This window comes from Nelumbo nucifera, chromosome 1, assembly GCF_055504915.1.
Source record: "Nelumbo nucifera cultivar China Antique chromosome 1, China Antique-T2T, whole genome shotgun sequence".
Taxonomy (NCBI): Eukaryota; Viridiplantae; Streptophyta; class Magnoliopsida; order Proteales; family Nelumbonaceae; genus Nelumbo; species Nelumbo nucifera.
In genome coordinates this window covers 53,189,732-53,254,947 of record NC_142649.1, presented here as the reverse complement: position 1 = coordinate 53,254,947, position 65,216 = coordinate 53,189,732, and the positions used below count along the sequence as shown (strand labels likewise).

Genomic DNA, 65,216 nt, shown 5'->3' with positions numbered 1-65,216 from the left:
GTGCGACTTTTAATGTTGCTGATTTATCTTTGTTTGATGTAGGTGATTCAAGGACGAATCCTTTCGAGGAAGGAGGGAATAATGGAGATCGAGGTGCTGACCAAATGGCTCAAGCTAATATTCCCAAATATTCTCAAGATCCTTTGCAAGGAATCGGTGGGCCAATTACTAGGGCAAGGACAAAGAGGATGAAAGAGGCTTTACAAGGCTTAATCATGAAAGTGCATGACAAAGAGACTGTTCTAGAAGATTCTAAGACTGTTCTAGAAGTGTCCAAAGCTTCACCAAGGATAATCACCTATCTTTATGTGCAAGACGATGAGCAAGGCTTGGATCTTGAAGAACAAAGCTGAGAATCCATGACATAAGATGTATTGATGGGCTTGGCGCATAAACATGATAAGAAAATGCCCAATTTGCATGCTAAGATGTATTGATGGGCTTGTTGGGCTTGTTTTGTCTTGTTTTGGTTTACTTTGACTTTTCTATGCTTAGTTGTCATTAGTTGTAGTCTTTTAGAATGATTTCTATTTCAAAGCAGATTTGGTGTTTCTGGCCATTTCGGATGAAGCTTAGCCATAGGAGTTAATTCTTTGAAGTGTCAAGAGTGTAGTTTAGGGAAGTCTTAGCAATGTTCCCACAAATGGCACCAATTGTTGATGCTCGGCATAGGCTGAGGTCAACATTGTCAATTTGCTCCTAAGCCAAGGTGAGATCGAGTTACCCGAGGTCCGAGGTGGTCGAGGGTAGGTTGATCGGCCCTGTAAGGAGTGGAGAGAGAACACGTCAGAGGCCTCAGGTTGATACCTGAGGCAAGGACTCTGGTGGTCAAGTTAGTACAAGGTTGGTACAAGATGACCGGGGTATGAGGTATGAGGATTCAGACGAGGTCGCAAGGGAGAATAAGAGTTCTCAAGTGTAGCTCAAGAGTCTTAAGTTCTGGATCCCTTACCTTGAGGGGGTCACCTCCTATTTATACTTGAGGCTGCCTAAAGGTGGACGAGCTCAGACAGTCTAGATGCAATCCGTATGCGGAGAGGGCGGCAATCCAAGGCCGCCAGATGACTCCGTGCCATTGGTCCTGGAGAGCCCGCCGAGTACTACTGCACCTACACGCTAATTGGGTCCGCTCTAGATGTCGTCGCCTAACACGTGCTGGCCTCCTATTGGACTAGACCATGAGTGCCTACATCAAAAGCCAATTGGTAAAAAATTTCAAGAACTACTTTCTTCTTTTGATCTTCTTCTTTGCTAGATTTGTCGCTCTCAAGGGTTCTTCTCCTTCATCTTCTTTTGTTATAGAATCTCAAGTGGGTTCGGTGAGATCCAATGGTGGTGAATAAAGGAAGAAATTAACCAGAACAAAGGAACTCAATTTTCTTGACTATGGTAGTTCCTAGAACTGACATCGACACCATTCTCAAGCTGCAATGCAGCAATCTAGAGAAGGATCAAATAAACAAAATGAGAACTTAGCAGAAAGAGAAGGACATAAATGGGAGAAGGGATGAGAATGGTTGAGGGACTTGATACCTCATTATGGCCTTTGGCAGCAACAAATGGAGAGGGGAATTAAGGCAACCGAAGGTGGAGTACTTGGCGAGGCATGGATTGAACTCAAGCAGCACCTTCGCTTCCACCAAGTCCCCATCTCTTACTGTCAATACCAATCTCTCCCCTGACACCAAACACCCAAATGGTTTTCCCATTTCTTTATTTACTTATGATTTGATTGCTTGTTTAGGATCTCTATATCTTCTTCATTTGTTCAATTGTCATACAAATTGCACATTGACACTAATAGGAAGCTTAGACCCACATTCATGGGAGGGAGAAAGGAGGAAGGTAAAGGAAAAGCAAAAGAGCTAACAACATAACAAACCATGCCACTAAACAAGGAAACTGAAAGGAGCATTGGAGGAGTAGAGAACAGAGAGATCTGGTAGTCTTGGTTGGGAAAAATTAGGTTAACTACTAGAAGTCCATTAAACAAGGAAATACATAACAAACCATGCCACCAACAAGACAACAAGAGCTAACAACAATGACAATGAGAGAAAGGAGAGGGATGGTGGTGGCAACATGGAAAGGGATTAGTAGGGTATTGCTCCCTCTTTTCGGTTCTTAGACATAATATATATTCTATGTCTTCTCTGTATTTTGTTCTACTATAGATCACCGATACATATATTTGTACCTTGGAGCTTTTTGTTTAAATCTCTTGAGAGGAAACAAAGGGGAAAGTGTGGGTGTGAGAGTCAAAGAAGGAGAGTGACAAACGTGAGGAGGGATGAAAGTGCATTTTCACTTCCTTTATTTTGTCCATTTACAAAATCAACATGTTGGCAAGTTTGGTGTTTATGCATTTGAAGCTTCATGGGTGGGTTGGTTCTCTTCTACAATTGATTCCCTTGATTTAGGACATGGAAATTTTGTTTTCGGAGGTGAACCATTCCAATTTCCAACCTTATCTATCTTTAATTTTGGAGTCTTAAGGGAGATTTGAGGACATCAAGCATCACAACAACAAAGAAAACAAAGATTTTGTTAAGACTAATTCGATTTCATCATCTAATGGGGTGCTAAAGGAGAGGCCAGTCAACGTCAAAGTGAAGCACTTGTTGCTTGTTCAAGAGAAGTTCCACCTTTGTATTTCAAGGAGGATTTTGCATTGGTAGAGGTGACTGGGGAGATGGGTGGAATCGGATGTGACCGGGGAGGAAGACTTCCTCCCAAAAATCACTACAAAAGATGGAAAAAGGTATTTTAAGAATTTTGAAGAATATATTAGTCATGTGATGTCACATGTGGTGGAGTGTGACAGAAAGTTAACAACATGGGTATATTTTAGACAATTGCTGAAGAACTTAAGTGTACTTTAAGACAATATGTAAACAATAAGGGTAGAGTTAGTCAATTAGTTAGACCATAAGGGTAGTTTAAGAAATTTGCCCATACCAAAAAGATAATTAAAAAAAGTTAGATTATTTAAATGTTTTAAAGATTTAATATGTGATTTGGTGAGTCTCATTTGAGGCTATCAAACCACAAAAATAAATAAATAAATAAAATAGAGTTTTTGTCAAAAGAAAATATCAATACTTTGAACCTTGATAGGAGTAATGATGACTCGGGCAACTCGGTGGTTAGAAACCTAGAGAAGGAAGTGCAACAATTGAAAGAAGAGTCGTTTTTTAGATTGGTGCTTTCCCCACATATGTCACTAAGCTGACAAGTTAGTCAACAGATTTGAAGCAATAGGGGATGATTCGATAGGTAATGGCTCGGGTAAGAGACAAAGGACGAAAACAGATATTAGGATCTAGGATGGTGATTCAGGTTTGAACTAGGGAGTGGATAAGCATTTTTTAAATGATACGGGTCTAGATTATGGGGGACCCAAATAACTTGCTATTTTGACCTATAGGCGTTTTTTGGCTCAAACCTATGTAGATCTAACTTGCTCTTTTGATACTTCTTCATTGATTTTTATGAGAGACTTCTAGGGGAGTAGGGGAGTAAAGGGAACAGAGGCTTCTCCTCAATTGCAAGCATGTGTTTTCCTTTTTCTAATAAAGTGGGTGATGGTGGGTAACTCATAACAGCCACACAGGGGCCATGAGAATTTGTAGCTGGAACTACCGAGGGAGTTTAAGGCTTGAAAGACTTAGTTTCTAGGTGGAGTCCTAATTTGATCTTCCTTAGTGAAACTAAGACTTTTTCAACTCAAACTTCTAACTTAGTTTCCCTCCTCCGTTTCCCAAAATTTTCTATTGATACTCTAAATGGTCTAGCAAGTGGGCTTCTTATTTTTGGAAAGTTGGTTTCAATATTGTTATTCATTTTGCTTCTCAAAATTACATTATTTTGAAAATGATGATAGGTCCTACCTCCTCCCCGTGGTTACTTGTTTGTATGTATGGGAAACCAAATAAAAAGCTCATATGAACCTTTTGGGAGACCATTTATAACCACCTAACCCAGCTAAACCTCCCCTCCTTATCTTAAGAGACCTTAACGAATCTGGTCAGTTAGACGATAATGGTTTGGTTTCTCCGATCCAAGGGATAGGACCCAACAGAAATAGAGTCACTCCAAATTTTGTTAAGCTATTTAGAGACCTGGATCTACAAGACATTAAGACGACCATAAGAGGTATTACTTGGACCAAGTATATTAGGGGTAAGGGTACCTAAAGCCAAGAGTCTAGACAGGGTTTTAGGTTTTTCGGATTTGCTGCTTTTATTCCTTTTAGCCATTTTAAACATAGGTCCAAAATGGGGCTCATACCATCATGCTCTTGTCTTAGACTTAATGACTCATGAAATTCAAAAGCCTAAATCTTTCTGCTTTTATCAGATGTGGTTACTCAAGGAGGATTTCCATCAATTAGTTAAGGAAGGTTGGGACTCAAATCTAGGAGGGTATGCGGCCTTTAGAATTCAAAAGAAGCTTAGGGAAATCATTACAAAATTGAGGGTTTTGAAAAAAAATGTCTTCAGAAATATAAATGAAAAATCACATAATATCAATAATCGGTTGAAAGCCATTGATATGAGAAAAGTTAATTTTGAAGTTGTAGATGAGGTGAGATGACTAGAGGCAGAGAGGGATTTCCACCTCCAATGTTAAGAACTTTATTGAGAAAAAAAAAAAACTCTAGACAACTTTGGTTTCAAGAAGGGGATAGAAATATTGAATACTTCCATTGAATGGCTACTATGTTCCAAAGAAGAAATAAAATTTCCTAGGTCAAGGACAAGGACGAGCATTAGATCTCAAATCATGAAGAGATTAGTGACATGATAGTTGACTATTTCAAAGATTTGTACACTTCCCAAGGTTGTTAGGATTTAAAGGATCTACAAGATTTGTTCACCTCGATTATTTCTAATCAAGAAAATGCTGACCTTATAAAGATCCCCCAAAAGAGGAAATAAGGAGGTCCTTTTTAGCATAGGGAGCCTTCCTGGACCTAATGATTACCCGGCTATGTTTTTTAAAACTTTCTGGCATTCAATAAGAAAAGATTTGGTGGACCTGCTCTAGGAATTCTTTAGGAATGGTTGTTTTGCTAGATCTTTGAATAACACCTCCATTACCCTGATCCCTAAATGACACAACTGTAGTTAAGTTAAGGACTTTTGGCCCATTAGTCTTTGAAATGTTGTTTATAAAGTAATTTCCAAAATTTTGGCAAATATAATAAGACCTCTGTTAGACAAGTGTCCCCTTTTCAAAATACTTTGTCCCGAGTAGACAAATTTTGGATAATGTGGTCATTACTCATGAGATCTTTCATTATGTGAAGCATAATAAAAAAGGACTAGAGACTATGGCCATCAAGGTGGATATGCTCAAACCCTATGATAGAATTGAATGGGATTACATCATAGAGGTCCTGAAAGTTTTGGGTTTCTCAAAGGCTTGGTGTAAGCTCATTTATTACTACATTTCTTCTGCCTCCTCTTTGTCCTTGTAAATGGGGTAGCTAAAGGGCGTTTTAATCCCACTAGAGGTCTTAAGCAAGGGGATCCTCTTTCCCCTTATATTTTTATCCTTGCCATGGAAGGACTCTCTAGGCTCATTGTTAAAGCTGAAAGTAAAGATCTAATAAAAGGAGTTAAAATCTGTAGAGAAGCCCCCTTGATCTCTCACTTATTTTCTTGGTGATGATATGTTCTTTTTTGCCAAGGCTCAAAGAGATATAGCTATGAATAAGTTAGATACTCTAAATAAATTTCAATGAATGTAGAGACAACTAATAAACTATGGGAAGTCAAGCATTTTCGTTAGTAAAAGGGCAAGTAAAAAAGGAGCAGAGTTGATCAAGAGGCGATTAAAGATGGGGAATTTAGATTGTCATTCTAGATACTTAGGTATCCCCTTATTATGGAAAACGAATAAAGCTAACTCAATATATTTCATGCTGGATCATCTTGCCTCTAAGCTGAATAATTGGAAGGCACTTACCTTGTTTCAAGCTAGGAAATTAGTCTTAACCAAGTCTATCCTACTAGCTGTCCCAAACCATATCATGTTTGTTTTAAGACTCCCAAATAGTTTTAATGAGAAAATAGATAAAATCCAAAGTGACTTCTAGTGGAATCATAAAAAGGAGTTTACCATTGGACAAACTGTGATTTGCTTGCCAAAAGCTTTAAGAGGTTTGGGCCTGAGGAGAGTCAAAGATTTAAATAAGCTTTTCAATGGAAGGTAACCTGGTCTTTTCTTAATAATGATAACTCTTTGTGGGTCCATTTTCTTAAGAGTAAGTATCTGAGAAAAAATAATTTCTTTCCCCAAAAATTCAATAAAAACTCATTTTTTTGAAAAACCTAGCAAACGCCCTAATGGAAATTTACCCACTTCTAGGTTAGAAGGTGAGGCTTACTAGGGAGATAGCGTTATGGGGAAACCCCTAGATTAATAGTGCTAAGGGTTTTATTGGTCCGTATGGAACCCCCTACATGGGAATAGTCTCATCTTTCCCTTGTTGATGTAATAGATGGGGAAGGGTCATGGAATATGGCTATTGTGGGTTAGCATTTTGATGATGATTGAACTCAATTGATCAACGAGACCCATGTTGTTAGGACCTCGATTAAGGATCAAATTTTTTGGACCTTAGGAAAAAAAGGAACTTTTTCTTTAGGGTCAACCATTCAACACCTTACCTCTAAGCGTATTCTTGAGTTGAACTCTAACCTATCTCTAATTTGAAAAGTTTGGGCCCTCCTAGTGATTCGTAGGTATAGGTTGTTCCTTTGGTGGTTAATGCGAGGCTTTGTTATTACCTCTGAGATCCTAAATCTTAGAGGGTTTACTTGTTCTTCCATGTGTTTCTTTTGTAAGTCTAAAAATGAATCTCATCTCCATCTCTTCTTTTTGTGTCCTTTTGCAAGAGCAATATAGTTTTTCTCTCCTATGGGTTACATAACAAATTTGGTGGCAAATTCTATCTTGGAGACTATTTCTTCAATGTTAACTTCCTTTTTCTTTGATCAATAACAACAGATTTCATTAAATAATAATAAGGTTACAAAAAATAGGGGAGCTAAAGAATTTCAACTCCCCAGGGAAGGATAAATCCCAAGCTGAAATAGAACAAAACAATTATAATTGAGCTCAAAACCCAAAAATCCTATTCACTCTTTGCCTAGCCAGACCATCAGCAAACGAGTTTGCACTTCTCTTAACCCAATTACACTGAACTTCCATATTCTTGGATAACCATTTGAATTTCCTCTTCTCATTACTGTAACTCCAGAGCTTAGAATTGTCTTCTTTCAACCAGTTCACTACCACCACAGAATCTCCCTCTACAATCATCTTCTTAACCTTTAGTTCTTTAGCCTTGTACCCCTTCCAAGGCTGAGAATACCTTAGCCCTCAACAAGTCCCCCACTCTAATTGAGCTAGAGAACATAGCTGTTATATTACCATTCTCATCTTGTAAAACCCCCCAATACCCGAGGGCCCTAGATTCCCCATGCTACTACCATCAAAATTTAATTTGATAAATCCAGGAGGTGGAGGATTCCATGTAGTATTCAGGGTCTTCTTAACCGAGACTGAACTTGCAATTTCTTTCCATTTTCTTAACATATCGTCTGTTGAAAAATCTGTGGACTCATCCATTGTCTTTAACCAGTGTATTACCCTTATATGGATCACTTCCAACATATTTTCCAACCCTCTCTCATTTTTTGAGAAATCCTTGAATTCCTTTCTTCCCATATTGTCCAGCAAACAACAGCTCTCACACACCTCCACATGTCCTTGATCTTTTTGTTGGGTAGTTAATAGAGGAAGAGGTAAACAAGCTTTGCACATTCGTTGGGGGATTCCACCTGCACCCAAACAAAGAAGCAAACCATTCCCAAATATTTTTTACCAAAACACAGGATATTAGTAAGTGGTAATCAGACTCACTAGCAGCTCTATAGAGAATACACTAGTGTGGAGATAAACAACTATTGGGTCTTTTTCTTTGAAGTAAGTCACCTGTGTTAATGTTTTCCAGAAAAGCTTCCCAATAAAAACTCTGAACCCTTAGAGGTATAGGTCGACACCACACATCCTTGACAAGGAATGACAAGCCAATAGGACTTTCTAGATGCAATAGGGCTTTAAAGAAGGAGGCACAAGTAAAGGATCCAAAAGGAGACAAGGTCCAGATTCTACTATCTGTTTTTGTCGGCTCCAAGAAAACCCCATCAAGAATGGACAGGAGATTAGAGGTACAATTCAATTCTGTGCCCCTGAGGGCTTTTCTCAATCCCAAGTTCCACCCAAACCTAGAATTTGAATTTGAGGGAACAAGGAAAGTGGCAATTGGTTCATTTTTGAAGGTGGAATTTGCAAAAAGGGCCGGAAATTGGTCTTTCAATGGATGATCCCCTATCCACACATGTTCCCAAAACTTAATTGAGTTACATGAGTGCAAATCATACATGATCCAAGGAGTGAATAGAGGCAAAATAGCATGGATTGATTTCCATGGTGATGCTTTTGTTGCCTTAGCCATAATCCCAGAGTCCCATCCATTCTCTGCAAGCCTATGAATACTGTCAATTATCTTAGCCCACAACTTTTCCTTTTCCAATGAGAATCTTTATAGCCATTTCCCTAGTAGAGTCAAGTTCCTCTTCCTAATATTCCCAATCCCTAAGCCTCCCTCTTGCTTACTTCTATACACCACCTCTCACCTAACCCTATGATTCTTTTTCTCCTCCTTTTTCTCCTCCCTAGGCTCCTAGAAAAAATCTCTCATCAACTTTTCCAACTTGTTAGCCACTCCTACAGGCACCTTAAAAACTAAAAAGTAATAAACGGGTAGGTTAGCTAAGGTAGACCTAATTAGGGTGATTCTTCCTCCTAGAGATGAATAATTCTTCTTCCAAGATGCAAGTCTCTTTTCAAACTTCTCCACAACTGGAGTCAAAAAACTTCATTTCTGAGGATTATCAAGAGGAAGGCCGAGGTAAGTTAGAGGCCAATCCGACACTTCACATTCCAAAATGTTTGCACATGCAAAGATCTCACTTTCCTTCATATTCGCACCCACCACACCACTTTTATCAGAATTAACTTTTTGATTTGGCATTTGCTCAAAACGTTGTATAGTGTGTTTCAGATTCCTAATCCAAGTCATGTCCCCTCCCTCACAGAAAAGAATCGTATCATCTATGAAACAAGTGTGTGAGTGGTATGTCCTCCCTGCCTACCCTCCACCCTTTGATTAAGCTCCTAGAGTTTGCCCTAGAGATCAATCTCCCCAAGACTTCAGCAACCAAGGTGAACAAGAAATGAGAAAGGGGGTCTCCTTGTCTTTTTCCCCTCAATGCCGATAGAAAGTCCACTACCGTTCCATTCACCAAAATAGAGTAATGGCAAGTCCTAATACACCCTAGCACCCACTTGCACCATCTATCCCTGAACCCAAAATTGATTATCACCTCCAACAAAAAGGACCAATCTACCAAGTTATAGGCTTTTTCCAAATCTAACTTACAAACCACACCCTTTTTCCTTGATTTCTTGAAGTCCTCCACACTCTTATTTGCTATAAGTATTTGATTAATTATCTGCCTACCTCTCACAAAAGCTCATTGATTATTTGACACAATGGTATTGAGTACCTGTCTAATTCTAAGAGACAAGACCTTCGCAATGATCTTATACAAGGTATTACTAAACTGATTGGTCTATAGTCCCTTGGGTGTGTTGCTTTTCTCTTCTTGGGAACCAAAGCAATGAAAGTAGAATTCAACCCTAGATTGATCTCTCATCTTCTGTGAAACTCATCAAAGACCATCATTAGCTCCTCTTTCAAAATTTCCCAACAGTCTTGATAAAATGCCATCGTAAAACCATCTGGGCCTGGTGCTTTTGATCTATCCATAGAGAATATTGCCTCTTTGACTTCCTCCATTTCAAACTTTCTCTCCAACCACTCCCTATCCCTTCCACTTAGATTTGGCCACTCCATCCCCTCAATCCACACCCTATTACTTAAACGCTTTCTATAGATAGATATAAAATGGTTTGTAAAGGCCCTAGCAATCTCACCATGATTAGAAATGATTGTCTCCTTCACTTCCAAACTTGAGATGAGATTTTTTCTTCTTCTCCCACTTGCCATAGCATGAAAAAATTTGGTATTCCTATCATCCTCCTTCAACCATTTACACCTTGACTTTTGTTTCCAACTAATTTCCTCATTGAGCAATTCATCCTCTAATTGTTTCGCAATTTCCACCTTTGTTTTGTCCTCCTATGTAATACAACCCCTCCCTTCCTTCACAACCAGATCTTCCAATTGTGCAATCACAGCTTGCTTCCTTTTTTCTAGCCTTCCAAGTTCAAGCTTATTCCATTCCTTAATTTTGCCCTTCAAAAATTATAACTTCCTATGGTACCTCATCCCATACCATTCTATTGAGGGGTCACTTTCTAACCACCAATCCTTGATTTTATTAATAAAACCTGGGTGGTGTAACCACATATTTTCAAATCTGAATGGGGCAGGCCTTGTATTTCCCAATTTTTCCTCTCTAATCATAATAGGCGAATGATATGAGGTTACCCTAGGAAGTGTCATCGATGTCAAATTACCCCAATGTTCCTCCCAATCTACTGAGAAGAGAAATCTATCAAGCCTAGAACAAATGGGATTAACTTGTAGATTGGACCATGTGAAATTTCTATGCACCATAGGAATCTCTTTAAGTTCAAACACCTCCACAAACCGATTAAACTTTCTTATGCTTGTAGTCACCCTTTGCCTATGATTATTTGTTTCTTCTAAAAACCTGACTACATTAAAATCACCTCCTATACACCAAGGTCCTTCCCACAAACCCCTTATATCCCCTAATTCTTCCCACAAAACCCTCCTCTCTGTATAATCATTAGGCCCGTAAACATTTGTTAAAACCCACTCAAATCTATCCTCTACCTACTTAAACTTCAAAGATACTGAAAATTGGCCTATCAATTCTTCCAATCCTACGCAGACCTCATTCTTCCAAGTGTAATTATACCCCCTGCAGATCCCCCCAGCTCTCCAAATACTCCTGGCCCATTTAGCATCAAATTCTACTCTCTTAGACTCCTGTAACATAACTACATCTGGGTTTATCTTTTTAAACACCTCTTTAATTACTGCTCTTTTCCTAGCACTTCCCAATCCTCTAACATTCCAACTGACAATTTTCATTCTGCTCTCTTGTTTTCCTCCCCCAAACCCAATCGGTCATCACTTAACCCCCTTCCTTCCTTTCCCTTTGACACCCAAAAGCTTGTACCCCCAGCATCCCTTATCAATCTTTTGGCCTCACTCAGTTTCCTCTTCCTCACCTTACCTTCCTCCTCCTTTTGCAAGAAAGTCTTTAGATCATTTGGGTTTTTCATGCTATACCCTAGGTTCCTCACAAAAGCTGCCACGAAATCCTCACTGTTCCCCTCCCTCACACTTAACTTATTGGGACTTCCTTTCCTACTTATTCCCTCACCACTTCCTACACCCTTCTCATTTTCTACACCTAGCCCATCTGCCATCTCCTTCAGTAAGTTATTTTCCTCAAATTCATCCACTAGCTTCTTTAACATTTCCCAGATTCTTATATTTCTCTCTATTGCCTCCTCCTCCTTTTCACCTTTTTCAATGTCATCTCCACTTCTACCACTCTCTTTTCTTCCTTCTTCTCCAACACGGGCTCCGTCCTCTGGAATGGGAAGGGAATCTGGCACAACAGAGAGAGAGCAGTCATTAGTAACAAAAATCGAATTGACACAGATACCTGGGTTTTGCTGATTTTGGGGGGAACTGCAGTGACTGCTGGTACAGTGTCTGTTATTCCCTGTTTTGGAGTGTGAATGTTATCTATTTCCTTGGCTTGGTTCTGAATGGACAGCTTTCCTTTCTCTTATATAACACAAGTAATACTTCCCACACCCTGTTGTTTACCCCTTACTGACATACTTCTATTTTGTTGCTGGGAAGCATAAAAAACTTCCTTACATATAGCCTGCCTTGGAATCTGGTTTGGCAATGGAACTTCTGGTTGAGAGCAAAGGTTTCCACCCCCAAGGATTTGTCTGTGCTCAGTTGCGTCCGCCTCCTCTTCTCTATCAGGTCGAGTCGTTACACCATCAATAATGTCGTTTTCTACTTCTTTCGTAAAAAATCGTTCTGGGTCTAGATTGGCTACAATCTCTTCCACCTACAAACTACCGAGACTGGAGGAAACTTCAGAGTCATCTTCCCCTTCAAGCTCCTCCAAACTGCAAGCTACCCAACCTTCATCCACTGAGTCCCTCTCTGCCACATTTGCTCGTGCAGACCTAGGGTTTTGGCGGTCTGAATAAGAGTGAACATCCGAAGCCACGTTTGTCCGAGGTACCCATTGTAGGAAACCCCTTGAATCCTGTTTAGTCCTTCGTGACTGTCCAACCTGAACTATCTTCGTTGGAGAAGAAGATAGACTAAAGCTGCTGTCTATAGTCGCGAGCTGCTTCCCCTGACCCACGTGATCACTTAAAACATCACGTGGGTCGGTTTTCACACCACTGGCTAAACCGCATCTACCCCCGGTTGGTTCAGAGCAGGCGGTTCTCATATTATATTTACTCGACCCACTCCCCCTCTTGGCCAATGGCCACATCAGCATAGGAAACCCGGCCCACTTTTGCTCCTAATAATTCAAAATTTTTTGAATTCTTTCCTTTAATTAGCTTACTTGTGCCTTGGTTTTCCTTGGCCGACTTTACAGCTTCCCCAAATAAATCTCCTTGCTCGCCAGTAACTCTCACCACCGGTTGCATGCCACGTGTATACCAGCCTGCCACCTCAGCGTCTTCAACCTTTGTTCTTCTTCCCCAAGGGTCGCTTCCACTTCCGAAATTAGCCAAACACGATACCAGTATCCATCAGCTAACACATCAACTGATCTGGGCAGCAACTCTGGTTTCACTCCTGCAATTTTAACCTTAGCAGCGTGTAAATCCTGAAAGTTAAAACTCCTCCATGGCTCCTCCCAACAACTTCACTATTTTCTCCAGGTTCGACACGTTCCATAGATGAAACAGAAGACCTAACAACTTGAGTATGAAACTTCCAGGGTTGAGTTCCATTTCATTACAGAGTGGCTTCCAATTCTGGAGCTGGAGCAGACCCTCTTCAGAATCAAATGTAGTGAGATCCCACTGCTCATCACCTACGTCAAGGATTGCCTTCCTTTCAGAAAAGGGCTTCAACGCAACATTGGATTGAGTCCCTACGTTGCACACCACTGTATCCAACACTTCTCTCCAATCCTTCACTTCCTTATTAGCTGTTACCACCATTCTCCTCACCTAGGTATTCTTCTCCGCCTGCATCAAAAGCCTTTTCATCCCTATCGAACTAGCAAAAGCTTCTCCTCAACTGGAAGGACTCTGCTTTGTGCTTCCTTGCTCCTCATCATCTCTGTCACCTTCTTGGATCGAAAGTTTGTGCTCTCTGGGCTCCTTTGTACTCACGTCTTGTATCTCGTTTAGATAATCGTGTAATGTATCTGCAACAGCCAGCCGCTCCTGTGCCTCCTTCCCTTCCGGAAAACAAACCATCTGTCCTATTGTCAAAAAATTCTATGACAGCAATGAACCATCCTCTCTCATTTCTTCTCAGCTCAACTACAAATCTTTTCCTGTGCACTCCTATGGAGTTCCTCCGGCCTTCTTTTCTGATAGAGTAAGAGTCACTCCATCAATAAAGCCTTTCAACCACAACACCACTTCGTCTGTTAGGAGAACTGCCGCCCTCTTTTCTTCTCTGATTTTCAGTAGGTTCCTGCCTCCAGTCCTTCCAAGATCGAACAAGAATCTCTTCGACTCAACTTTCAGCTCCTTTTTCCACCGGTTTACCTTCTGGAACCCTCCCGCGCTTCGAGTTCTCTCCATTCGATTGTTCCCTATGCTATCAAGTTGTTTGAACCTGCCCCCTTGATAAAAACTTGTTGATCATCTCTTAATGGGAATGGGCGCAATGATAGCAACTCCATTGACCGTGTGGAATTTTGGATGAGATTGGGGAAGATAAAATGAGAGAGCGGCTAAGATCTAGAGAACTGATGGACCAAGAAGAATGTGCAAAGTCTATGAAGAATGAGTTGGGACAGGGGGTGGATTAAGATTCCATGAGTTGTGATGAATCAGAGTGGTCTTTCGACAGTTTCGATCGTCTCCCAGATTGTCAAAAAGTGTGAATCGTAAGATCTTTTCAATACTGAATGGCTAAATATACTCAATGTTAGCTTCCCTTGGAAATAAAAAAGACCAAAGAGGCTTCTTAATCTGGCTTTCAGTTATTGTTTATTATAATTGGTGGTTTATAAATGACTATATTTTTAGAAACAAAATCTAGTGTAGTAACAAAGCTTACTCCCAAATTCAGAAAGCTACGAGTGAGGCGGTGAGATTCTCGCCTCAACATGAAAAAGGCACTAAAAGCTGCACTAAGCAAAAGCCTGTTCATCTCCCTTGGAGAGTTGCCTTCCAGAGGGCAGAGTTTCTCTTCTTCTTTTGTGATGGTAGTGTGTTGATGGAATGGTCAGGGAGCCTATGCTTTTGTGTCTCTCACTAACACAAGTTCCTTTGTGGCAGCAATAGGGAAGAAATACCATGGGACGGGTTTAGTGCTCAAGATGGAAGCGGCAGTTTCTTTTGCTTCTAAGGCTGAGTTTGGAAAGACTACAAATGCAAATATGTACCGTGCAAATATATACAAAATAATGCAAATTATAAGGTTTTGTATTCTACATATTTGCATTTGTACTCCTTCCAACTGAGCCTAATAGACTTTTCTCAAAAATTCTACTCAGGTTGGGGTTTCTTTTGTTTATATCCCTATAAATAAGAACTTAATGGCCAATGAAACGGATAAACAGGCCCAAGGTGGGGATGGGGAGGTGGCTAATTTGGATAATCTTCCCTTTTTTCTCAACTCTTTGTATAATGAGTTTTTGCATGAATGGTAATGTTTATTTTTATCAAAAAAGTTTATTAGTACAATACACAACATTAAAATTGCTATTTTGAACCTTGGAAGTATGGTAGGGAGTAAGAGGAAGATTCTGCAAATTTCATAAACTTTTGAGATAAAAAGAAAATTGCACTGCCAATGAATGCAAATGAAGCACGGTAAAAATTTTGCATCAGATAGGAGTGCAACATAATAATTACAATGAAACAGATGACAAATTAAGCTAGGTACAAAATTATTAGTTAAGGCTATATTTGTTTACAGTGCAAATCTGAACTAGATATAAATTTTGCATTCCAAAAATAGATGCAAAATTTGAACCACCTTCCTCTAACATCATTTCTCTTTCATATAAAGTGGGGGCTACACCATCTTACTTCTTACTCACTCCCAAACAAATAACTCTCCTACCTCTATTCTCTTTCGTGTAAGGTGAGGACCACGGCATTTTACTTTATATTTTACTTCTCAAAAACAAATATAACAAATTCATATCTTAAACAAAACTAAGATAGAATTTACACTTAGCTTATTTACACTTCCATGGATTTACATTAATGCAAATTAATTTGCACTTTAAACAAAATTGTTTAAAAACAGATGCAAAACTGGCTTAGGGGTGTAGCTTGGGTGCATTGGCCCTAATATTTTTACCCATAAAAGTTCACTTACCTATGTTCTTTTGATTCTTGTATAAGTTATACAATAATATTTTTACCCATAAAATGCCATTATTAGAATGGGCAAATTTGTCCCATTACATTTTATCAACTCACGCTACTCCACTTACGAGATGGGTATGACTTACCTAGGTAAATAATACCCAGGGAAAAGAACTTTACCATAAGGCCACAACTTATCAAAACAAAAACATAGGAAAGTTGGACAATGAAAACCACTTTCCTGTTGACCAATTCACCCCTCCTATTTCCAAAAGAAAAAAAAAAAAAAGAGCGGGCCTAAGACTTTGCTTTGGTTGGATTGAAAGTTTGAGTACGGGACCTAAGACTTGGGTTAGGTTGGACTGAAAGTTTGGATTGGGTTCAAGCTTCTTGATGACTCTCAACATGAGCCCAACTTGAATTCAGGTCATGCCCAAGTTTTTAAGACCAGGTCGGATTGGGCAAGGTTGGATTCTAGATGAGCCTTCCCAAGTTGCAACCCTAGCTATATGTCATTCAGGAAGTTGGCTAAATATAGAATGGCAACATCATGGAGCTAAGTAGTAAATAGCTTACACGCAACAAATTCTCATGTCAACGATAGGGGTCAGCATTATTCGGTTAAAATCGAAAAAAATCGAACCAAAATTTTTTGTTTTAGTTTTTTTATTCAGTTTTTTTTTTTTAATTTTCAGTTAATTTAGTTCAGCTATTTTGGTTTTTAAATATTTCAATTTTAGTTTCAGTTTTTAGAATTATAAATTCAGTTAACATAAATAAACCGAATTAATTGAATTTTGCTATATAAGATATAATATATATAATATATAATATATCTATCTATCTATCTTTCTATATATATATATATATATATATATATATACATAGATATATTTCCGAAAACCGAACTGTAAATTTTGGTTTCAGTTATTTCAGTTTTTCTTATGGTTTTATAAAATGACCCGGAAACGGAACCATTCTAGCCACTGGTTTCCGGGTCGACGGTTCGACTGTCCGGGTCAACGGGTCGTTGACCAATTCAACGGTTTCTGGCCAAGGATCGGGTTTGGGGTAAAACGGAACTAGTTTCCTGGATAGTTCCCATGTCGAACGGTCCGACCGTCTGAGTCAACGATGGTTCAAAAACCATGGTTTTTCTATAATTCGATTTCAATTTTAGTTTTTATATAGTTTTCAAATGTATATATATATATATATATATATATATATAATTTTCAAATGAGGTACAAAGGGGAAGAAAAATGAATCATAATTTTTAAGGGCCCATTCGTTTTTTGGATTTTGAGAGGAATTCATATTGACATCCCATAAAGTGTGCCCCATAGCACATCCCAAATGTGTATTGGGAACATCTCTCCCCATGACACGTAGAGAAGTATTCCTAATGCATGGTTAGATGTGCATATAGTGAGCACTCAATGCAATGGATCGGATTGTGCTCCAATCTTATCCAAGATCCGATCCTATTTGGTCGAATTCGGATCACCCCTGTTTGGATTTTGAATCAGATAATGAGATTCGATCATAAATTGGATTGAATTTGGATCGTCTCCTATCCGATCTGAGAAAATCCAATCCGATATATGTTATATATTTATTCATATAAATATATATAATACATATATATGTTATTTGTTTATTTATAAATATATTATTGATAGCTATAAAAATAACCCTAGCAAGTGCACTAGTTATCAAATAGTATAATAATATCATTCCCACGGGGATTTAACAAAATAAGTATTAGAATCACAGTTTTCCTTAATTATTTGGACAATCGAAATTTAGGATTGAGCAAGAACTATTGAAAATAAAACTGGAACAAAGAAAATAAAAACAAAGATGATCACTAATCGAATATGCAAATGGTGAAATCGCTAGGACTTTTGGTCCACCTAACCAATGTAATGAATATTGATGGGCCTGATTATCCAAGACTAATTGTCATTCCCATAAGCTGAGATTTTCCCAAATTTATTTAATATTCTCTCTCGAGATATACTAAACCTACGCCCATCAGGTAACCCTTAGATCTCTCGAGTAGAGCTATCAAGATGGAAGTGCATTAAGTCCAAGAAAACCATTAAATTCAGATGAATCATGTATATATATCTCTATATACCATTCAATTCACACTATGAATTATTCTGTCAATTATGTGAATTCCTCTCTCAATTCATTCACATAACCCAAATCAATTAAGAGGTGGCCAAGCTCTTAATTGCATTAAGCACAATAATTCATAGACTATATGGAAATCACAATCTTGGATAAATCAAGAAGATAAAAATATATTCATTAACATAATTGGGCTTTCCATAGCCCTAGCAAGAAACAAATTAGTTCATGATGTAAGAATTAAAGCAAACAAAGGGGAAGAAAGAACTCTTGAATTCGCCCATAGTGCTGAGATCTCCTCTTCTTGCTGCCACCTTCTTCTTGAATTCTTGAACCTTTCTTGAACCCTTCTTGACTGATTGCTCCTTGCTTCTTGATTCAAATCAGAAATTGAGTGATTCAGTGATGCCTTTAGCTGGTCCGCCCCCTCCTTTATATAAATTGAAGGGGAGGGGGGTGGTCTCCTACTTCCTCTTGAAGTTAATCTTACAAGAATGGAAAGTCATATCCTAATTCTAATCTTATCTCTTTATCTAATGAACTCAATCCCTTTATCTCTCTAAGATTACATCAAGAATTTAGATCTGGAAGGATTCTTATTAGTTTCTTGTTCTTGGATTCATAATAGACCTCCTCTGCGAATTGGGCTTCAGCCAGGCTTTTCTGCGAGTTGGGCTTCAACTGTGGATTGTGCCTTCCTACGAAATTGCCCCGACTTCGGGCCCGGATTTGACTTCGATGTAGGCCGAATCAGTGAAAGCTCAAAATACGAAAGTTGTGGATTTTTCTCTTATCTTTCCAGTGGATCTTGAATCAGCCCATTCAGAGTTTGGAGACGCGAGTTAGGCCCAGATCACTGAATGATGTCAAAACTGTGAAAAAACATCCGATTTGTCTTTCTTTGCTCTTGATGCCTTCTTTCATGTTCTGAACAGAAATATGAGTCCAATTAGGTGCTAATTCAGTATAAAAGACAGAGTAATTGGGGATAAAAATATGATAAATTCTCTTCTCATCAAATCCCCCACACTTAAACTCTTGCCCGTCCTCGGGCAAGACAAAACTCAAAACAAAATTAAAACAAGAACAAGAGAACTAAAAGATGGTCTTGGATTTTTCTCAATAGGGTATTGGTTCTCCCGCATCTCTTGATCCAATATTAATGGTCATTCCATTCATCCATTTCTTTTCCTCTTTAATTTGTCAAGGAATAATCTTAAATCGCCAATCCTCATGTCCCCAAGTGAGATTGACAATCAAGGGAAGCAGACATCTCTTCGCATGAGCAATTTAGGGCTAGAGTAAGCCCTCTTTGTTTTCATAATCACATGTAGTAAGATTCAAAAAATACTCTCTCATAATTCTTCATAACAAAACAAGGGATGTTATTACCATAAGCTTGCTTATGTATCACATCTCCACCACCTATCATGAGTGCAATGCATCAAAAGGTGAATTAGGGTTTGGGATCTAGGGATGAGTGCATTTTATGCTCCATCTCACACTAGCTCTTTTTTTTTCTCTCGGTGTGAGTGCATTTTATGCTCCATCTCACACGAGTTTTTTTTTTTTTTTTTGGATAACGTGTTCCAATACATGAACTCATTATCGTGGTCTTAACATGCCTAACAAAACAAGTTCTAGAATAATCAACCCATGTTTGTTCGTTAAAAACCAAATGCTCACAAGGGTCAAATCTATATTGCATCTTGCCCGTTGATCATTCAAACTACTGAGATACCTTCCATAGCCAAAAATTTCAGCTAGATTTGTCTGCATCCTTTCCTGTCTATCCCACCTAAACACATGATTCAAGGTGGTTTGCAATTATTCAAAAACAAGTCTCTAAGGAGTAAAAATTTCAAAAGGAAAGGTTAAAAAGTGTTGATCAAAGCATACTAGAGTTCAAAAATTTTATCAACCCCTTAATCCTCCCCCACACTTAAGATCTACATTGTCCTCAATGTATGGAATATTCATAGCAAAAACAAGGAGAGAGAGTTAAGAGGACTTCCTTGAATGCCTCGTTGAGAGCCTGTAGATGTGAGATATGAGGTGAGAAGAAATACACACTCATAAAAAAAAAAAAACTGAATAGACAAATAACTAAACTTAATGGGTTGCCTCCCACAAGCGCTCTTTTTAAGTCATGAGCTTGACTTTCACCTTTCTTTTTATGGCGGTTTTAAGGAAAGAATGGACCCATGGTGGATGGGTTGCTCTCCTTCAATATAATGTTTCAACCACTGTCCATTTACCTTGAATGTACTCCCATCATCATTATGTAGTTCGATTGCTCCATATGGGAATACCTTAGCCACCACAAAAGGTCTGCTCCACCTGGTTTTTAACTTCCCAGGAAATAGCTTTAGGCGAGAACTAAAGAGCAGCACCTTATCTCCTTCCTTGAACTCCTTCCCAGCAATTCGAGAGTCATGCCATGCCTTGGTTTTTTCTTTGTAAGTACGGGCATTCTCGTAAGCGTGATTCCTCCATTCATTTAACTCATTGAGCTGAAGTTTCCTTGCCTCACCCGCATTGCTTAATTCAAAATTCAGAAATTTGGTAGCCCAATAAGCTTTATGTTCCAACTCAACGGGTAGATGGCATGCTTTGTCGAAAACTAGTTGGTAGGGCGACATACCAATTGGGGTTTTAAATGCAGTACGGTAAGCCCAAAGTGCATCATCTAACTTTAAGGACCAATCTCTCTTGGATGTGGTAACCATTTTTTCTAAAATCTGCTTTAATTCCCTATTAGAGACTTCTACTTGGCCGCTGGTCTGAGGGTGGTAAGGGGTTGCAATTTGGTGTGTAACACCATACTTATTTAACAGTTGTTCAAATTGCCTATTGCAAAAGTGCTTCCCCCCATCACTTATGATGGCTCGAGGTGTTCCAAAACGAGTAAATATGAAATTTTTCATGAATTTAATGACAACTCGAGCATCATTAGTAGGGTAGGCACATGCTTCCACCCATTTGCTCACATAGTCCACAGCCACAAGTATATAAGAATTATTAACAGACTTTGGAAAGGGTCCCATGAAATCGATGCCCCACACATCAAATATTTCGCAGACAAGTATGTTGCTCAAGGGCATCTCATTTTTTCGGGAGATATTACCTGTCCTTTGGCAATGATCGCAAGCACTTACATCTTTGAATACATCCCTGAAGAGTGATGGCCAGTACAAACCGCTTTGAAGAATTTTTGAAGCAGTTCTTGATGCTCCATGGTGATCTCCTGCTCTTTGTCATGGCAGAATTGTATGACACTTTGTACTTCCTCCTCAGGAATACATCTCCTTATCAATCTGTCCCTGCAGATTTTGTACAAGTAGGGTTCATCCCACAAGTAATATTTCACATCAGAGAAAAATTTCTTTCTCTGTTGATATGTCAGGTGAAGAGGCATCACATTCCCTGCCAAGAAATTAGCCAAATCAGCAAACCAAGGTTCATTATTATCATTAATCGCATAAAGTTGCTCATCTAGGAATTCATCATGTAAGGCTGAATTATCAATATTCTTGACATACTTTTCATCCAGCCTTGATAAATGGTCAGCTACCGTATTCTCACTACCCTTCTTGTCCTTAATTTTTAAATCAAATTCTTGCAACAACAAGATCAATTGTAGCAGCCTAGGTTTTGCATCCTTCTTAGCAAGCAGATACCTCAAGGTAGCATGGTTAGTGAATATGATGACTTTAGATAAGAGCAAATAGGATATGAATTTTTCAATAGCAAATACTACTGCAAGTAGTTCTTTTTTGGTAGTGGAATAATTTTTTTGTGCTTCATTCATGGTCCTACTTGCATAGTAAATTGTATGAAATTTCTTATATTTTCTTTGCCCTAAAACTGCGCCTAAGGTATCATTGCTTGCATCACACATTATTTCGAAGGGTAGTTCCCATTTAGGAGCTGATACAATCGGTGCTTGAACCAATTTCTCTTTAAGGGTGTTGAATTCTTGCAAACAATCATCATTGAAATCAAAAGGCACATCCTTAACTAGCAGATTTGTTAGGGGCCTGGCAATTTTTGAAAAATCTTTGATGAACCGCCTATAAAAACCGACATGCCCGAGAAAGCCCCTAACATCTTTTACTGACTGTGGTGGAGGTAATTTTTCAATCAGTTCTATTTTAGCTTTATCAACCTCGATGCCCCGGGAGGACACCTTATGCCCTAGAACGATTCTTTCTCTAACCATGAAATGGCATTTTTCCCAGTTTAAAACAAGGTTAGATTCCTCACACCTTTGGAGTACCTTTTCCAAATTAAGCAAGAAATCATTGAATGATGATCCATAAATAGAGAAATTATCCATGAAGACTTCCATGAAGTCATCGATGAAGTCACCAAATAATGACATCATACATCGTTGGAAAGTGGCAGGTGCATTGCATAGTCCAAATGGCATTCTCCTAAAGGCAAAGGTCCCATAAGGGCAAGTAAAAGTGGTTTTTTCCTGATCTACCAGTGCAATGGATACTTGAAGGTATCCGGAGTAGCCGTCCAGGAAGCAATAATATTCGTGCCCTGCAAGTCTCTCTATCATCTGATCAATAAATGGCAGTGGAAAGTGATCTTTCCTAGTGGCCTCATTTAATTTTCGATAGTCTATGCACACCCTCCAGCCAGTTATTGTTCTTGTGGGAGTTGATTCATTATTTTTCGTTTATAATTACAGTCATCCCACCTTTCTTTGGTACGACTTGAACGGGGCTTACCCATGATGAATCTGAAATTGGATAAATAATACCTGCTTCGAGCCATTTCAGAATTTCTGCCTTTACCACCTGTTGCATTTTTGGATTCAGCCTCCTTTGTGGTTGTGCCTTGGGACTGCAACCTTCCTCCATCAGAATTTTGTGTGTGCATACCAACGGGCTGATTCCTTTTATGTCTGCAATGCTCCATCCTATGGCCGATATGTGTTGCTTGAGTACCCTCACAAGCTTTTCCTCTTGGAGACCTGTCAAATCAGATGAGATAATTACAGGTAAGGTGGAACTGTCTCCCAAAAACATATATTTTAAATGAAAGGTAAGGGTTTGAGTTCCAAAGCTGGAGGTGCTTTGATGGAGGGTAATAATTGTTTAGAGGAGATCAGCCCATCTAACGGTAGAAATCTCCATTTTCTTGGCTTGCACTCTTCTTGGCCGACCTCTAAATAATTTATTACCTCCTCTACTTTGTCCTCCATTACTTGCATGCTATTACTAGAATTAATGAGACAGTTTGCAAGGGGGTCATCTATCTTTGATTTATTAATTTCTGCTGCCACCACATCAATGGAGTCGATTACATAAATTTCATGTTCTTTAGTGTTGGGATACTTTAGGGTTTGAAAAACATTAAATATCATTTCTTCTCCATTAATCCTAAGAGTAAGTTGACCCTTTTGTACATCAATTAAAGCATTACCGGTTGCAAGAAAGGGTCTCCCTAGAATTAATGGCATCGATCTGTCCTCCTCCATATCCAACACAATGAAATCAGCAGGGATGATGAAATTCCCTACTTTAACTAAGACATCTTCCACTATTCCCCTAGGGTATTTGATGCTTCAATCAGCCAGTTGTAGGGTAATGGTGGTAGATGTTAGTTCATGTAATCCAAGTCTCTTAAAAATAGAATAGGGCATTAAATTTATACTAGCACCAAGATCACATAAGGCTTTATCGAATTCAGCATTTCCTATGGTGCAAGGTATAGAGAAACTCCCTGGATCCTTCAATTTTGGTGGTAGCTTATTTTGAAGAATGGCCGAACATTCTTCATTTAGTTTTACCATCTCGCAATCCTCCCATTTTCTTTTATTGGACATCACCTCCTTCAGGAATTTTGCATACTTGGGCATCTGTGATAACACAACAAGAAGAGGAAGGTTAATGTGAATCTTTTTAAACACTTCCAAAAATTTTTCAAATTGTTTATCTAATTTGGCCTTCAAAAATCTTCTTGGGTAGGGAATAGGGAGTTGAATTTCATGTAAATTTAGTTTAGGGGTACTTCCCTCATTCTCCTTTTGCAGATTGGCCGATTCAGCTTCCTTGTCGTCTTCTTGGGTTTCGCCGATTGTCTTCCCGCTTCTTAAGGCTATGGCGTTCACATGCTCTCTGGGATTCTTTTCTGTGTTGCTGGGTAGACTTCCTTCTTTCCTCTCTGATAATATGCTCACGATCTGCCCCACTTGAGCCTCTAAGTTCTTAATTGATGTTTCATGGCTTTGGAATTTTGCTTCAGCAGTGTTGAACTTAGAGATCATCTCCTCCAAATTGCTCCATTTTTCTTGTGGGGGCGGCTGTGGTTGGAATCCCATGGGTGTCTTTTGCTGATTGTTACTCCATGAAAAGTTCAGATGACTCCTCCACCCTGGGTTGTATGTATTTGAATATGGGTTGTAGTTTGTCCTACCAGCATGAGAGATAAAATTAGCATTTTCATGGGAAATAAAAGGACTATTTATTTGACAATCAGAATTGGCATGTCCTATTTGACCACATAAATCGCATGAGATGCTAGATGATGTACTAATGGATGCAATACTAAAATTATCCAGTCTCTTATTTAGATTGGCTATTTGTGCAAATAGGGATGCAAATGAATCTATGTGGTGTACTCCCCTTTGATTGGTTTGATCGTTGCTCCACTGGTAGCTATTTGATGCCATCTCCTCCACTAAGTCATATGCTTCCTCTGGAGTTTTCCTCATGATTGTACCACCTGCAGCTGCATCAATAATGGACCGATTAGAGGGGGTAATACTATTATAAAAAGTTTGTATTTGTCGCCAAATTGGTATCCCATGGTGGGGACACTTCCTAAGCATCTCCTTGAATCTTTCCCATGCTTCATACAAGGATTCCCTCTCAAATTGAGCAAAAGTAGTAATATCATTAATTAGCTTTGTTGTTTTGGAGGGTGGGAAATATTTAGCCAAAAATTTCTGGGTTAGATCATTCCAAGTGGTGATACTTCCTGCAGGGAGTGAGTTGAGCCAATCTTTAGCTCTATCACGCAATGAAAAAGGAAATATTTAGCCAAATATTTCTGGGTTAGATCATTCCAAGTGGTGATACTTCCTGCAGGGAGTGAGTTGAGCCAATCTTTAGCTCTATCACGCAATGAAAAAGGAAATAATCTTAGCCAAATAGCATCATCACTTACTCCATTATGTTTAAAGGTATCACATATTTCAAGGAAATTAACGATGTGTGCATTAGGGTCATCACTTGGTAATCCACTAAACTGAATACTAGTTTGGATCATTTGAATTATTGCAGGCTTTATTTCAAAATTATTGGCATGGATGGTAAGCTTGCAAATGTTGGATGTCGCCCCATCAATGTTTGGACAAGCATAGTCCAAGAGGGTGCAATTTCCTTCTGCCATCTCTCCTTCTATCTCTATGGCTAGTTCAGAAATAACAACCTCTTCTCTTGCTTTTCCTTTGTTGGCCCTTTGCAACAAGCGAAGGGTCATTTCAATCTCAGGATCGAATTCTGCTAATCCTTCCTGTCTAGTGCGTGTCATGCACTAGTAAATCTGAACCAGCAGAATTCGAACAAATAAAAATAAAAACAAATAAAAAGAAAATAATAACAGAAATAAAAGGTCCAAATTAATCAAGGTTGACAAATTCTAATATTATTTTAGGACTAAATCCCCGGCAACGGCACCAAAAACTTGATAGCTATAAATATAACCCTAGCAAGTGCACAAGTTATCAAGTAGTATAATAATATCGTTCCCACGGGGATTTAACAAAATAAGTATTAGAATCACAGTTTTCCCTAATTATTTGAACAATCGAAATTTAGGATTGAGCAAGAACTACTGAAAATAAACTGGAACAAAGAGAATAAAAACAAGGATGATCACTAATCGAATATGCAAATGGTGAAATCGCTAGGACTTTTGGTCCACCTAACCAATGTAATGAATATTGATGGGTCTGATTATCCAAGACTAATTGTCATTCCCATAAACTGAGATTTTCCCAAATTTATTTAATATTCTCTCTCGAGATATACTAAACCTACGCCCATCAGGTAACCCTTAGATCTCTCGAGTAGAGCTCTCAAGATGGAAGTGCATTAAGTGCACAAAAACCATTAAATTTAGATGAATCATGTATATATATCTCTATATACCATTCAATTCACACTATGAATTATTCTGTCAATTATGTGAATTTCTCTCTCAATTCATTCATATAACCCAAATCAATTAAGAGGTGGCCAAGCTCTTAATTGCATTAAGCACAATAATTCATAGACTATATGGAAATCACAATCTTGGATAAATCAAGAAGATAAAAATATATTCATTATCATAGTTAGGCTTTCCATAGCCCTAGCAAGAAACAAATCAGTTCATGATGTAAGAATTAAAGCAAACAAAGGGGAAGAAAGAACTTTTGGATTCGCCCATGGTGCTGAGATCTCCTCTTCTTGCCGCCACCTTCTTCTTGAATTCTTGAATTCTTGAACCCTTCTTGACTGATTGCTCCTTGCTTCTTGATTCAAATCAGAAATTGAGTGATTTAGTGATGCATTAGCTGGTCCACCCCCTCCTTTATATAGATTGAAGGGGAGGGGGGTGGTCTCCTACTTCCTCTTGAAGTTAATCTTACAAGAACGGAAAGTCCTATCCTAATTCTAATATTATCTCTTTATCTAATGAACTCAATCCCTTTATCTCTCTAAGATTACATCAAGAATTTAGATCTGGAAGGATTCTTCTTAGTTTCTTGTTTTTGGATTCGTAATAGACCTCCTTTGCGAATTGGGCTTCAACCAGGCTTTTCTGCGAGTTGGGCTTCAGCTGCGGATTTGGCCTTCCTACAAAATTGCCCCGACTTCGGGCCCAGATTTGACTTCGATGCAAGCCGAATCAGCGAAAGCCCAAAATATGAAAGTTGTGGATTTTTCTCTTATCTTTTCAGTAGATCTTGAATCAGCCCATTCAGAGTTTGGAGACGTGAGTTAGGCCCAGATCACTGAACAATGTCGAAACTGTGAAAAAACATCCGATTTGTCTTTCTTTGCTCTTGATGCCTTCTTTCATGCCCTGAACAGAAATATGAGTCCAATTAGGTGCTAATTTAGTATAAAAGACAGAGTATTTGGGGATAAAAATATGATAAATTCTCCTCTCATCAATTATTTATATTGTATTTTTGTAAATTTAATATATTATTTATTTTTTATAAAAACATGTATATATATGACGAAAATAATTAAAAAAATAGTATTTTTTGCTTTTCTTTATTTAAATTAGTATATTTTATTTTTATTTTAAAGAAAACAAATCGGATCGGATCAAATTCAATGATCCAACTTCCCGATCAGATCTTCCATGAACAGTATCGGATCGGAATTGGATATACCCTAATTCGAATCCAATCCGATCCGTTTGCATCCCTAGGCACAAATATAAACTCTTTTGAGAGGGAGAAAGTTGCTCAATGAGATTTTGGTTTTCATTGATCAAGATACTCATGTTATTTTTTCAGATTTATGTGAGATCCACAAAAAAATTATTTTCCCTTGTAAGTGATACTCATCTCCTATTTGGGTAAGTAACTCCCCAAAAAGCTTGCACTTAACACCTCTCACGAAGTTTCATGTAAATACTTATATCTCCCCTATGAGGATTTAAATTTTAAAAGAACACCCAAAAGCGTAACCCAAGAAAATAAGAAGACGGGATGACTCTCTATATGAATGAGGTACTTAAAACGATTTGCCTTACCTATTTTCATCAAAGCTCTATATTTAAAGTTCAAAGTTCAAACAAGTGAAATAAACCCAAGCTTTAGAACTCTGTTTTTTATCGAAGCACTGTAAAAGTTCTGCCAATTCAATGGCATTGCAATTTTAAAAGGGGGTGCTCCAATGCAGTTTCTTCCTTTCTTGTTTCAAACAAACCAGACGTTTAAATCTAATACTCGAAACTGCATTGCAATGATAAATTTGAACATCCAAGTAGAGGTGTGGTTGTTGCTGAAATCACAAGTAGCGCCCTCTTCATACCAATCCACAGACATTGATTTTTTGATTTTGCCTACGAGAAGAATTCTTTCAAAGTTGAAACAATAGAGCATATTGACCTCTCATGTTTTCCATTTTGTTGGTGCTTTTCATATTCTAAAAAGAGATCTTGTATTCTTGGGAAGAAGGATGCATATGAGCCAAAGAGAGGTGGTAAACTATGAATAAGAAAAAAAAAATTGGTGGGACCCGCATGATGGCATTTTATTGGTTGGAATTATTTTATCTAATTTTCCTCTAATAATAATAATAATAAGAGAAAAGTATGGAAACACACGATGCAGAATTCTAAATTCCAGCCCCCCTACAACTAGCCCTCTACCCCCCTATAAACCACATCCTGCCCGTGAATTTGGCATCAATTCACTTGGGCCTAGTAAATTCTGATCTGGGCTGATTGGTACTTCTCCCTAATAATAATTAGAATTATAATTTGAAGGCTGTACTGTACTGCTGAAATAATAGAATTTTGTCATCCAAGTTAACATACTTGGGCACCAGTGCAGATGACGATCTCTTCTGCTAGTATCCATGAAGAGTTTCTCCTTCAAAAGCCTCCCACCCTGAAAATGGATAACAAATTTTCATTCAAAAAAAAAAAAAAATGTAGCAAGGTGGGTGGTTCTACTCTAGAATCATCCTTCCTAATTCAAGCAAGAAATTTTGTTTGTTTATCTATAAAGAAAAAAGTTCAAGCAAGAAATTTAACTTAAAAAAATCGAATCTAATTGTGGTTTAGTAACTCTAACAAAAAAATCCAGCATAAAGGCTTCCAAGACCTAGGTTATTCAATTACACATCAAACCTAACTTTTAAAGTCCTGAATCAAATAAAAACTCAGCCTGAATGTCTCCTCTTTGATGGTGGATTTCAAATAAAATACACATGTACAAGTTTCCCCACATGTTTATTCACCAATTCAGCCTAAAGATGAAATCCTTGAATGGCAACCTCAGATTTAAGTGCAGTTTAAGCAAAAATAAAAATGAGTTATTGAGATAAACAGAATTTTCCATCAATAAGACAGAACTAATTAAAAATGCGAGATTTTTCATCACAAAATGTGAAACAATGTATAGAGATGAGAACCAAAATTTAATTGTCATCGTTACACATGCCAAAGTTCTCCCCACATGGTTGGTTACACAGACATTCTTCAGATTACGAGCTTCAAAAGTAATATACAGCCAGAAGCTCAAAATTTCCCAGGACTGTTTTCAGCCCCAAATACCTCAGACTTCAGGCCGTACAACAAATACTAAGGATTACATGACAAACCTTCAAGTAGCTCATCTGTAGAGAAAGAACATTTAGATATGAATCGAGACCAAAATATGGATAGTATCTCTAGGACTTGATTTACGCCAAATTAAAACAGAACCAGGTCCATCATATAAAAGTATCTCTAGGACTTGACCCGACTCTCCATCCACCTGTTTGTTAGACAGTTTTATATGCCCTTAGCTTCAATCAGAATGATGTACTTTATGAGTTTATTGTAAATGAATAAAGATACATATTTGATTCATGTTCCCTTGGTATGTTTCTGTGTAACACCCTTAAACTGGACACTGATTGAGACTCGTGTTAGTTTAGAATGTTCACAGCCAGTGGGTCGGTCTAGGGAGACCTATCCTGACAAGGCTGACACTGTGGTGCCACCAAGTCGGTTGGGGTGGCCTGTCTCAGTTGCCAGGGTGAGACCCTAGGCACATACAGTGTAGGATTAATTGAATCTTTGAACTGGACCAGATTTTCAGTATTGCCCTGGACCTTGGAGATTGATGGGCAAAACTGGAAAGTTACACCCGACCCCTAGACTTGATTATGATACTACACTAGGTGTCGGATTGGGCTATCTTTGATGTACCAATCAGTGAGATCCTTAGCGGGGGTCAAAATCTGGGTATGTTGGGACAGTCTGAGAATTCATCTGAGTGGATGATCATAGTGACAGGATCAGCCCCTTTGTCGGACAAAGGTAATGATCGGGGATGCACTCTCACTGATGGAAACCAAGACTGCCGGCAGCCAATTTCAACCGTTGAGATTTGTTTTGCAAAATATATTTTATATAAGATATAAAAGTATATATATGGTTTGTAAAATGTTTGCAAGAAGGTTTTAATTCCCGGGATCCATATGAGTGGAGAGTGCAACATTGTTCCTTGCAGCCGAGGGAGAGGTCCTCTCTTGTCGGGCAGTGTATGATCATTATGGGCTGAGAGGTTAAGTGTAAGCCCATTGAGGATAACACCTGATGGGCTAATCTTGCATCTGCCCACAGTCCCTGGGTGTTACAAGGTGGCTTGGCCCAGGGACCTCTTAGGGTAAGTGTTGGGCTCGTAGAGCCCATTTGATGGGTTTTAGGGGGTACACTGTCTTCGGCAGTGCATTTGGCCAGGCCTTGTAACAAAGGCTGGGCTGAACCCATGTGGCTGATGTGTAGATCAATGCTTGGGTCCCACGCCATACAAGGAAGCCCAACTGGGCAGCAATTTGGAAGGTTTTTGAGTACATAACCTTAAATGGGCCTTAAGCCCATTTCGAACTGGGCTGATTTGATCAGTCATTTAAAGGGGGCGAATTCTGAAGTGGGTCAGCTAAAAGGATTGGGATTAGACCCTATCCACTCAGAGAGTCCAAGATCTAAATAAGATTTAGATCTGGAAACCTCCTAATTAGATTAGGAGACAGCTGATTTGATCTGCAGATAAGATAAGGATTATCCCTTATCACTAAGGGACTTCTAACCCAAATATGATTTGGATTAGCAACTCCTAATCTGATTAGGAGCTGATCCCTTTAAGATTATAAAAGGGGAAGGGGGCGACAGCCTTGAAAAACACAATAACATCAATAGCATTCTTCTCTTTAAGAAAGAGAGATTAAGAGATTTCCTAAAAACTGCGAATTCTCTTCTGCTGCCACCTTCCTGCCATTGCCATTCCTTCAGTTCGATCTCCAGTTCTTGGGAGCAATCAAGATTGGATCTTGATTTCAATCTTTTGGGAAAAGATTGATTGGAGCTGTACTCACAAGCCGTCCAGTTGATTCTTGCGAAGGGTCAAGTTCTTTTGAAGAACATTGCTGATTCTGCTCCATCCTTCACTGCGCCATCTTCAGTGGGAGCAGATTTTGGATCCTTCCTTGGGCGTGAACACCTCCATTGGGAGATAGTATTTCTCCGTATTAGGTACAATCCTCTCCCACTCCTTTTGGTTCAGATCTGGTTCAGTTTATGGTTCAAGATTGATCATTGAAAATATGATTTTCTAAATAGGGAATGCGATTCCCAGTTGAAGGGAGAGAAAATTTTTTGAAATTCGCCCCTTATTCCACAATCTTTGGGCGTCCATAGGATGGATCTCTCATCCCTTCAGTGGTATCAGAGCTATGGTTCAAATCTTGAACCAGTTTGTTTCAGATCTGAACCTGCACAATTGGGCAGAAGGTGTTCTACCCAATTTGCGCAGATATGGGTTTTGGGAAATTTGTTCCCAAAATTAATGGGCGAATAATCTGAAATTAATTTTACATAAATCTGATTATTATTTAGAATTGTTCTTTATGATTTTCTTGATTTATGGGCTGTTCGTACAAGAGGAGATCAAAATCTTGGTTTGCGCAGGGAACCTGCAAGATTTGCAGTTTCTTGATTTATTTATTACATTTGGTCTGTAAATAATTTTTTTATTTTTTTCTAGACTCAATGTATAGGTATTCGATCTGATGTAATTATTAATAGAAATAGGATTTCTATTTATTTTAATATTGGATCGAAGATGGCAGTGCAGAAAAGGAGATTTCGCAGAGAAGAAGATTTCGCAAATGGGAGAATTGCCATCTGGGATTTGCAGTTTGTTAAACTGCATTCCATGATCTAACCTCTGTTTTGCAGGATGGATTGTGCGAACAGCCCTGATTTACTGATTGTTGTTTTTCTTTTTATCAGTAATTAATTTCAGATTATTTTCTTGAATTAAAGATTTAATTAAAGATCAAACCCTAGACCCATTCGAACCAAGATTGGTTCAAACTGTTTGGACCAAATCTAGGGTTTAATCAAGGCTGAAAGTCAGCCCTAATTTCCCACTAATGGGCCTAAGGATTGATATTTAATTAAATGGTTAATTCGGCCCAACCTGTAAAGGCCCAGTTTTAAACAGTTAAAACTGCTAAAAGCCCACCTAACCCTTAAAAGCTATATGGGTTGAACCATTCGGCCCATATACCTAGATAATATTAATGGTTAATATTATGGATTTAAAATGGGCTTCAAATGGGCTTTACAGATAATTAATTGATTAGATCAATTTATCCCTGCATGTGATGTATGGATTTGTGATGTGCTACGTACTTGGGCCATAAGTACTTGGCCCATGCTCTATCGACAGTGGCTCTTTCGCACACCATGGCTGAATGCACATCATTGCCATGGTGTCCCTTTTGGTCATTGAATGACCTCCCTCAGTGGTGGGCCCCACACCTCATCATGAGGTCTCGTGTGGAACCCTAGCCGATTTAGGCCCACCAAAATCTGGCTTTATGAAAGTCAGTGAGAGCTACTTTGGTTTGACCTAAAGATAGAACTAGGGCGTAATTATCTGTTCCCTCTAGATAATATGAGTGCATGTGATAGGGAGATTCATATGATGAACTCTCTAAAGGCCTTCCATCATTAGCACGAGGATGGGTCCTTCATTAATGAGGAAACGCACCAGAAAATGGGCTATCCATTTGCTGTTGGGCTTGTCTAAGTGTTTCATAAGATGATAGGGGCGTCATAGACCGATGTGGGAGGGGCTTCACCGGAAAATGGGAACTCTCTCATGGTACCTTGGCGTTCACGAATATGATGGGTATGCACTCACTGGACAGAAAGGTTTACCTGAAAACGGCTCTGAACCTTGTCTGACAGAGGCCAAAGGGAAAACTCATATGATGGGTTTCAGGGGGTACACTGTCTTCAGCAGTGCATTCGGCCAGGCCTTGTTACAAAGGCTGGGCTGAACCCATGTGGCTGATGTGTAGATCAATGCTTGGGTCCCACGCCATACAAGGAAGCCCAACTGGGCAGCAATTTGGAAGGTTTTTGAGTACATAACCTTAAATGGGCCTTAAGCCCATTTTGAACTGGGCTGATTTGATCAGTCATTTAAAGGGGGCGAATTCTGAAGTGGGACAGTCAAAAGGATTGGGCTTAGACCCTATCCACTCAGAGAGTCCAAGATCTAAATAAGATTTAGATCTGGAAACCTCCTAATTAGATTAGGAGACAGCTGATCTGATCTGCAGATAAGATAAGGATTATCCCTTATCACTAAGGGACTTCTAACACAAATATGATTTGGATTAGCATCTCGTAATCTGATTAGGAGCTGATCCCTTTATGATTATAAAAGGGGAAGGGGGCGGCAGCCTTGAAAAACACAATAACATCAATAGCATTCTTCTCTTTAAGAAAGAGAGATTAAGAGATTTCCTAAAAACTGCGAATTCTCTTCTGCCGCCACTTTCCTGCCATTGCCATTCCTTCAGTTCGATCTCCAGTTCTTGGGAGCAATCAAGATTGGATCTTGATTTCAATCTTTTGGGAAAAGATTGATTGGAGCTGTACTCTCAAGCCGTCCTTGCGAAGGGTCAAGTTCTTTTGAAGAACATTGCTGATTCTGCTCCATCCTTCACTGCGCCATCTTCAGTGGGAGCAGATTTTGGATCCTTCCTTGGGCGTGAACACCTCCATTGGGAGATAGTATTTCTCCGTATCAGGTATAATCCTCTCCCACTCCTTTTGGTCCAGATCTGGTTCAGTTTATGGTTCAAGATTGATCATTGAAAATATGATTTTCTAAATAGGGAATGCGATTCCCAATTGAAGGGAGAGAAAATTTTTTGAAATTGGCCCCTTATTCCGCAATCTTTGGGCGTCCATAGGATGGATCTCTCATCCCTTCAGTGGTATCAGAGCCATGGTTCAAATCTTGAACCAGTTTGTTTCAGATCTGAACCTGCGCAATTGGGCAGAAGGTGTTCTACCCAATTTGCGCAGATATGGGTTTTGGGAAATTTGTTCCCAAAATTAATGGGCGAGTAATCTGAAATTAATTTTACATAAATCTGATTATTATTTAGAATTGTTCTTTATGATTTTCTTGATTTATGGGCTGTTCGTACAAGAGGAGATCGAAATCTTGGTTTGCGCAGGGAACCTGCAAGATTTGCGGTTTCTTGATTTATTTATTACATTTGATCTGTAAATAATTTTTTTTATTTTTTTCTAGACTCAATGTATAGGTATTCGATCTGATGTAATTTTTAATAGAAATAGGATTTCTATTTATTTTAATATTGGATCGAAGATGGCGGTGCAGAAAAGGAGATTTCGCAGAGAAGAAGATTTCGCAGATGGGAGAATTGCCATCTGGGATTTGCAGTTTGTTAAACTGCATTCCATGATCTAACCTCTGTTTTGCAGGATGGATTGTGCGAACAGCCCTGATTTACTGATTGTTGTTTTTCTTTTATCAATAATTAATTTCAGATTATTTTCTTGAATTAAAGATTTAATTAAAGATCAAACCCTAGACCCATTCGAATCAAGATTGGTTCAAACTGTTTGGACCGAATCTAGGGTTTAATCAAGGCTGAAAGTCAGCCCTAGTTTCCCACTAATGGGCCTAAGGATTGATATTTAATTAAATGGTTAATTCGGCCCAACCTGTAAAGGCCCAATTTTAAACAGTTAAAACTGCTAAAAGCCCACCTAACCCTTAAAAGCTATATGGGTTGAACCATTCGGCCCATATACCTAGATAATATTAATGGTTAATATTATGGATTTAAAATGGGCTTCAAATGGGCTTTACAGATAATTAATTGATTGGATCAATTTATCCCTGCATGTGATGTATGGATTTGTGATGTGCTACGTACATGGGCCATAAGTACTTGGCCCATGCTCAATCGACAGTGGCTCTTTCGCACACCATGGCTGAATGCACATCATTGCCATGGTGTCCCTTTTGGTCATTGAATGACCTCCCTCAGTGGTGGGCCCCACACCTCATCATGAGGTCTCGTGTGGAACCCTAGCCGATTTAGGCCCACCAAAATCTGGCTTTATGAAAGTCAGTGAGAGCTACTTTGGTTTGACCTAAAGATAGAACTAGGGCGTAATTATCTGTTCCCTCTAGATAATATGAGTGCATGTGATAGGGAGATTCATATGATGAACTCTCTAAAGGCCTTCCATCATTAGCACGAGGATGGGTCCTTCATTAATGAGGAAACGCATCAGAAAATGGGCTATACATTTGTTGTTGGGCTTGTCTAAGTGTTTCATAAGATGATAGGGGCGTCATAGACCGATGTGGGAGGGGCTTCACCAGAAAATGGGAACTCTCTCATGGTACCTTGGCGTTCACGAATATGATGGGTATGCACTCACTGGACAGAAAGGTTTACCTGAAAACGGCTCTGAACCTTGTCTGACAGAGGCCAAAGGGAAAACTCATATGATGGGTTTCAGGGGGTACACTGTCTTCAGCAATGCATTCGGCCAGGCCTTGTTACAAAGGCTGGGCTGAACCCATATGGCTGATGTGTAGATCAATGCTTGGGTCCCACGCCATACAAGGAAGCCCAACTGGGCAGCAATTTGGAAGGTTTTTGAGTACATAACCTTAAATGGGCCTTAAGCCCATTTTGAACTGGGCTGATTTGATCAGTCATTTAAAGGGGGCGAATTTTGAAGTGGGTCAGTGAAAAGGATTGGGCTTAGACCCTATCCACTCAGAGAGTCCAAGATCTAAATAAGATTTAGATCTGAAAACCTCCTAATTAGATTAGGAGACAGCTGATCTGATCTGCAGATAAGATAAGGATTATCCCTTATCACTAAGGGACTTCTAACACAAATATGATTTGGATTAACAACTCCTAATCTGATTAGGAGCTGATCCCTTTATGATTATAAAAGGGGAAGGGGGCGGCAGCCTTGAAAAACACAATAACATCAATAGCATTCTTCTCTTTAAGAAAGAGAGATTAAGAGATTTCCTAAAAACTGCGAATTCTCTTCTGCCGCCACCTTCCTGCCATTGCCATTCCTTCAGTTCGATCTCCAGTTCTTGGGAGCAATCAAGATTGGATCTTGATTTCAATCTTTTGGGAAAAGATTGATTGGAGCTGTACTCACAAGCCGTCCTTGCGAAGGGTCAAGTTCTTTTGAAGAACATTGCTGATTCTGCTCCATCCTTCACTGCGCCATCTTCAGTGGGAGCAGATTTTGGATCCTTCCTTGGGCGTGAACACCTCCATTGGGAGATAGTATTTCTCCGTATCAGGTATAATCCTCTCCCACTCCTTTTGGTTCAGATCTGGTTCAGTTTATAGTTCAAGATTGATCATTGAAAATATGATTTTCTAAATAGGGAATGCGATTCCCAGTTGAAGGGAGAGAAAATTTTTTGAAATTCGCCCCTTATTCCGCAATCTTTGGGCGTCCATAGGATGGATCTCTCATCCCTTCAGTGGTATCAGAGCCATGGTTCAAATCTTGAACCAGTTTGTTTCAGATCTGAACCTGCGCAATTGGGCAGAAGGTGTTCTACCCAATTTGCGCAGATATGGGTTTTGGGAAATTTGTTCCCAAAATTAATGGGCGAATAATCTGAAATTAATTTTACATAAATCTGATTATTATTTAGAATTGTTTTTTATGATTTTCTTGATTTATGGGCTGTTCGTACAAGAGGAGATCGAAATCTTGGTTTGCGCAGGGAACCTGCAAGATTTGCAGTTTCTTGATTTATTTATTACATTTGGTCTATAAATAATTTTTTTATTTTTTTCTAGACTCAATTTATAGGTATTCGATCTGATGTAATTATTAATAGAAATAGGATTTCTATTTATTTTAATATTGGATCGAAGATGGCGGCGCAGAAAGGGAGATTTCGCAGAGAAGAAGATTTCGCAGATGGGAGAATTGCCATCTATGGGCTGTTCGTACAAGAGGAGATCGAAATCTTGGTTTGCGCAGGGAACCTGCAAGATTTGCAGTTTCTTGATTTATTTATTACATTTGGTCTATAAATAATTTTTTTATTTTTTTCTAGACTCAATTTATAGGTATTCGATCTGATGTAATTATTAATAGAAATAGGATTTCTATTTATTTTAATATTGGATCGAAGATGGCGGCGCAGAAAGGGAGATTTCGCAGAGAAGAAGATTTCGCAGATGGGAGAATTGCCATCTGCGATTTGCAGTTTGTTAAACTGCATTCCATGATCTAACCTCTGTTTTGCAGGATGGATTGTGCGAACAGCCCTGATTTACTGAATGTTGTTTTTCTTTTATCAATAATTAATTTTAGATTATTTTCTTGAATTAATGATTTAATTAAAGATCAAACCCTAGACCCATTCGAACCAAGATTGGTTCAAACTGTTTGGACCGAATCTAGGGTTTAATCAAGGCTGAAAGTCAGCCCTAATTTCCCACTAATGGGCCTAAGGATTGATATTTAATTAAATGGTTAATTCGGCCCAACCTGTAAAGGCCCAGTTTTAAACAGTTAAAACTGCTAAAAGCCCACCTAACCCTTAAAAGCTATATGGGTTGAACCATTCGGCCCATATACCTAGATAATATTAATGGTTAATATTATGGATTTAAAATGGGCTTCAAATGGGCTTTACAGATAATTAATTGATTGGATCAATTTATCCCTACATGTGATGTATGGATGTGTGATGTGCTACGTACATGGGCCATAAGTACTTGGCCCATGCTCAATCGACAGTGGCTCTTTCGCACACCATGGCTGAATGCACATCATTGCCATGGTGTCCCTTTTGGTCATTGGAATACCTCCCTCAGTGGTGGGCCTCACACCTCATCATGATGTCTCGTGCGGAACCCTAGCCGATTTAGGCCCACCAAAATCTGGCTTTATGAAAGTCAGTGGAAGCCACTTTGGTTTGACCTAAAGATAGAACTAGGGCGTAATTATCTGTTCCCTCGAGATAATATGAGTGCATGTGATAGGGAGATTCATATGATGAACTCTCTAAAGGCCTTCCATCATTAGCATGAGGATGGGTCCTTCAGTAATGAGGAAACGCACCAGAAAATGGGCTATCCATTTGCTGTTGGGCTTGTTTAAGTGTTTCATAAGATGATAGGGGCGTCATAGACCGATGTGGGAGGGTCTTCACCAGAAAATGGGAACTCTCTCACGGTACCTTGGCGTTCACGAATATGATGGGTAAGCACTCACTGGACAGAAAGGTTTACCTGAAAACGGCTCTGAACCTTGTCTGACAGAGGCCAAAGGGAAAACTCATATGATGAGTGGATATGATCCTTCACAGAAAGGTGGTGGGGTTATGCAGCTGAAATAGTTGGCTTCATGCACCCTAAGTGATTTCCCACATTTCCAGAGACAACCCGTAGTCTCCGTCACTGAGAAAGGAGGGAAATCTCAGAGATGAATAAATGGAAATGGATCGTAGATTAAAATCCATATCTATGAAATGAACATGAATCAAATTAGGTCGTGGACTGATGTTTGCTTTTTTTATCAGAAAATGGCAAACGGATCATTTGCAAAGCTACTTGATGACAACAAGTTGAAGGGCCCAAACTATGCTGACTGGTATAGGAACCTTATGTTGGTCTTAACCTCTGAGAAATTAGACAAGGTAGCAAAGAATCCTGCCCCGGATCGTCCGGGAGATAGGGCTTCTGAGGCCCGAAGAAGAGAATACCAAGAATGAGAGGAGAAAAACTCCCTTGCCCGCTGCTATATCATTGCCTCTTTGGACAATCCAATTCAGAGGCAGTTCGATCATATCGAACTTGCTAAAGACGTATTGGACAGTCTTAGGACAATGTACGAAGAGCAGAATCGTTCTACTCGGTAGAAGGTCTTGAAACAGTTCATGACCGCGCAGATGTCCAAGGGCCAACAAGTTCACGACCATTGTCTTTGGATGATGGGCTATATCAACGAACTAGAGGCTCTTGGATCCGGGCTGGATCTGGTAACTCAGATCGATGCTATTCTCAACTCTCTGCCTCCATCCTTTAATCCATTCATCATGAACTACAACATGAACAATCTGAACGTTAGCTTGCAGGAACTCATCAATATGTTGCAGAGGGCCGAAGAATTGATTAAAAAGGATGAGCCCATTGCCATGCTTATTGAAACTAGCAAAACGGGCAAGAAAAGGAAGGCGAAGAGAAAGCCCCAGAAAAAGGCTACCAAACCCAAGAAACAGAGGAAGGACAAGGCATCAGATGCCTGTCATTTTTGCAAGAATACCGGCCACTGGAAAAGGAATTGTCCTGCCTACCTGGAATCCAAGAAAGGTAAATTCGAAACTTGTGTTATAGAAACCAATTTGTTGGTAGCTTCTGGATCCTGGTGTATTGACTCCGGGGCTTCAACTCATGCGTGTAACTCACTGCAGGGGTTCAAGGTAAGCAGAAGGCTGAGTGAAGGAGAAGTCACACTCTACTTGGGGACTACTACAACTGTTGCAGCCGCAGCCATAGGAACCACGGAATTATATTTTAGAGAAGGAATAATTGTACTGAAAGATTGTCTTTATGTACAAAATTTAAGAAGAAATTTGATTTCTGTCTCAAAACTGTGTGCAGATGGTTATTCTGTCTTCTTTAGTAATACGATTACTATTAAAAGAAATAACAAATTCATCGCATACGGGGAACTGGAGAACGGTCTCTATGTTCTACATCCTTCTCTAGAAACTAACATAACCGAAACTACGTCAGCTGAAATCCCCAAGAAGAGAGCCCGTGATATAGTTAATCCCACGTGTCTGTGGCATTACCGACTTGGCCACATCGGTGTTGACCGAATCACAAGGTTGGTAAAGGATGGTCCTTTGGATTTTCTAGCTGTAGAAGATCTTCCCACCTATGAGCCTTGCCTACAAGGCAAGATGACGAAATGACCATTTAACGGTAAGCCTGAAAGATGTACAGGCACACTTGACCTAATACATACTGATGTATGTGGTCCCCTGAGTGTTAGGACACAAAATCAACACGTGTATTTCATCACATTCACAGATGATTTTTCATGATATGGTTACGTGTACCTAATGAGACACAAGTCTGAATCCTTTGAAAAGTTCAAAGAGTTTAGACAAGAGGTCGAGAAACAGTTAGGGAGAGAAATTAAAGCCCTTCGATCAGATCGAGGTGGCGAATATCTCTCTGACGAATTCAGGGACTACTTAAAGGACAATGGGATAGTGTCACAATTAGCTCCTCCTGCTACACCACAACTTAACGGTGTTTCAGAGAGGAGGAATAGGACCTTATTAGATATGGTCCGGTCACTTCTCATACACTCAGAGTTACCCACATCCTTTTGGGGTTACGCATTAGAGACTGCGAATTACGTGCTGAATCGGGTTCCAACCAAATCGGTTCCGAATACTCCATATGAACTTTGGACCGGAAAGAAACCAAGTGTCAGACACTTGAAGATTTGGGGTTGTCCAGCACACGTTAAAAGAATGAGTGTAGACAAGTTGGAATCTAAGACCAGCCGTTGCCTATTTGTAGGCTACCCAAAAGGCTCTGTAGGTTACCTTTTCTATGACCCAAGTGAGCAGAAAGTGTTCTGCAGTCGAAATGCGCAATTCTTGGAAACCGACTATATCCTGGACACCCATCGTCAGGAAGTTGTTCTTGATGAGGAGAGCTCAGGAGCAGTGGGAGATGTCCCACAAGTTCCAGGTAGTGACCAACTTAGAAGATCCATTCGGGCATCCAGGCCACCAGTCCGTTATGGTTATGATCATGATAGTTACCTGGTGGAAACCTTGACTAGTGAGGAGGATCCCGTGACTTACGTGGAAGCTATGTTGGACATAGATTCCCAGAAGTGGTTGGAGGCCATGAGAGCAGAGATGGACTCAATGGAGGCCAATGGAGTCTGGACTCTAGTAGATCCACCCTCCGGGGTAAAAGCAATCGGTTGCAAATGGATTTACAAGAGGAAGAAGGGCCCTGATGGCAGGATTGAGACCTTCAAGGCTCGTCTAGTGGTGAAAGGGTACACTCAGAAAGAAGGCATCGATTATGAGGAAACCTTTTCGCCTGTGGCCATGCTTAAATCCATTAGGATCCTGCTAGCTGTAGCAGCATACCATGATTATGAGATTTGGCAGATGGATGTCAAAACTGCATTCCTGAATGGAGATCTTACTGAAGATATCTATATGCAGCAGCCGCAAGGCTTCATTGCTGCGGGTCAGGAAAACATGGTATGTAAACTTAATAGATCCATTTATGGACTTAAACAAGCTTCTAGAAGTTGGAACGTCCGTTTTGACTCTGCTGTCAAATCGTTTGACTTCGAGTAGAATCCGGATGAACCCTGTGTCTACAGGAAGTTTAGTGGAGATAAGGTTACCTTCTTGGTTCTATATGTAGATGACATTCTACTCATTGGGAATGATGTAGGAATGTTAACTACAGTGAAAGTATGGCTTTCGCAACAATTCTCCATGAAAGATCTTGGAGAAGCCTCCTATATACTGGGTCTTCGACTCTATAGAGATAGATCGAAGCGGATAATTGGATTATCCCAATCTGCTTATATTGACAAAATAGTCAAAAGATACAGCATGGAAAACTCCAAGAAAGGAAATGTTCCTTTCAGGCACGGAGTCACTCTCTCCAAGAAGATGTCTCCCAAGACTTCTGAGGAGATTGATGGCATGAAAGACGTTCCCTATGCCTCTGCCGTAGGAAGCATCATGTATGCTATGCTGTGCACTCGTCCTGACATTGCTCAGGCAGTGAGTGTAGTAAGCAGATTTCAGGCCAACCCAGGGCAGGAGCATTGGACTGCTGTGAAAAACATACTTAAGTACCTTCGAAGGACAAAAGAGTTTTGTATGGTGTTCGACGGTAGCTCACTACAGATCCAGGGGTTTACAGATGCCGATTTCCAATCAGACCCAGATGATAGAAAGTCTACATCTGGATATGTTTTCACGATAGGATCGTGTGCTGTTTGCTGGAAAAGCAACAAACAGGGGTCCACTGCAGACTCCACGACCGAGGCCGAATACATTGCCGCAAGTGAGGCTGCCAAAGAAGCTGTGTGGATGAAGAAGTTCGTTCACGAGTTGGGAGTTGTTCCGTCCAGCACATCACCCATCCCATTGTTGTGTGACAACAATGGAGCCATTGCTCAGGCTAAGGAGCCACGAGCCTACTCGAAGTCGAAGCACATCGAGAGGAAGTACCACGTACTGCGGGAGATTGTTGGTAGAGGGGACGTCCTGATTCAGAAGGTAGCGTCAGCGGAAAATGTGGTAGACCCATTGACAAAGCTACTATCAAAGAAAGTGTTTGAGAAACACGTGGAAAGCATGGGACTCCGGCTAGTACCTGATTGGACCTAAGTGCAAGTGGGAGCTGTTAGACAGTTTTATATGCCCTTAGCTTCAATCAGAATGATGTACTTTATGAGTTTATTGTAAATGAATAAAGATACATATTTGATTCATGTTCCCTTGGTATGTTTCTGTGTAACACCCTTAAACTGGACACTTAGTGAGACTCGTGTTAGTTTAGAATGTTCACAGCCAGTGGGTCGGTCTGGGGAGACCTATCCTGACAAGGCTGACACTGTGGTGCCACCAAGTCGGTTGGGGTGGCCTGTCTCAGCTGCCAGGGTGAGACCCTAGGCACATACAGTGTAGGATTAATTGAATCTTTGAACTGGACCAGATTTCCAGTATTGCCCTGGACCTTGGAGATTGATGGGCAAAACTGGAAAGTTACACCCGACCCCTAGACTCGATTATGATACTACACTAGGTGTCGGATTGGGCTATCTTTGATGTACCAATCAGTGAGATCCTTAGCGGGGGTCAAAACCTGGGTATGTTGGGACAGTCCGAGAATTCATCTGAGTGGATGATCATAGTGACAGGATCCGCCCCTTTGTCGGACAAAGGTAATGATCGGGGATGCACTCTCACTGATGGAAACCAAGACTGCCGGCAGCCGATTTCAACTGTTGAGATTTGTTTTGCAAAATATATTTTATATAAGATATAAAAGTATATATATGGTTTGTAAAATGTTTGCAAGAAGGTTTTAATTCCCGGGATCCATATGAGTGGAGAGTGCAACACTATTCCTTGCAGCCGAGGGAGAGGTCCTCTCTTGTCGGGCAGTGTATGATCATTATGGGCTGAGAGGTTAAGTGTAAGACCATTGAGGATAACACCTGATGGGCTAATCTTGCATCTGCCCACAGTCCCTGGGTGTTACAAGGTGGCTTGGCCCAGGGACCTCTTAGGGTAAGTGTTGGGCCCGTAGAGCCCATTTGATGGGTTTCAGGGGGTACACTGTCTTCAGCAGTGCATTCGGCCAGGCCTTGTAACAAAGGTTGGGCTGAACCCATGTGGCTGATGTGTAGATCAATGCTTGGGTCCCACGCCATACAAGGAAACCCTACTGGGCAGCAATTTGGAAGGTTTTTGAGTACATAACCTTAAATGGGCCTTAAGCCCATTTCGAACTGGGCTGATTTGATCAGTCATTTAAAGGGGGCGAATTCTGAAGTGGGTCAGCTAAAAGGATTGGGCTTAGACCCTATCCACTCAGAGAGTCCAAGATCTAAATAAGATTTAGATCTGGAAACCTCCTAATTAGATTAGGAGACAGCTGATCTGATCTGCAGATAAGATAAGGATTATCCCTTATCACTAAGGGACTTCTAACCCAAATATGATTTGGATTAGCAACTCCTAATCTGATTAGGAGCTGATCCCTTTAAGATTATAAAAGGGGAAGGGGGCGGCAGCCTTGAAAAACACAATAACATCAATAGCATTCTTCTCTTTAAGAAAGAGAGATTAAGAGATTTCCTAAAAACTGCGAATTCTCTTCTGCCGCCACCTTCCTGCCATTGCCATTCCTTCAGTTCGATCTCCAGTTCTTGGGAGCAATCAAGAATGGATCTTGATTTCAATCTTTTGGGAAAAGATTGATTGGAGCTGTACTCACAAGCCGTCCTTGCGAAGGGTCAAGTTCTTTTGAAGAACATTGCTGATTCTGCTCCATCCTTCACTGCGCCATCTTCAGTGGGAGCAGATTTTGGATCCTTCCTTGGGCGTGAACACCTCCATTGGGAGATAGTATTTCTCCGTATCAGGTATAATCCTCTCCCACTCCTTTTGGTTCAGTTTATGGTTCATGATTGATCCTTGAAAATATGATTTTGTAAATAGGGAATGCGATTCCCAGTTGAAGGGAGAGAAAATTTTTTGAAATTCGCCCCTTATTCCCTAATCTTTGGGCGTCCATTGGATGGATCTCTCATCCCTTCACTGTTCATTTCTTAGCAAAGCCTTGTCGTAAGTTTCACCAGTTCTAATAACCTATTCATCATTCGATAATCAAGCAGGTTTCAATCAAACCTAGCATTTCACAGAAGAACCAGTCCCACTTTCCAGTCCCAGTAATAAAAACTAATCAGCGGGCATTACACTGAAGAACCAGTCTCACTTTTCAGGTCCCAATAAGAAACAACTCTGTGGGCTCCGGTTGAGCATTTTCCACGACAGACCTAGATCAACCCATTCCCTAACTACTAAATATAGTTTTTGTGAGAAAATGCATCACATGTTTCTTGCTTTTAGTCTTTTTTTAGTCAACTTTCTAAAAGTACTCTGAATCATAAAACTGAGATCATATAGAAGATAAATTCATCACAAAGAATTACCTTGATTATAAGAATCATTATATGCAACTTTTACAGAGGTCTTAGAGAAACAGTCTGCAGAAGTTGTCTAAGTTTTATTCTGAAAATCTCATTGACCATGATCTCAGAAAATCACTTGGGTTCTTGATTCCTTTACTGGGTAGAGCCGTTGAGCCCATCATCTTCTGTTCCCCATTTCTTGCTCTGTTGTGCATTTCTTTTCTTGGACCAATAAAATTTCTTTTGTTGTCTGTGGAAAGTGTAGAAACAACACATCAATAAACCTCATAAGCTAATTTTTACCCTAGATGTAGAAAAAATATTGAGAGTTGTAACCGAAAGTAAAAAAGAAGACATTACAAGTCTGGTTTCTTGCATTGTTGGCATAAAGTGTCATTTTATTTGGACATAATAAGTAAAAACAGATATTGATCATAAAACCAAGGATCAAAGTATTGGTATCGGGCATCGTATCAGACACCTTGGATATTGATACACTTTCAAAATGCATGGATAATGATGAAAAATATGGAAATGCTTGGAGGAAACACATACAATTCTATACATACATTAATAACACTAAATTTAAGGTCAAATACCCACAAATAAAGTACAAATGCATAAGAAATGTATATTTTAATGGTGTATAAGAAAAAATATATTACAATTTTTTTTCAATGATGGCAGATTTTAAGAATTAAAACAGAGTACAATGAGTGCAAATAACTCTCTTAACTGTCCTAAAAAAAACTTAAAAAATTACAATTGAGCCCAAAAAAGCTCGTTTCTTCCCACTCCTTATTTTGCTAGAAAACCAGCAAAGGCATTATCAGTTCTTTTACCCCACATAAGCATCCAAATCTTGTGCCAGACATTTGAATTTCTTTCCTACACTGTTTAGTTCCAAAGCCCAGCTTCTTCCTATTGCAGCCAACTTTGAATCACCTTCTATAATCAACTAAGGTTCACTATCCTTTTGCCTTTAGCACTCCCTCCATTAGAGCCCATAGTCTCAGCCCTTAAAGAATCCCCTATACCAACTGGGCCTGACAATAAACCAATAATTCTGCCTTTCTCATTTCTAAAAACACCTCTAATGCCAAAAGGATCTGGATTACCTGCACTATTCCCATCGAAATTAAACTTATTGTAGCCATTAACTAGTGGAGACCATAAGGGGCTTATAATAGACTTATAATGGTTTCAATAAGCCACTTCCTTCCAACTTCTCATAGCGTCATGTGTTCAAAATCAGTAAAGAGCTCTAAAGATTTAACCTACTGAACTAATCTAACATGGTGGTTTCAATAATTGCCTCTTTGATTCTTTCCCTATATATATATATATATATATATTCTTAAATTCCTCTCTTCCCATATGGTCCTGCTCATAGCAGCCCTTAGACATCTCCACATTGTTCTTCCCCTTTTTTGGCCACCTAAAAAAAAGTAGAGGCAAAAAAGCTTTGCGATTAAGCACCAATTAGGTCTTTTTCTTTGGAGCAAATTACAAGTATTTAATCTTTCCAATAAAACTTTCCAACAAAAGCCTCCAATCCTTGGAGGGATAAGTTACTCCAAACCTCCTTAACAGGAAAGGGATGCCCCAAACTATCAAAGGGTTGAATTAAGGCCTTAAAGAAAGAGGCGCAGGAGAAGGTACCAATGGAGGAAGGGTCCAAATTCAGCTGTCAGTTTTTGAGGGATTCAAGAAATGAAGCAAAGCCAAAACACTATTTTGTTCCAAATCCTTTAATCCTCTCTCATACCCAAAGTCCCAATCAAAACCAACTCTTAATAATGCATCAATCAATAATCCAAAGTACAAAACATATGCACCTATTATATTTTAATTGTTATACCAATTATTTTCTATTTTACTATCTTTACTTTTTACATTAAGAAAAAAGTCAGACAAATATTAAATTCTCAAATGTAAATTAAAATATCAATTAACAGTTTATAAAAATATATAATCTCAACTTAAAATATATCAAATCTATTAAAATGTCTAAGATAAATATCATATGCAGATTCATAATTTTTAATTACTAAAATATTTATTCCATTATTAATATTTTTGTTTCTATAGTTTTTCCGAAGTTAAAAATCATTTCTTGATATAAATGTAGTTTAGTAGATTTGATAGATTCAATTTAATATTATATTCTCAAATATTTTGTAAACAATTTTTTACTTTTTGTAAATAATAAATATTTTTTATTAAATTAAAATACTAAGTAATAATTTAAAAATAAAAATTTTATAATACATATCATATGTAAATTTATAAATTTAAGTACCAAAATAATTATTCTAGTATTAATATTTTATTTGTATAAATTTTTTCAGATTAAAATCATCTTTCGATTTTAATACTAATCTTGAATATTATATTATTCTTTTTAATTTGTAGTTGGTGTTGTTGAGCATAAATATGTATTCTATTTGGATTTCATGTGGAAATTAAAGTTAATAAAGCTATTTTATTTCACTTGTTATCACAATAAGCAAGATAGCTTAGTGGTTTAAGGCTGTATTTAGGACTTGAGGACTAGGTGCTAGGCAACCTCGGTTTAGGTCACACTATGTTCAGAACATAGTTTTCAAGGCGCCTAGGCGACCATGGGGCACCCAGACACCTAGGCGATGGAATTTAATACTAAGGCTTGCTGATGATTTCTACCCCTTTTGAACTAGTTTTTATTGGTTTTATGTATTCTGCACTTACTTTTGCGCTTGCATTTCTTGTAGTGTTGCTTCAAATAGGCAAAACAATATATTAGAGTTGCAACTTACAAGTTAGAAGTTAGAATTTGAAAGAACTGAAGGGGGCAGAGCCCTATTTTAGATCAACAATACATAGGGAACAAATACTAAAATAAAAGAAGAAAATGAAAAAGAAAAGTAGGGGGCGGAGTACACCTGTATTGCACCCTTCATCACACCTTAGTACACCTTGTTTTTTACCTTTTTTTTGTTTTTTGGTTTCTCTCGTCCTCATTTCCTTTAGTGGCCCTTTTGAGAAAAAAAATTGCATTTTTTTTCTGTGTAAGTAGCTTTGCTCAATCTTATCTCTATGTAATTGTAAATTGTAGAGGTTTGCCTTGTTTCCCTTACATATTTAGTCTCCTTTAATAAGCATCAAAGAACTTAGCTTCTCTTAGATCCCTAAATGTGGTCATCTAGGAACTTGTAGGGTTATTTGTAAATTTGAACATATGGCTGCATTCCCCCTTGTTCTTTGCTTTTTAGATTTATTTCTCTCTCTCTCACTCTCTCTCTCTCTCTCTCTCTCTCTTTTATGTTTGAATACTCACAATGACATACACTTTCATGGAATTAGAATTAAAATCTTACCTTACCTATTAGAGGAAGGATAGTAGGTGTATACCTTAACACTTTGGTCTTTTTTTGTTTTACCAAAACCCTTCAAGGTAGCCACCAATCAAAGAAGCCCATTTGTCCATGGGTGAAGGTTAATGACCTTGTTGGAGCTTTCAAGTTTAGAACCCGCCTAACAATCTCATGCATTGCACCTAGAGTGCTCATACATAGAAGCCTTAGATGGAAAATAGATAGCAGAGATTTAGTCTAATTAGGACTAGAACATTAGGTTTGTTGCACTATGTGGTTTCCATTCTTAGAAGTAGGATCAAAATAAACCTAAAATATTTCAAAAAAAAAAAAAGAAGAGAAATTTGATTAAAGGACACTAAGACACCTCCTAAATTATCAAAGGTTACACTGAAACTCCAATTTCAAATATTTTAACCCAAAGCCCTCATTTAAGATCAAAATCAAGGATACAAACTTCATCTAAGATCAAAATCCAATAAAGAGGGATGCCAATCAAAATCCAAGCTCTCATATAAAATACATAAATAGTTCATATTTCTACTCAAGGTTGTAAACCATTGCCAAGGTTAAGTAGATGCATGACTCTATGAGATTAGCTCTTGAGGTGTATCATCAAAAGGCCACGACAAGGGTCTAACCTTTCCTTGACCAACATAAAAGAATATACTTTCTCTTATCCATTTAATTAGTCCCAAGGCTAAGTGGATGCATGAATTTATGAGTTTGACTCTTGAGAGTTAACATCAAAAGGTCACCTCAACTCCCATTCTATAAAATGTCTGGAATATTTAGTAGATACTCAATTGGCAAGGGTTTAAACCTTCCTTTGTCCATCTAGTTATACCTAATGCTAAGTAGATGTATGACTTTATGAATTAGCTCTTAGAATGTAGCATCAAAATTCCACTTTGGCCTCATTCCATGGTCTTAAAATCTTAGAGTGTCTAGTAGAAATGTGTATGGTAAAGAGTTTAACCCTCCCTTAACCAATATCAAAAGATACTTCACTTTGTCCATCTAGAATATTTAGTAGATACTCAATTGGCAAGGGTTAAAACCTTCCTTTGTCCATCTAGTTATACCTAAGGCTAAGTAAATGCATGGCTTTATGAATTAGCTCTTAGAATGTAGCATCAAAAGGCCACTTTGACCTCATTCCATGGTCTTAAGTGTCTAGTAAAAATGTGTATGGTAAAGAGTTTAACCCTCCCTTAACCAATATCAAAAGATACTTCACGTTTATTTGTTGTAATTTCAAAACCCAGGAGTATCTAGTAGATACACATGTGGCTAGGGGATTAGTCATCCCTTAACCAATACTAAAAGATACTTCTCCACTGATCTGCATGTCATTTTCTACTCTTATGCTTACTAAAATAATTTGAGTGTTACAATAATGGCCTGTTGTGAGCGTTGGGAAAATCGGCTCACTTGCCACTTGGGCTGAAAATGGAGTCACCACCCATCAGATTGATCTACTTGACAATGACTCCCACAGCCCAAGGCATTGGTCTGTTAGACAGTGTATGCCCTTAGCTCCAATCAGATTGATGTACTTGATAACATTTATTGTAAATGAATAAAAGTGCAAAATTGATTTATGTGATTTGGTGTGTTTCTGTGTAATACCCTTAAACTGGACACTTATGAGACTCATGTTAGTTTAAAATCTTCACAACCATTGGATAGATCTGGGTAGATTTATCCTGCCAAGGCTGACACTGATGTGCCATCAAGTTGGTTGGGGTGGCTTGTCTCAGCTGCTAGGGTGAGACCTGAGGTACATGCAGTGTGGGTTTTGTTGAAACCCTGAACTGGACCAAATTCCAGTATTGTCCTGGACCTTGGAGATAGATGGGCAAAATTGGAATGTTACACCTGACCATTGAGGGTAATATATATATTATGGTTTCAAATTGTATGCAAAAGGTTTTAATTCTAGGGATTCATGTGAGTAGTTTGCCGAGGGAGAGGTTCTCTCTTGTCGGGCAGTGTTTGATCATTAAGGGCTGAGTAGTTAAGTGTAAGACCATTGAGGGTAATACCTAATGAGCTAATCTTGCATCTGCCCACAATCCTTGGGCCTTCATAAGATGGCTGGACCCAAGGATCATTTAGTGTAAATGTTGGGCCCATTAAGAGCCCATGGTGATGGACTCATTGGTTCACTGTGTCCTATAGTGAATCCGGCCAAGCCTTTTTAACAGAGGCTGGGTTGAACCCATGTGGCTGATATGTAGATCAATGCTAGGGTCCCACGCCACACAAAGAGAGACAAGTTAGCTAGCATATTAAAGGGTAAGTAAGCTATGTGACTTAATGGGCCTAAAGCCCATTTTGAACTAGGCTTAAGTCAGTTAATTAAAAGGGGGTGAAATCTGATTTATAACCTGATCAGGATTAGCTGAAGGATAAGATAAGTCTTATCCATTTGAGAGTCCAAATCCAAATATCAGATTTTGATCAAGAAACTCTCTCTTAATTGGATTAGGAGGCTGATCCAAAGTAGGTTATAAATAGGGGCGAATTCCTCAGTTTATACACACTCAGAACCAACAGAATTATCCCCAGTTCTTGTCACCCCTACCCAGATCGATTTCCACCTGTGGAGCTGATCAAGAAAGGTTCTTGATATTGTTTCTTCTAGAAACAACATGAAGTCGTGCTCAACTGACCTTGTTCGATTCTTATTGAAGAATTCAAGTTCTTGCTGAAGAACCATCCTACTGATCTTGCCTCACCATACACTGTGTCATTTTCTGTGGATGTGGGTTTTGGTATTCTCTTTGGGTGTGAACACCTACGTTGGGTGTTACTGTTACTTCGTATCAGGTATATCCCTCTCTTCCCTTTTGGTTTTAGATCTGTTCGGTTTTGATTCAAGAATGAACCTTGAAAACCAGTTTTCTAAATTAGGGAATACGATTCCCGGATGGGAGAGAAAGAAATTTTTGAAATTTCACCCAACCTTCCTGTAGGGTTCTGCCATCCATATGATAGATCTCCCATCACTTCAGCAGTATCAGAGCCAGGTTCACATTCTTGATCCAAAATCAAACCTGATTTGAACCTGCGTAAATAGGCAGAATCGGTTCTACCCGATTTGCGCAGATTGGGGTTTTCTCTGAGAATTCGGTTCTTAGCTATGGGCGAATGATCTGAAATTAATTTTTTATTTATCTGTAGTATTTATAGAAATGTTCTATATTTATTTCTTGAATTATGGGTTGTGTGTATGGTGGATATCAAAATCTTTATTGGCGCCAAGAATTTATGCACCTGCTATATTATTTTATTCATTCTTGGTCTGTAAATACTTTTTTTTTTTATTTTTTAGACGGAATGTATAGGATTTATTCTGATGTAAATTAATAGAGAAATTAGGTTTTTTCTATTTTCCATTGGAAGATGTGCTAGTTCGCATGGAGGAGAAGAAGACATTTGCATAGATAGAAGATCTGCAATCTGTGATTTGTAGAAAACAAATATGCAAACTGTAACTTACCTCTTTCTTGCAGGTTTGTTTGTAGTCACATGAATAGCCCACTGTTATGTTTGATTGCTGATTGTTGATTGTCATTTAACAAACATAATTAATTTCAGATCATCTTCTTGAATTGGATCTTGAATTAGACACCAAACCCTAGACCCATTCGGCCCAGATTGGACCAAACTGGTTGGACCAAATCTGTACTCAATAGGGACTGCTCACAACCCTAAAATTTTATATGGGCCAAGGGTTTGACGGCTGATTGCAAGATGCAATTCGGCTCAACCTGTAAAACTCAGTATTGTTAAGTTAAAACTACATCAACCCTAATTCATTTATATGGGCCAAACTGCTTTTTGCAGTTTAGCTCATGTACCTAGATAATGTTATATGATAATGTTATGGGCTCTAATGGGCCGATACTAATTTAACCTAACTATTTTAGGGTTTTACAGATGATTAAATTAATTGGATCAATTATGGTTTTATTTCATGCATATGATGTGTGATGTGTGATGTGCTATGTATATTGGCCATAAGCAGTTGGCCCAACTTAATTCGATAGTGGCTCTTTCGCACACCATGGTTGAATGCACATCATTGCCATGGTGTCCTTAAGATCGTTGGATAATCTCCTTTCTTGATGGGCCCCACTTTAACTTCCTCCCCGAGAGGAACCGTGTAGAACCCTAGCCGTTTAGGTCCTATCTGAATATAACTTTGAGAAAGTTAGTGGGAGCCACTTTGGTTTGATCTAAATAAGAACTAGGGTGTAATTATTTGTTCCCTCCAGCTAAATATAAGTGCATGTGATAGGGAGATTCATATGACGTACTTTCTAAAGGCCTTCCATTGTTAGCATGAAAATGGGTCCTTTAGTAATGAGGAGATGCACCATAAAATTGGGCTATCCATTTGCTACTAGGTCTGTTAGATTGTTTTATATGATGATAGGGGTGTCATAGACCAATGTGGAAGGGGCCTATCCTAAAATGGAAGGCTCTCTCACGGTACCTTGGCATTCATGAATATGATGGGTAAGCACTTACTGGACAAAAAGGTTTAACCTAAAATGGCAATGAACCTTGTCTGATAGAGGCCAAAGGGAAAGCTCATAAGATGAGTGAATATGATCATTCACAAAAGGTGGTGGGGTTATGCAAATGAAATAGTTGGCTCCATGCACTGTATGTGATTTCCCACATTTCCATAAATATACTTCGTAGTCTCAATCACTGAGATAGGAGGAAAATCTCAGAGATGAACAAATGGAAATGGAACATAGATTAAAAGCAATATCTATGTACTAAACATGAATCAATTTAGGTTGTGGACTAATAATCTGTCTTGCCTTTTATTAGAAATGGCAAACATACAATTCACCAAGTTGTTGGACGATAATAAGCTTAAGGGCCAAACTATGCTGACTGGTTCCATAACCTTATGCTGGTATTAATGTCCAAGAAATTGGACAAGGTTGCTAAGAACCCTACCCCGAATCGTCCGGGTGATAAGGCTTTTGAGGCATGCAGGAGAGAGTATCAAGAATGGGAAGAGAAGAACTCTCTTGTCCGGTGCTACATCACAGCCTCCCTCGATAATCTGATACAGAGACAATTTGATTAGATCAAAATGTCCAAGGATATCCTGGATAATCTAAGGACCATGTATGAAGAGTAGAATCGTTCTACTCGACAAAAGGTCTTAAAACTGTTTATGACCGCTAAAATGATCGAGAGCCAGATGGTTCATGACCATTGTCTCAAGATGATGGGTTACATTAATGAACTGGAGGCACTCAGGCCAGGGCTAGATCATGTCACCAAAGTTGATGCCATCCTAAACTCTTTGCCTCCCTCATTCAATCAGTTTGTCATAAATTACAACATGAATAAGCTAAATGTTAGTCTTCGGGAACTCAACAATATGTTGGAGAGGGCTGAAGAAGTAATAAAGAAGGACAAACTGATAGCCATTCTGAGTTGATTGGCGTGGTAAGATTGGCCCGACTGGGCCCGAATTAGGTAGATCTGGAAAGGGTTCGATTCAGTTAATCTAAGGGCTCGAAATAGAATCTTTGTGTGATGAAGGGGAAAATAAAGGTAGTTTTGGGTGAAATTTCTCAGGGTAGGGTTTTTGGTTAGTCTAAGATGATTGGTAAAATCAGATTGAGCTAACGGGGCACATATCGGGCTGATTTGTAATCCAGTCAATTTAGAACCTTGAAATGGAATCTTGGTGTGATTGAGGGTAAATGGAGGTGTTTTGGACTGGAATTTCATATGTAGGGCTTTTTAGGTATTCTGGGGTGATTGGAAAAGTTTGATTTGTTTATATGTGTTTGGATCAAGTGGATATGGGTTGTGGATGCGAGAATGGTCGAAATGAAATCTTGTTTGATGGACAGGTGAACGAAGGAATATTGAGTTTAAATTTCATGGATAGGTGTTTCGGGATGTCTTGGATCTGATGGTTGTGTCTGATCTAATTGTGCAAGTGAGGGTCAATCGGGGCCATTGAATAGGTATCAGGCAAGTTTAATGGTGGATTTGAGGATTCTCAGGGTGAAATTTGGGTTTTTTTTTGAGTTTTTGGATGTTTAGGAGAGGCCAGAAGGGTCTGATTGGGTGTTTGGGGTGAATTAGAGGTTCAAGCAGAGGACCAAGCAAAAATCGAGTGTCGACAGCTGCCCGCCCCTCTTTGTTGTGAAGTAGGAAACTACGAAACAACAGACCCAAAAGAAGCACACAGTGATTTTTGCGAATGGCAGGCTTGGAAGAAGGGTGAGGCAAGGAATGAGGATTGAGACGAAAAGGAGTTCCCGTGCAGCATTGTTTCATTATGTTCAGACCATTTTATTCTTGGCAAAGTGACCTCTCCTAGGTATCAAGAACCTCCGGAATCAGGGTACATCCATAAAAAAACAATAAAAACAACTGATAATATGAAAACTATTTATTTTGAAAAAGGACCCCTCGTAGGTATCAAAAACCTTACGGAATCAAGGTAAATCTACAAAAACTGGATCTAGGATAAAACTACGAAAATTTCTGACGCGAGTCAAAACATAGAGGTTGACATGACCAACAGAATTTTCTGACCTGGGTCAAACCATAGGGATTGACATAACCAACCAAATTTCTGATGTGGGTCAACAAAAACCGGTTCTAGGATAAAACTGCTAAAGCTAGATCTGGGATAAAACTGCTAAAACTGGATCTAGGATAAAATTGCGAAAAACTGATCCAAAGTAAATCTATTACTAAGAAAAACATGTTAAACAAATCATTCATTAAGACAAAGGTTCAAAGCACCATCATAAAACACCAGCAAATATTCTTTAGTTTTTTTAAACATTTTGAAAGTTTTTAATAACTACTTTTTGACATGGCATAATGTAAAATAAGTGTGTCAGGTATTATTCATCATTCATTTTGATGTAGGGTGATTTGGCCCGACCTCGTAGCACGGGGACACATGGACATGTCCTGGCATAAGTGGCAACTCAGCATGATGGCTTAGCCACAACTTGGTGTAGCAAGCTCGCTAAAGCCCGGCCGAACGACTCGGCGGGTGTGATAACTCGCCGGGAAGCAAGGCCCAGCTCACCCCAAGCCCTAAGGGTGGAGTGCCCTGAGCTCCTTCCGTGCAAAGGGACCCGAGCTACCCTTGAGGTCCAAGCTCCTCCTAAGAGGTTTCAAGCTCTTCCTTCCTAAGAAGGGAGCACCCCGACTTTTGGCTAAGTGTCCCAAGGGAGAAACACCTCGGGACAACACCGTCGACACTCCCGATCTTACTTGCTTAAGGTTCGCCTCCAGTATGAGCACCTCGGGGTACCTCGGCATCTCGATGCAAGGTAACTCAGCCCCAGGCGGTTTGGTGCAAAGCAGCTCGAAAGCCTGCAGGGAAGATTTGCCTGATATCCGTACCTACCGGATCTGGTGGCAGCGCCCACGTCTCTCTCCAGGCGGCGTTGTGCCTGCCATCTCTGAAAAGCATGGCACGCCTGACGGGCCCGTACCCTGCAACAGTAGCTTGCACCCGCCATCTCAGCCCTGGAGTAACGGCTAGGGCAATGGTGGTTATGCCCGATGTGACTGAGCTCCGGTATAAGAGGACCCCGACCCCCACTAAGCAAAGGTATTGAAGCTAACACTTTCAGCACTCTTAACTCTCTATGTTTTCTTTGAGTTTTCTCAGAGCTCTAACTTAGCCATCAGAGTGTTCCCGCTGGGAGAGCTCCCCGGGAATCCTTCACATTCCTCTCCATTTCAGGTGCCGTCTATCACAACTAGGAGCCAGGTTTCAACCAGCTAGGAGTGCCCAGATTGTGCAGCATCATTTGGCGCCGTCTGTGGGAATCGCTTCGAAAGGCCTTCCTCTAAATTCTGTGCAACTTTCTCCAAAGAACTCATTAGTATCACCGACACCCATGGCTTCCTCCAGCAATGCCGGACACCGAAACACCCTTGAGGAACAACCCCAATTACCCACCGTTTGCATCGGATAGTTCACAGTCCCCCTCTCTGCGGACGGGGTCCCTAGTTTGAATGTGCCTCAGACCATGGCACCCGTGACTGTTCCACTTCCCTCTACAGTCGGAACAACCTATGCTGAACCCACCATCCTCCCACCGGTGGCCAGCCAAGGTCAGCTTGAGGATCTGATGCAGTGCATGCGAGCCATGCAGGCTCAGATGCAATAGATCCAGCAACTCTAGTTTCACCAGCAGCAAGTGCTGCACCAGGTTTTCCAATACCAGTATCAGCAACAGTTTCCTTCACTCCCTCCTCGGCATCCAACTGCACAGCCAACCAAGCCTCACCTTTGAAGCGAACTTCCTTCCCACCAAGGAGAGACCTCGGTGTCATCTCATGGAAGAAAGGAAAGACCCCCTACCCCCACCTCGCGGCCTGCAGTTAGGTCGAGGGCTTCCCAGTCGGTTAGGTCTGTATCACCTCAGCGTTCACAGTTCGGACCTCCACTTATTGGGAACCGGTTCGAAGTGCTGGCCGACGACCTGGGACAAGGTCCCTCTGTTTGCAGCTACCGACAGCCGTCTGAGCCTTTCCCTGGGCCGATCGAGCTCAGCAATACTGAGGCCAGAAGCACTAATGCCGAGTTGGCTAAGAAGCAGCGAAGGCGTCGCCGAGCTCGCTGAACTGCCACCCGCGACCTGCCCGAATTCGGAGGCAAGGTAGAGGTAAGCTCGGGCGAGGTAAAAGCTACTCCGCTTCTTTCAGTTCCTTTCCCGCTGTCACCAGAGCTCCTTGCTGTCCCCATGCCAAGGGACTTCAAGCTCCCCCCACTGGACAAGTACGATGGATCCTTCGATCCCAATGACCACGTGGACGCCTTTCAATCCCAGAAGCACCTGGCAAGGGCGAGTGAATCTTGCATGTGCGTGGCCTTCTCCACCACTTTCAAAGGAGTAGTCCGCACCTGGTACCGAAACCTCGCGCCAGGTTCGTTAAGGAGCTGGGCGCAGTTCGTACAGGTCTTCACCTCCCACTTCGTTACCAGTAAGAGATGCCTGAGGACCCAAGAGAGCCTCCTTAGCATAGTTCAGAGGGAAGGGGAGTCCATCCGAAACTACATCAAGCGGTTCAATGACGCTTGCTTACAGATACCCGACCTAGACCCCGCAGTCCGGCTCACTGCGGCCAAGCGGGGCATCACCCACAAGGAGTTCAAATGGCATGTGGTTGTCAATCAACCCAAGACCGTGACCGAGTTCCTCGAACTCGTGGATTGGTTCATAGGGACAGAAGAGGAGATCAACTAGAAGGGCGAGCAAGCCCTTGAAAAAAGAAAGAGGGAACCAGAGCCCCCCGCTCCAAGCGACAGCAAGAAGAAGAAGGTCCCAGCTCGCAGGGGCAAAGCTAACTCAGCCTTTCCGAGCTCCGGCAGTAGAAAGGGACTACACGCCCCTCAATGCAAAGCGGGCCGAGATCCTCATGGCGATCAAGGACGCCCCGTATGTGAAGTGGCCACCTTGGCTGAAGGCCATTCCCAATGTTAGGAATAAAAATTTGTATTGTAGTTTTCATAGAGATCACGGTCATAGTACCGAAAATTGTAAAAACCTCCGTGACGAGATAGAGGAACTCATCCGTCGTGGATATCTGAGAAATTTTGTATAGAACAATAATAATAATAAAGTAGGTTGGCAGGGGGAGCAGAGTAATGATGCTCCCGAGTCCAGCAGACAAGTAGAATAGCCGCAGAGGCAACCTCCCGATGAGAGACCAGTCCGGGGGACTATCCATGTAATTGTCAGAGGATCAATTGTTGCGGGCTGCACTTCGGTTGCAGCTCAGTCATCAGCCCGCGAGGCCGTCAGGGAAGAACAGAATCCCCCGAAGCAGCCAAGGATGGAGGAACCGATCTTCTTCACGGAAGAAGACGCGCGAGGGGTCCATTATCCCCATGATGACGCGCTCGTCATAAAGATAAAGATCAACGACTTTGAAGTCAGGCACGTCCTCGTTGACTCGGGTAGCTCGGCGGATATTCTCTTCAAAGTGGCCTTCGATCAACTTCATCTCCAAGAAAGCGACCTGAAGCCCGCAAACACTCCACTAGTGGGATTCTGCGGAGAGGAGGTCAGGCCTTTAGGGAGAGTCACTGTACCCGTAGAGGTCGGCACTTGGCCTAGCGTGGTAAGGCTCAACCATGAGTTCCTGGTGGTTGCGACTCCCTCCCCGTACAACGCAATAGTAGGTCGGCCCATCACCCATGCCTTACGAGCAATAGTCTCCACCTACTACCTGGCGATGAAGTTCCCTACAAACTTTGAAGTCAGGGTGACGCGAGGCGATCAACTTGAGTCCTGCAAGTGCTATGTAGCCGCCCTCAAAGGAAAATCCAAGGTAGCAGACGGCCTCGAGCTAGAACGACCCACGGAGCAGTTCGCAGAACGAGCCACACCCACCGAAGAGACCATCCCCATCCCGGCTTCGACAGAGGACCCAACTCGGGTACTTCAGATCGGCGCATTTATTGAAGAACCTTTGCGGTCTCAACTGGACCGTTAGACAAAAGAAATGCAACCTAGCCCCAGAGCGATGGAGGGCAGTCGACGAGGAGGTCGGGAAGCTCCTTGCAGCCGATTTTATCAGGGAAGTCCATTACCCGAGCTGGGTGGCCAACCCCGTTTTGGTGAAAAGGGCTAATGGTAAATGGCGCATGTGAGTCGACTACACCGACCTAAACCGAGCCTGCCTAGAGGACTGCTTCCCACTTCCTAGGATCGACCGTCTAGTGGATGCGACCTCAGGGCATGAGTTGCTGAGCTTCCTGGATGCCTATTCGGGCTACAATTAGATCAGGATGGACCCAGCAGACGAAGAGAAAACTGCCTTCATAACCGAGCTTGGCTTGTACTGTTACAAGGTCATGCCCTTCGGGTTAAAAAACGCCGGGGCCACTTTTCAAAGACTTGTAAATAAACTGTTTTAGCCATTAATTGGCAGAAAAGTGGAGTGTTATGTAGACGACATGGTCGTCAAAACCCAATTTTCACATGATTTAATACAAGATTTACATTTAGTTTTTGAAATTCTGCGTAGATTTAATATGAAGTTAAATCCGAACAAGTGTGTCTTCGGTGTCACCTCGGGTAAATTCATAGGGTACATCGTTAACCGGCGCAACATTGAGGCTAACCCGGACAAAATTAAAGCCATCCTAGAAATGAGATCACCTCGGAAATTGAAGGAGGTTCAGAAGTTGAACGGCCGGTTAGCCGCTCTGAGCCGCTTCATGTCTAAGTCAGTAGATCGCTGCCTACCCTTCTTTAAGGCCATAAAAGGCAAAGGCTTTGAATGGACTGAAGAGTGCTAGCTCGCGTTCGACGAGCTCAAAAAGCACCTCGCCAGCATCCCGGTCTTAACCCGACCTGAAGAAGGTGATGTTTTAGAGCTATACCTCTCAGTAGGTGACGAGGTGGTCAGCTCGGTACTAATAAGAGAAGTAGATCGGGTCCAATGACCCGTTTATTATGTTCGTAAAGTCTTGTAGGGAGTAGAGACAAGGTACCCAGAGATGAAAAAGTTAGCCTATGCACAAGTCATAGCAGCCCGGAAGCTCCGCTCGTACTTCCAAGCTCACACCATCGTTGTCCTTAATAACAAACCTTTGAGGCAAGTCTTGCTCAAGCCCAAGGTCTCGGGAAGGTTGACAAAGTGGGCCATCGAGCTCAGCGAGTATGAACTCCAGTACAAGCCGCGAACTGCTATCAAGGCCCAAGCCTTTGCGGATTTCATCACAGAATGTACCTTTAGCTCCAAAGTCCCCAGGTTGGTGGAACACGAGGCCCCTAGTGCGGGTGAGCCTGGGGTTCCCAGGCCGGTTGAGCTCGAGCGCTGTGAAGTAGCAACCAGTGCGGCATCTCTCCTAGTTAGGCCAAGCACGAACTGGGATGAGGAGCCCTGGATCCTTCACATAGATGGCTCGTCAAACCAGCAGGGCAGCGGGACTGGGATCATTCTATACGGACCCAACGGTGTGAAACTAGAGTATGTGCTACACTTTGAGTTCGCGGCATCCAACAATGAAGCAGAGTACGAGGTGCTACTAGCCGGGCTGGATCTGGCAAAGGAAGTGAAAGCCAAGCACATTGTCATCTGTAGTGATTCCCAGCTTGTGGTCAACCAAGTTACGGGTGAGTACGAAGCTCGTGAACCAACCATGATAGCTTACTTGGCCAAAGTAAGAGAGGCCCTGCTCAACTTCCAGTCACACTTCATCCGACAAATCCCAAGATCAGAGAACGTTGAGGTCGATGCTAACACTAACGATAACACCATGAGAATTGTGTATATAGAGAACTTTCCTCGGCCTACCATTCTCAGGGGGCAGAGGAGGTCGCTCCCATCGTTCAAGCAGAGCCAAGCTGGATTGATCCGCTCTTGAGCTTCCTGCTACACGGGACCCTCCCCACAGATCGTAATGCCGCCAGGAGGGTAGAGCGTCAGGCATCTAAATACGTCATGATAGACGAACGGCTGTACCGAAGATCCTACACGCTCCCCTACCTGCACTGCCTATGACCCTTTGAAGTCGAGCTCATCCTCCATGATACTCATGAGGGCTTGTGCGACGGACACTTGGGGGGCAGGGCCCTCGCTCAGAAAGCACTACGATAGGGATATTACTGGCCAATGATGAAGGCAGATGCGACTGAGCTTGTAAAAAAATGTGACAAGTGTCAGAAGCATGCCAACATCCACCATCGGCCTGCCACCGACCTAAAATACCTCACTATCCATTTGCACAATGGGGGATCGACTTACTCAGGCCATTTCCACCAGCAACAGGGCAAAGAAGGTTCCTGGTGGTGGCAGTTGACTATTTCACGAAGTAGGTCGAGGCTGAACCCCTCGCAACAATCACAGCTCAGAATGTGCATAACTTCTTTTGGAAGAACATAGTGTGTCATTTTGGACTACCTCGGTGCTAATCTCTGACAATGGTAAGCAGTTCAAAGACATCTAATTCTAGAACTGGTGCCAAGACATGGGAATTCAGCAGAACTTCACCTCAGTGGCGCACCCTTAGGCAAACAGTCAGGCGGAAGTCACAAACAGAGCTATTCTCCGAGGACTAAAGGAACACCTGGACCGAGCTATGGGACTATGGGCAGACGAGCTGCCTAGCGTGTTATGGGCTTATCGTACCACAGAAAAGACTGCTACAGGAGAAACCCCTTTAACCTCACCTACGACACCGAAGCAGTCATTCCAACCGAGGTCGAAGTTCCCTCGCTGAGACTAGAAGCGTATGATGACAAGGCAAATGAAGACGAGCTACGTACCAACCTCAACTTACTTGATGAAGTACAGGACCTCGCATACATCAGGACCGTGGTCTACCAGCAAAGGGTAGCTCGGTACTATAACACCAGGGTCAAAAAGCAGACTCTCCGCGTTGGCGACCTGGTTCTCCGTAAGGTTATGGTGCCTGAGCCCGGTGTTGGTAAGCTCGGTCTGAACTAGGAAGGACCCTACCGAGTAAAGCGAGTAATCAGGGAAGGAACATACGAGCTTGAAACCTTGGAAGGGAAACAAGTGCCTCGGGTATGGAATATTGTCAACCTAAGGCAGTATTACCTATAAATAACTAAGTAGACCACGTGTCACTCTCAGAGCCTAAGGGCCAAACTGTCGAGCTAACAAAGACCTCGGCGCAATAAGACCCAGTCGCCTCTATGCCATGGGTGAACTCTAAGAGTAGACCACGAGTCACTCTCAGAGCCTAAGGGCCAAAATGCCAAGCTAACAAAGACCTCGGCGCAATAAGGCCCAGTTGCTTCTATGCCATGGGCGAACTCCAAAATGCCGAACTAACAGACTCCGGTGTAATAACCTAGCCACCTCTATGACATGAACGAACTCCAAGGGTGGCTGAACCCACTCCCCCCCGGCCAAGGGGCTAAAATACCGAGCTGACCAAGGAGCTCAGCACCACAGTACAAAATGTGTCAAGGGTGCAAGCAGACCAGTAGATTCTGCGACGCTTAGCTCACCTCAGCGTACAACCAGAGGACAGTTTGGGCATATGCATCACTATGTCAATCACCTCAGTGTATGTCACAAGATCCACCCCCGCGAGGTACTAGGAGAGCTTGGGGCGGCAATGGTTGAGAATCCCTACTTAGTACACTTTACTACGATAGCTCGGACAAAATAGATGCTTTAGCAAGTAACAACACTTGGCAAAGAAAAAGTTGATTTCATTAACAAATAAATTCTGTACAATGAGCTTGACAAAAAAAAGGGGAAAAAAGGAAAAAGAAACTAAAACTGAGCTCGCAGGCTCAGACTACAAAAACAATTACTTTGGAGGCTCGTCATCTCCGTGCGGGACCTCCTCGGAAGCTTTTGGTTGATCGGTGACATCTGCTTCTTCGTCACCATCCTCCTCCTCAGAATCCGAATCTTCTGTGGCTTGACGGGCTATCTCATCCGTGATTCGTGAGGTGGTGATGCCGCTCGTGTCGAGCTCTGGGTATGTATGCCTTATCAGCCACCTGTTGAGCTTGAACCCCTTACGGTAGGCCTCCCCTAGAACGGCATCGAACTTGTTCGATTGGATGTACTCCGTGACAGCCTTGATCTTTGTCTCCTCTATGGCTTGAGTAAAGATCTCGGTCTTCTCCTCGATGTCAGCCTTGAGGAACTCCACCTCGTGCAGAAGGGCCTTTTTGTTCTCCTTAAGGCCTTCTGCCTCTCCCCTGAGGGCGTCCAACTCGCCCCTCAGCACGCCCTTCTCACGTGCCAGCTCTACTTTGAGGGTATCCACCTCGCCCCTTAGCGCATCTTTCTCGCGTGCCAGCTCGTCCTTCTCTTCCATCAATGTCGTGATGACGTTCTTCTAGGCCACGGCGTTGCTCTCCAGCTGGTGGATTTGGCCATGAGCTGCCCTCAGATCAGCATGGGCTGCACGGGATGACTCCTCGGCGTTCAGAGCCCGCTTCAAGTTCCTCTCGGATTGAAGAGTTAGGGCGTGCACGACGGAGTTCGCCTGACAAAGAAAGTCGGTTAGCACCAAAGAGATGTATATATACATATAAAAAAAGAGGAGAGGAAATAGAGCTTACCAGCATGGTGTGGGTAGCAACTTGGGCTCCGAGCTGAGAAGGGGTGAGCTCGGCCCAGGCTGAGACTTCCTCTGCGTAAACAGCCCCCTCGCTCTTCCGAAGGCTGCACTCGGGGACCAAGATGTTTCGGGCTCCATCTGGGTTCCTCGAGCTGAAAACCGCCATCTCGGTTGTGCGGATGGGCTTGGCAGAGGCCTCAGTTGCTACATCGGCAGACTCGATGATTATCTTAGGCTGGGCTGCTGCCTTCGTAGCAGGCTCAGCTGAGGTCTCAGGCTCCCGAGGTGGTATGGACTCCTCCAAGTCGATGATCGGAGGAGCGTCAGGGAGCTCGGGCTCAGAAGAGGGAGCCGGCAGAAGCTTGGACTCGGGAGTGGGGGCTGGCGGTGACTCAACGTGAGCTCTTTTAGCAGCCCACTTCTTGCTCCCCTTCATATGGTTGAAGAGCTTATCCCCCTTGAGCTTATCTGCTTCCATGGGACCTGCAATAGAGCTCGGCATTAGTACTCAGGTAAAAGAAAAAGGAGAAGGTGCAAGCCAAGTGACTAAGGTACTAAGGCTACCTACCCGGACTCAAGCCGGCCTGAATGAGCTTGCTCTCAGTGATGTAATCTTTGTAACTAAACCCGATCTCAGCCTACGATTGGAGCGTCTCCCTTGTCTTCTTGTCAAGGATGATGCCAGGGTCTTGGATAGCCGCCCTCCATTGAGTAGGGAAGGGCCACCCCGTAGGGTTCCAGACTACGAAGTAGTCCTACTTCCAAGCTAGGATCTTGCTCGGGAGCTTGTGCAGCAACTTGAAGCCCGGGCGAGGGGACAAGTAATAGGCCCTCCTGTGCTCGGGGAGAACGCATGAAGCACTCTTCTTTATGGTGAGAATGGAACAGAATATGTCCAGGTTTAGGGGGAGGACGTACTCGTAGCAAAGGGAGATGGTCCCGACCACGTTATGGACCGAGTTCGGGTGGAGCTGTTCTATTGTAACATTGAAGTGATTCAGGATCTCCACAATAAGTGGATGGAAAGGAAGACGGAGCCTGGCTATGAGCTGCTCTCAGAAGATCACGACCTCGTCAGGGCAGCTCAAAACAGGCTGAGGATTTGTGGTGAAGGAAAAATGGCCAGGACCCCTGCTATTTATAGTCGCTGTACGCAGGCCTCAATGGTTGAGATCGAAACGATCTGATGGTCCTCATGAAAACCAGCTGCGCGACCCCCGAGGTGAAATTGGTTTAGCATGTTTTTTGGCGTCCGCGGTGTTCATAAGTCACGTGATGTCCGTGCATAGACCGTACGTGACCCGGGCTGTGCCTGGTCGAGCCGAATAGAGAACTGGTCCAGCCAATGAGCTGGCGGACAAGAAGGCTTAAGCCCTGAGCCAAACCCACCCGGTAGACCGTGGACTCCCCGCGCTAGGTCAGAACCCCCAACACGGGGAGTGGGGGGCAATTGATGTAGGGTGATTTGGCCCGACCTTGTAGCACGGGGACACGTGGACATGACCTGGCATAAGTGGCAACTCAGCATGATGGCTTAGCCACAACTCGGCGTAGCAAGCTCGTCGAAGCCCGGCCGAATGACTCGGTAGGTGTAACAACTCGCCGGGAAGCAAGGCTCAGCTCACCCCAAGCCCTAAGGGTGGAGCGCCCCAAGCTCCTTCCATGCAAAGGGACCCGAGCTACCCTTGAGGTCTGAGCTCTTCCTTCCTAAGAAGGGAGCACCCCGACTTTTGGCTAAGTGTCCCAAGGGAGAAATACCTCAGGACAACACCGTCGACACTCCCGATCTTACTTGCTTAAGGTTAGCCTCCAGTATGAGCACCTCGGGGTACCTCGACATCTTGATGCAAGGTAACTCAGCCCTAGGCGGTTTGGTGCAAAGCAGCTCGGAATCCTGCAGGGAAGATCTGTCTGACATCCGTACCTTCCGGATATGGTGGCAGCGCCCACGTCTCTCGCCAGGCGACGTTGTGCCAGCCATCTCTGAAAAGCATGGCACGCCTGACGGGCCCGTACCCTACAGCAGCAGCCTGCACCTGCCATCTCAACCTTGGCAGTAACGGCTAGGGCAGTGGTGGTTATGCTTG

At 41.2% G+C, this 65,216-nt stretch overlaps 2 protein-coding genes and 1 non-coding gene across 3 annotated transcripts; 1 reads left to right on the top strand and 2 right to left on the bottom strand.

The window, feature by feature from the left end:
• Positions 1 to 13,428: 13,428 nt before the first annotated feature.
• On the bottom strand, positions 13,429 to 22,051 carry LOC148803271 (uncharacterized). The gene is made up of 4 exons (XM_088894812.1): positions 21,649 to 22,051; positions 21,109 to 21,255; positions 20,088 to 20,989; positions 13,429 to 13,614 (listed from the first exon to the last, which is right to left on the bottom strand). The coding sequence occupies exons 1-4, from the start codon at positions 22,049 to 22,051 to the stop codon at positions 13,429 to 13,431; spliced, it is 1,638 nt and encodes a 545-aa protein (XP_088750938.1).
• Positions 22,052 to 23,410: 1,359 nt separating this feature from the next.
• LOC148803269 (uncharacterized) lies at positions 23,411 to 56,399 on the bottom strand. Its single transcript, XM_088894808.1, has 2 exons — positions 56,152 to 56,399; positions 23,411 to 24,257 (listed from the first exon to the last, which is right to left on the bottom strand). The coding sequence occupies exons 1-2, from the start codon at positions 56,397 to 56,399 to the stop codon at positions 23,411 to 23,413; spliced, it is 1,095 nt and encodes a 364-aa protein (XP_088750934.1).
• LOC148803270 (small nucleolar RNA R71) lies at positions 24,648 to 24,754 on the top strand. Its single transcript, XR_016081544.1, has one exon. It is a non-coding gene; the product is annotated as a small nucleolar RNA R71 (small nucleolar RNA).
• Positions 56,400 to 65,216: the final 8,817 nt, after the last annotated feature.

Excerpts from the sequence above, each read along its gene's own strand:
- LOC148803271 (XM_088894812.1), bottom strand. The coding sequence starts at position 22,051 with ATGGTTAGAGAAAGAATCGTTCTAGGGCATAAGGTGTCCTCCCGGGGC. Across the intron at positions 20,990-21,108 it reads TCCTGAGGAGGAAGTACAAA|ATGTAAGTGCTTGCGATCAT; the intron begins GTGTCATACAAT and ends ATGTATTCAAAG. Across the intron at positions 13,615-20,087 it reads ATGATGGGAGTACATTCAAG|ATGGTTTGTTTTCCGGAAGG; the intron begins GTAAATGGACAG and ends ACAATAGGACAG.
- LOC148803269 (XM_088894808.1), bottom strand. The coding sequence starts at position 56,399 with ATGACACCGAGGTCTCTCCTTGGTGGGAAGGAAGTTCGCTTCAAAGGT. Across the intron at positions 24,258-56,151 it reads TGGCCACCGGTGGGAGGATG|GACAAACTACAACCCATATT; the intron begins GTGGGTTCAGCA and ends TCATGCTGGTAG.